Here is a 72,089-nt window from a genome sequence, read left to right as displayed (position 1 = left end):
CACCTAGTAATGATTCACTAATGAACCTTTATTTTCAGTATAAGCCTTTATTCTCTAACTTTTCCTTAGCTTTAAACTTACTCATCTCACGATCTCGAGTACAATCTACACGAGTATAATTTACCAGCATATAAATTTCAAAGCATATGTTAGTATCTACACTAACATAATAGGTGTATATTAATATAAAAATTATTGATTATGCAATTAATGCATAATCGATATAAACTCCATTTCGCATTTTTTAATACTAACTTTAACACTATAAAAATACAACTTCAATTCTCTTACCCTCCAGATTCATTCAGTAATCCCGATGTTCATCTTAATTTCACATTTTTGACCAACGAAATGAATTATTTTTAGAATTCACCCTAACTTTTCTAATTTATTCAAAATGATCCCTTGTCATTTTTCTTCAATTAACTTAATTAAAAATTCCAGCATAATACCTCAACAATTACACAATTTTCACTAAATTTCCAACTTTTCCATTTTAATGATTTGGTCCTCAAACTTTACAAACTTCTCAAAATGGTCCAATTTCACCTTATAATATCAAATTGAACATTCTAACATTAAATTCAAGCATATTACATCAATTATTAAACAACTATACTTTAATCCCTAAATTTCTAAAAATATGCTAATATGTCCCTACACTTTCAAAAACTTCCAAATTGGTCCAAATCATATTTCAAAGTATGTAGAATCATTCTAATACCATTTCTAAGCTTAGGGAAAATTTTCAATATGTTTCCCTAATTTTTTTTTCTTCATGGCCGAATATAATAAAGTGTATCTAACTTGATTTTCAACATGATTAAAACATGAAGTCATCTTCTAAACATCATTCCCATGCAATCTCAAATATTTCCATATCATATTCAATCCAAAATCAACCTTTCATTCAAACCCTACCCTTAGCCAAATCATTGTAAAAGTATTTCCAAATGATTTTATTCATCACACATGCTTGGAAACAACTTAACAACATCTACTAAATCAAAAATTCATCATTAAATCATTAAAATCCAATTTGTTCTTTATCCACCCTAATAACCAAACCAATGATCCAAGCAAGAAAACCATGAAATATTCATACCAAATGATAGAGAATTTGATGTAGATTAATATCTATTACACATCTTAGTCAAAAAAACCTAACAAAATGGCTTACAAATAAATAAAATAAATTTTTTTCTTACCTTTACTATGGAGGCCATAGTTTAGAGGAGGAAGAAGAGCAAATTTTTTGATTTTTCCATCAAAATATCATGATACACTTGTCTTAAAACTAATTAAAATGAAATAAAAATTTATTTTATGCTAAAAGACCTTTTTACCATTTAAAAATCATGATAATTGCCAAATTACCATATCACATGTCCATATCATCATTTAAAGTAAAATATGAACAAAATATTCATTCTTTCCAATTTTGACCTTGTAGTTTTCCCAAATTTACAATCTAATCACTATAATCCAACAATCTCGATTTAACATGAAAAATCAATTTAAATCCAAAAATCCATGTTAATTTTCACCATTTAAAAATATAAAAATGATATTATTAACCTTTTAATGACATCTTTGAAAATTTCCTAAATTTTCGGTTTGATCTGATTATTTACAAAACTTTATCGCTTTATTGCCCTTTATACAAACTCCGAATAAAAAATCCGATTCACACGAAAATATCATTCTTGGGATAACTATTCATTTACGAGATAAAACATTTTTTGGGAAAATTACCACATTAGTCCTTAAACTTTTCCCAAATTTCTACTTAGGCTACTAAACTTTAAATATTATATTTTGGTCACTCGCCTAAATTTTGAGTATTACAATTCTCCCCCGTAAAAAAATATGTCCTCGAATTTTCAACACATACCAGATTAGAACAATAAGGAAATTGCATTCTCATATTCTCTTTTATTTCCCAAACTTCCTCGATCTTATGCTTTACTAAGGAAAAAACAAAACTTTAACAATGGTTTCATCTTATTCCTTTGTCCTTTTACTTTATGTGCTAATATCTTTATTAATTTTTCTTCACATATCAAATCCTTTTGAATCTCATATGAAATAATAATTCTCAAGCTCCGTTTCCCTTTTTGACTAACTTGTATATTTTCCCAAAATGATACTTTGAGAAACCTTTTATCACCAACTTGGTAATTGATCTTTTTTTCCTTTTCAAATTTGAATAAGGCTTCTGTCAATCGATAATTATCTTAAGATTATCTTAAATAGTCTTTACTTTATCTTTCATCTCTTTAATAAATCAGGGCAAACTATGATTTGATCCTTAAACTTGAATTAATTCAATGATATTCAACATTTTTTCTTAAGTGTTCGTATCAACTCATCTTAACACTTGCTTGATAACTATTATTATAGGCAAATTCTGCTAAAGGCAAATACTTTTTCATAACCATTTGAATTCAATCACACTCATGCTCTTAGCATATGTTATAAAGTTTGAATACTCCACTCTGACTTATTTCTGTCTAAGGATGAAAAACAACACTGAAATTCAGTTGGATCCCTATACTTAATACAAAGACTTCCAAATTCTCTAAGTTAACTTTGGATATTTATCAGTTACTATCAAGATAAGTACTTCGTATAATTGAATAACTTAATTTTTGTACCATTCATCACACTTATCCATAAAATAATCAATTCAGAGTAAGATGAAGTGCACAACTTACTTAGTTTATCCATAATCACTTAGAATTAACTTCTCTTGTTGGGTATTCGAGAAAATATTGTGGCAAAACCCATCCTAATTTTCTTTTATTTCCTCTAAAAAATAAAAATTGGTTGTCATAAATCTAAGAACAACTAATATTTTGCTTCAACTTGTTGTCATATTTGAACTTTAGAAACAAACTGAGTTATAACTCTTATTATGCCTAACCATCAACATCGACTCTTTAAATCTATATACATCGTAGTTCCTTTAGAGTACATAATCAAAAGACTACGATGCAACTCGTAGCGAAATTCTTTCTTCAATTTCTTCTGATTTTGTATATACTCTACCTCTATAGTACAAACATCTTCTCAACTTAACTTTAAAGTCTTTAGCTTCACCTTTGTCCTCTTGTTCCTTCCTTAATAAGCATTTCTTATCCTTTCTGTGAAGATCCTAAATTTAATCTCATAGAGTCATCTTTAACCTTAATTTTGCAACTTATACATCATATTCTTCCTTTGATAATCGAGGAAAAAAAGTCTTTTGACGTACACGTAAGCTTCCCCTTTAGCCTTTACCAGATGATAATTGATAAGTAACTTATAATGCTTAAAAAGTTTGATCTATCTCCTTTTCTTCAAGCTCTACTTTTTCGATTCGATAAACACTTCAAACTTTCATTTTTTTAACTATGTAGTTATATTATCGTTCACTACAAGTATATGGACACTATATCTTTAAAGTAACACAACAACTATTAACTCCAGCTCATAAATCGGATAATTTCCTTTATATGTCTTATGCTTCCTCGAAACATAAGTCACCAATTTTACTTTTTGCAATAATATGTATCCCAAACCATCATGCAATGTGTCACTATAAGATTGCATGATTTATCACAATTTCCTTACTTAAGCAATCTGTACTACCCAAAAAGAAGTAATATTTTATATTAATCCAAATATCATCTATACATACCCAATTCATCAAATCTAAGTATATTGTAAAGGCATTCATTAATCCAAACATCATCACCACAACTTATAGTGGTCGTACCAAATTCTAAATAGTGTTTTAGTAATATCTTCCTTTTTTATCTTTGACTTTTAATGATAACCATATTGAAGATAGATCTTGGTAAACACCGATGTACCCTTTTATTAACCAAAAAAGTCGTCGATCCTTGGAAAAATACACTTATGTTTTCACTGTCACATCATTCAATTAAGCATAACCTATGCGTGATCACTTAGATTTGTTTTTATTTTTCACTAACACTGGTACACCTCAAGGTGACACATTTGGTCTGATAAAATTCAAATCCTATAAATCTTATAACTATATCTTTAATCCTTTGAACTCAGCGGAAACTATTCAATACAGACCATAAGGATAAACATGATACCAAGAAATACTTCTACTTTAACTCTACATCTAAATCTGGGGATAATCCTAATGGCTCATCTAGAAAAATATTTGAATATCGATACTCTCTGACATTCGTAATATCTTCCCACTTAATCTCATAATGATCAAGTATCCACCAACTTTGCTAAGAAAATTTGTCTAACTTATAACAATAATTTCTTAGCCAAACAACAACAATAATCTTGGATAAAGGATTTATCTTTATAACAATGACTATTATCTCAAATTCCCTCGAAAAGGAAACTCTATCAAGTTTACCAAAACTCAATCTCTTGTATCTTTAATAGGCAATTTCTATACTCTCGACTAACTGTCGCACTCCATTCTAGAGGATTAATCATCACTACATCACTAGAAATCAGCTTCAAAGAAATACCTTTTCTTTTATCACTTAGTACTTATATACGAGAGAGCAGAATCAGTGTCAATCAAAACAATTACAAGTTTATCAAAAGATAAACATAATCTATAAGGATCTCGAAATCTTCTTCATAGTCTTAAGACATAGGAGTAGCTTCTCTATAACAATATATTTATTCTTCAAAGATATAAATAGTTTAACATGTTCTTTATCACTAAGAAGTAGAACATTTATTCCGTAAGATGGAGGAAAATCTCTTATGGCATTAGTCCAGTTTCTGGAATGATGTGATGAAATCCTTTTCCACTTACTTCACTAATATGCAACATTTTCTTCTTAACAATTTTCGATACTAATAATGACATTATCACACTTTCTTATCCTTCCAGCTTATCAGCATGATCAAACTAGATAGGGGAGTTATTATTAGACTCGCTACTTTTACTATCAATTTAATCAGGAAACATCTTAATCTATCACTCAAGTTGATCCTTCCATTTCTTACATCTAATATAAACACATTTCATAATACATTAGTAAATATGGCATCAATCAAATCATATAAACGTTCACACCATATCAGTAATTTTGACATCCAGTGGCTTGTACACACTTTTCAACATAAAATAACTTTTCAAAAAATACCTAAAATCATATTAACTTCGGCCATTTTTCCTGCATAAGTATTGTGCCTATGTCTATTCCTGAATCATCGCATTCTAGCTCGAAAGTGTTAGAAAAATCGAGAAGACGAAGAATGGGAACAGAACATAACTTACCTTTTAGAAGTTTGAAGGCTTGTTGTTGTTGAGGTCCCCACTTGAATTCAACCAATTTCTTGATTATTTTAGTGAAAGATGTGGCAATGATGGAGAAGTCTCGAACAAATCATAGATAAAAGCTTGCAAAATCGTGGAATGATCATACTTCAATTTTAGAAGATGGTGTAGGACATTCTTGGATTTTTTTTCCACCTTTTCTTTATCTACAAGGATACCCTGTGCACTTATGATAAAGCCTAAAAAGATAAGTTTGTCACTACAAAACACACACTTGTCCATGTTAGCAAATAAATGTTTTTTTCGTAGAACTTTGAGGACAGAACGAATGAGCCTGACATAAGAATCAAGAGAAGGTGAGTAGATAAGGGTATCATCAAAATAAACAACAACATACATGCCTATGAACTTTTTCAGAACATGGTTAATTAACCACATGAATGTACTCGGTGCACTAGTAAGGTCAAACAGCATGACGAGTCATTCTTAGAGTCTAAACTTTGTTTTGAAAGTTGTTTTCCACTCGTCTTCTTCTTTCATAAAAATTTGGTGGTAACAACTTTTCAAATCTATCTTTGTAAAGATACAAGATCCATGTAGTTCATCCAACATATCATCAAGGCGTGGGATAGAGTGTCTATATTTGATTATTATTCTGTTAATAGGTCTACAATTGACACACATTCGGAATGTGCCATCTTTTTTTGGTACAATAAAAAACCCCTTTAATGACGTGCATTGCGAATCATCTATGGGTGCAGATGACACACAAATGCGCGTCATTGAAGCCATCTTCATAAATCTCAGATGAAACGTAATTGTGTGTCATAAATCTATGACGCGCATTTATGACATGCATTTATGACGCGCATTATGCGTCATTGAAGCCCCGTCATAAATGAAGATGACACACATTTGTGTGTCATAAATTTATGACACGCATTTACGACTTACATTGCGTGTCATTGAAGCACACATCATTAAAAAAGATTACACACATTCGTGTGTCGTGATTGTATCTCGTAAATTATATATATATATACTGTAGATTGACAAATAATCAAACTAAATCAGATTTAATGTCTCATAATACTAAATATATATATCATATTATATATAAGCAATCCATTTGCATACAATATATTAACATTAAGTTATCAAAAACATTGTAATCATATGTCGATACAAAATATCATGGCATAATAAAGTTTGCCACATAAGATACCCATTCTTTGTGAATATCATCAAAGTCATCATCCGTGTATTCTTCCTTCCCATCACTAACCTAAGTAAAAGATATGAAATAAGTATATAGTTTATACTTATTTAAAGTGAAGTATATAACTATCAAAGAGTACTAAAATGACCAATTTTACATATGCATTCTTTGAAGCATATGTAAAAATAAATTTTACACATTTCATTAGTAAAACTTCCCATATAAATTATATACATTATCATGGCACGAATTCACAGTTTTTAGTCTTGCTAACAAGTACTTGCATTAATTTGTTTAGAATAGCACCCTACTTCAAGTCCATAAGATAGTTGGATGAGTAATGTGTATGTATGATATGACAGATGCGTATCAGAAAAGTTTGCTTACATCTTATTGACCAGCACTTCAAGTCCGTTCTCGATTATCTCTTTCATGAACTTACAAACATAATATCCACACTCGGTACCTCTCGACTAACGGGGACACTACAAATAGTTTACAATAAACGATTAGTCAAAATGAAAGCTACAATTTAAACAAGGAATGATCGAAGTCCTCACTAAAACATTGATCCAATTGAGGCTAACCCTTTTGTTAGATCCACTTTGAGCAGTGTATAAATCATTGCCCTATAAAAATTGATGAAATATATCAAAGAATATACTATAATGTTTCGATAATTTATGTTATTTACGCATCAATAATCTGCTTCAACTGTTGATGGACATTGGTGGGCCCCAAGGAATCAAGATAATAACAACTTGTTGCTTTCATATCTATCACCGTCTAACACCCAATATCATTTCCTCCTCCTTTTCTTTCTTTTTTTCCCTCTTCAGTGTCCCTTCTCCTTTCTCCTCTTCTTTTTCAACAAGTTCTCTTTGCCATTTTTTTCCTTTCTTATTATCTACTTCATCTCCGTTCACACGTTTTTTCCCATCAACGCCAACACTTTTTCCTACAAAAAATATAAAGAAATCATTTAAATTAGACCTATATAATTTCTTTAAATATATGAAAATTTTACCAAATCAGATCATCGAGTGACTATATGTCTAGGCCACTTCACTAGGTACCCTACTGCATCTTTAACCTTGTAAATGAACTCCTCATCTAGTGGAAATGGTAGTAAAGCGTCTCCTTGCACACTCATTTCCATCATTGCTTCAATGTTTTCACCTGTTATATAAAGGTAAAACTAAGATCCAATATTCTAAAAATGAAAAAAGAAAACTGATATTTTTTGTAATACCTGATAGATTGTGCTTCACTATCGTTCCTTTGGCAACTATATTGGAGGCAATATCAATCGCAAGATAACAGGAAGTATCCTACAAATATATAATATTAGTTGTAGTCAAGACTGAAGTGTTAATAAAAAACAAAAGAAGTCTAAAATAAATATAATTGCCCTGTCATTGAAACAAACTGAGGCAACTCTTTAAGAAAATCCACAAAACTGAAAAACAAAATAAAAACTTGTTGTCATTGAAATAGTTATCGATCAGAAAGACTACCATTGTGTACATAAAATTAACAGCATCATACTTCAGCTTTGTAGCTCTCAATATATGGCATAACAAAAACCCATTTTTGCCAGACTCATGTTGCATATTTTTTTCAATTTTTTTTTTGCTCAGCCGCTTGAACGAATATAAAACAAATGAAAATCAAAATCGCTCTGCTTCTTCCTTCTAATCCAGAATAAATGCAACAAAGTCAGTTTATCTAAATGTAATTCTCTTTAGTAAATTTACTTAAGAATGAAGTTAAAGAAAACCATCATCTCGCTCCCAATTGTTGAAACATTTGAGGATAAAAGGTGTTTTGTTTCTTTGAATAGCTTAATAGCATTTGAGCAAGCTTTCTCATCCATATATAACCTATTTTGGAAACCATTAAAACAAAACACTAAAAAACCACACACACAAAGAAACAAGTATTTGAAATAATACTACTAAAAAGAACACATCACTACCTTGCACAAATCAGTCAACCTAGCTTCAATGCCATCGTTATCCATACTACCAGAAGTTGTTACTGAAGCATCATGTCTTCCATATTCATCAATTTCCTAAAAGTATATTTGAATCCCTCTTACAGTTCTAACATTAAACTTAAAATCAACATATTCAAGATTAAGCAAGCTACTGAAGTCACTAATTATCAAAAGAAAACAAACACAATTTCACTATAAAATTTTCATTTTAAGAAATCTAAAAATACATAACAGCAACTTAAGCCTCCACTGCAAAATAAAATTGTATGCCAAAATTTTCAATTTTTTTAGTTATTATACAAGGAAAAATAAAAAGGAATGATAAAAATCATTTATACTTCAGGAAATGGAGAATTGATTTTGAAGAATGCCAAGTGAAAAAGTTAAAACGCAAGTAAAAGAAAACTTACAAAATTCAAGCTTGAATTCGGTTGGAATCCTGGATATACAGAGGTAACAGATCCAGAGAAACAAAACCCTAGCTCCTAATCTACCACCCAAAACACAGCGTTTTGAACGGATCAAGAAGAAAAAAACCCAGTAAGAAATAAAATAATAATTTCTTTTTTTCTAATCTTAGTTAAGAACAAAATAACCCTAAATTTTTCTCTCTTTTATTGTATTTTTCTCTCTTTTAACTTTAGGTCTTTATGTTTTTGGGGAAAAAAGGATTTTTCTCTTTAGTGCGGGAAATCTACTAATAAACGAAGAATAAATGGAAAAGAAGAACCTGAGCTTGGTGGGTTTAGGCTTGCGCTTGTTAAGAAGTGACTTCTTGACATCCTCATCAAGGTAAAACTTAGGAGGTTTCTTGGTGATAACAGGGGACTTAGGCTTGGGGTCATAGCGGGGGAAAGCACCGCCATTTTTAGCCTTAATTGCACAAAGGCCACGCTTATGGAATATCTTGGACCTGGAATACTTGCCCACACTACGTATCAGATATGGGTTTTTGGTCTTCACGAGAGTCTTCCTTTTCGTTGTCATTGCGCTCCTTTGTTACTGCTATCCGTGTGGAATCTACCAAAATACACTTCTATCAAATCTATCGATTCTATCAATAGGGTTTTTATGGGTCGTGTGATTGGGTTTTGGGATTTTTTGTTATATGGGATTTGTTAGTTTAGGGTTTAACCAGTATTTTTTTAAAATGTATATAAGTTGGAGTCAACTTATATAAACTTTTTATAAAAAAATTACACATTTTTAGATTAGTTAGATAAGCGAAAATAGATGGTAAAATTATGTTTGCTCTTATAAGGGAGAATAATCTCAAACAAGCTTAATCTTTTATAAATAGATGGATTTTTAAAATTTTAGAAGAGAATAAATTTGTAAAATTTTAGGATACAAAATAGATTATTAATAAAAAATATAAAAAAAAATATCTAAAATATGATAATCAAAAGTACAATATTTAACGGCATTTATATAAAAACTGATGATCGAGGAGGACTAGAAGAGGGAAAGCATGCGTACGTGATGAAAATTATAGGGGAAATTAAAAGACGACTTTTAGAGATGACACACAATGAAAATTGTACTCCGTGTGTTTGCTAAATTTTTTGGATTATGACTATTAAATATGACACACATTATTGTAAGTCATAAATCATTCAGATTTTAAGAAACATGACATTTTTTTATGACACGTTTTTTGCAAGTCATAAATTAGCGTGTGTCATTAAAGGTATATTGTTTTGTTGTGGAGAAAAACTGGAACGTCGCTTGGACTAATGCTTTCATGAATGTGTCCTTTTTGTAGTAAAGCTTATACTTTTCATTCCAACTCCTTGGTTTCTTAAGGATTGCATCAATAAGTAGGTCGGTTTGGAATGGATGATCCTGGGATTAAATCAATTTGATGTTCTATTCCTCTTTTAGGTGGTAAGCAATCTAATGGATCTCTTAAGATATCATTGTAAGCAGTATGGCTTAGGATGTCATTGACTAGGTAAGTTAAGTGTATCCACCACATAATTGCTAATCACATTAACATAACTTCCATTATCAATAATCAAAGAGTAAGTTTTATCATTTATCTGACATCTTGTGTGAAAGATGTTTGTTCTCTGAATATCCAAGTGATCAATTGTTTGTATGCTTAGGTTTTGCATCACAACCAAGCATAATCTGTCAAATTCATCACTATTCAACTCAATTTTTGTCTATTTTTCTATATGATCGGGACAATCTATTTTTGAATTGGGCCAACTAGTATCCTCCTCTGGGATTAATATTATTTTCAAATCCATATAATTGCAACTGATATGACCACACCCTTTGCATTTAAAGCATACGAGTTCTTTTCTTTGGGTTTTTTAGGGTTTTTGGTCATATCTATATTAGTCACCTTAGGCTTTTCATCCCTCGATTTCTTATTCACAACAGAAGATGAAGTAGAAGAATGAGTGAGATTAGATGAAGTATCTAGGTAAGAAGGGGATGTACCTTGATAATTGTCTCTAAATCTGAACCTTCACTAAAGATGTTCTTCGATTGTTTTTATTTTCTTTAATGTTTCTTCTAGACTTTCATATCCATGCAAATCAAGAAGATTAATAATGCTTGTGTTTAAGCTAACAACAAAATCAGATATTGTATTTTTCTCTTCTTTAGTGATGTCTGCTCGGTTTATGAGAGATTGCATCTCCTTGTAATAGTCTTCCACAGAACTTTTTCCTTGTCAAAGTCGATGGAGTCTTTGTTTTACTTATCTTATACAGTGTGTCAGTAGAAAGAAGTTTCTCATGACGTCTTCAGTGCAGCACATGATGTAATGTCTTGGATATAATGTCTTGGATCCAATTATCGTGGATTGCTTTTCTAGTCTGCATCCACCAAGTGTGTGCATAGCCCCCGAATTTCATAGTGACAAGGGGTACATGTTCTGTGATGGGACATTCATGGTAGGAAAACATGAGATCAAATTTTCCTTCCCAATCGATGTAACCATTTGGACTGTAGCCTCCTTTGAATAATGGAATTGTGAACTTTGGTTTAGCAAATAGTTATGGCATTTGAAATTGGGGTTGTGCACACCTGGGAACAATGAAGTTGTTTGGTTCATTGTCTTGTCTCGGGTTATTGAGCGGTGGCAGTTGAACCAGTTATTCTCGTATGGACAAGTTTAGGTTATCCATTCATTGTTGAATTCCATACAGTAAGGTGGATTGTTGATTTGCAAAGGTATTGTTCAAAGCTTCTTCTCCCATCCTGAAATCATAACACTCGAAAGAAAAATTTTAAAGTAAAAAGAAACCTCACCAGTTACTCCAAGGAAGTAACACAACGAGAAGCAAGAAAGCCAATATTGTACTCTTTAAAACTTTCCTCTCCAAAAAGCTTTTCAATGCTCGTAAAGAAGTTTAATCACTAGCAAAGAAAGAAAACTTTACTTAAGGGTTCTAAGAGGCCAAAGAAAGATAAGGCTCCAAGAATGAGAATGCAAAGAATAAGAAGTATGCAAACTCTTGAATCCAACTAACACGAGGAAGAGAATGTGTTAGATGATGTAGAGGAACAATAAAAAAGTAAAAAAAAAAAGAACTTAAAGCAATAAGAGTTAAAGAAGAAGTTGAAAAAAACTAAACTTGAAAAAACCATGATTGGCTTAATTGACTTGAGCAACATTTGTTAGGGGGTTTTGATCTCCAAAAATTCTGAAAATTTTCTTTTATGTCATCCAATGAGTGCAGTTTGGATCTGGAAAATTTTAGCACTAAATTCTTCCTGAAAATTTCTAAAAAAATCGACAAGAACTACTACTCAAATTTGTCTCTCAATATTGAACGACAAATTAGAGGGGTCAAATGAAGTCCTATTAGTCTAAATTTTGAACTGTAGATTGCTCTTAGGATAAGGCAATTGCTTGTAAAAACATCAGTCCCAAATTCCTTCATTTGCATTGCTGGATTTTTTATTTTTTTATTTTTTGCCCTTTTCTTTCCCTTTTTTGTTTTTTTATTATTTTTTATGAAAATAGAAAACTAACAAGAAGAAATGATGATATTGTCTTAACCAGCTCCATTGGGGTACCTTATCATTGTATGCTTGCAAGAACAATCAAAAGTGCTTGATTCTCTCCAAGAATCATCCCAAATCTTATACCAATTAATAGACAACCGGAAGCGGATGATGAATGTTGCTATTCGTTGAGGAATCAAACCTAGAAAGCTCTAAACTCAATCAAAGAATGAGAGGATGAATGGAGGATGTGGGCGGCGATAAGATATTTGGATTAGGGTTTTAATATGCTGAATTTAAGACAAATAAGAATAGGTTAAGATAATAAAAACAAGGGTAATAGAATTCTAATGAAATTAAGAAGAAAGAAAAACAAGGGTAATGAAATAAACTAAAAGATGAAACATGTAATGAAGGAATTAAACTTATTTTCCTTTATGATGGGCGAAAAGGGGCTGTTGTGGATGGATTTTGATGGATTAATACTCTTTGGAAAGATAATGAGATAAGGATTGCAATGAAGACGACGGATCATAATTTTGACGGTCAGATCTTCGTAAAAAATGATTTAAAAATTTACCCCCAGTAGGTATAAGGATAACGCAAACCCTAGGGTTTTGAGATAGAGTTAGCGTGAATATGGAGGAAGAAGATGATGGTTTATGGAGATGGAAAATAGATGGATATGTCCTACCAAACCCTCTTAGTCATAATAAAAAGGTAAACTCAGCAATACGACTCTAATTAGCCCTCCTAATCGCAATGAGAAGGAAAATCAAAGTTGAAGATCTCTCTCTCTCTCTCACGAACATGGAAGAACATAAAGGAAAATATTCTTCGAAGGAACAAGGCAATCAGCACTTGTAAAAACATTCTCACATTGTATTATTATTCAAAGAAAAGTTAATGTGAGGTGGAAATGATGGGCTTTTCTAGGGTTTTGTCATTACAAACAATTGCCATATTTGGGTCTGATCCTAATAAAACAAAGAAAACAACTTAAATAACTAAAATCTATTAAGGAAAGTGATTCATGCTTTTTATTTCAGCAACGGATACTTTATACAAAGGTTTTAGTAATTTAAAGGGGTTTAAAATTAATTTCATGGTCATCTTCATGAATCTTGAATTTTGTTCATGGGTTATCTTAAACTTGGGTTATAGAGGCCCAAGTAGCAATAGGAGGAATGATGAATGGATTTCCTTCCTTAAATTTTTTGATCTCTATGTGGGTTTGGATTCCTTTACTGATGAAAGTCAGGACTACAGCTTGAAGCTTGTTTTTGAAGTGTTTGGCTTGGTTTTTTGTAATTGGGCCAGGTGGAAGAGTTAGTCCATTATCTTTGGAGAGGTGGCGTGTGGTGCATGTATCAGATAACTGTCAAGCGATCAAAATGTTAAAAGTTGAGAATGGCAATCGGAGTCAACTTCCCCTTGTTCATGCACGTTCTCTTGTATGGTATATGTATTTCCAATGGATCCGTCGTTGCAAAAATAGTGTGGCTGATAAGAATGCCAAGCTCGCTTTGATTCATATATGTTTCCTCCTGTCGAAGTCCTAGAACTTGTTGCTCATGACTCTTGTTCAGCACAGCCGGTTGTTGTTACCTCAGCCTAGACTAATGTCTTTGTTTCATTAACAGTTCAGAAAAAAGAGGAGATGCAAAATACAAACACCCAAAACGATGAAGCAGGAGTGGCCCGTGTGATTTCAACACATTCACATGCCAATAAGCAATAATGAAAGTACTTCGGTTTGGGTGTCTCCTCCTCAGACCAAAGTCCTAAATAAAGTCATAAAAATGGCATCCGCTTTTGCTCCTCTTATCATCTGACTCCCAAATCACCCTTTGACGGCTGTCAGGATAAGATCGGAAAGGATGGCCGCCTTAATCCAAACTTTCTCACCTCGGTGTACGCCAGTGGCCCAAGTATGTCAAACCATTTTAATCATATATTCATGTTTTTTTTATAAAAAAAACTCATAATTAATATTCTCATCAAATTAACTAAATAAGAAACACATAGTTAATCTATATATAGGCCTCACATGATGAATAAAACTCTGACGAAAACTGATAAAACTCCAAATAAAAATAAAACGAACTCTAATGAAGAAATGGAATAAAGTTGATAAACATTCAAATATAATAAAACTCTTAAATAATATATCCGAAATCATCCCAAATAAGTATAGAGCTTCATTGTAGGGTCTTAATTTGGACTGTGAGCTTGAAATTTGAAAGGGGTAAAGGACGCAAGAGGGCTATTACTTGTGTGGTGATGATGTGAGAGAGAGATGCTTTAAAAATTGTGTATTGGTAATTAATAAATAATTAATTTAATTTTTCTTAATGTTTGATCTCGATATCGTATTTATATGGGAGGACAATTTTTTTAAGGTTTTTTTTGGATAAATGCATAATTTTAGTTATCCAGAAAGTACCTCAAGCTACCAATAAGCAACAACTAAAATCAAACAGAAGCACACCCCAACGACCCAGAATCCCACAATAATCGAAGCTACTCCAGCTTCCACTCGTTACAAAGAGTCCTATAGTTTTTGTTCACGTTCAAGTTTTAATTCAAAATGAACTTGATTATTGGTAAAAATTACAACTTAATCAAAAACAGAGATAGCTTGGCAAGGAAGGAAGAAGAAAACAAAAAAAATTCTAATTCTTTTCAATAAAAATTTGTTAGCCTCATGATTAAAAAAGTATGGGTGAATTTGAGCTACATCGGCGATTGTAGTATTTATCATTAAGAAAAAACCCTATTTTATTTTAATAAGGTGAAACAAAGTGGTGCAGTGGAAGCGTGGTAGACCCATAAGCCATAGGACCAAGGATTGAAACTTGGCTTTGATAATTTTGCAAATTTTTCCCATTTTTTCTATAAACTCCTATTTCACGTTGAAACCTATTCACCGATGTGGGTTATCCATTTCAACAAACACACTCACCCAGCAGTCTCTAAAAGAAGATGTTAAGATAACAAATGATCAGTTAATTTGTTAGTAGGTGGTTAGTAGACTGTTAGAGAATTAGTTAGAAGCAGTTATTTTTCAGCTCTTGTATTGTAGCTTGTACATTGTATTATATATTCCAGGTCAGCTAAGCAATAAAAGATACGAGGCATTATTTTAACATGGTATCAGTTACCAGGCTTCTTCCAGTTGGGTTACTCTACTTGGCCCATTTCTAAACCAAGTAAGTGCGGTTCAGCTTCCTTCCACTGTTGTTCTCTTCTCCCTCGTCTTTCCCCAAAATCAGTCTCCTAGGGATTTCGTTTCTCCTTCTCCATTGCTATGCCTCCACTGAACGAATCAGCTATTGATTTCAATCATCCTCTCTTCTTGAATCCATCAGACACTCCAGGTACTACTATCTATCATGGGATGACTACAATGTCTGGAGCAATCGATGCGCACGCGCTGTTGGCGAAAAATAAGCTCGGCTTCGTTGATGGTGCTTGCCAGAAGGAGAACTATGATCTTGATTTACATCCTCAGTGGGAGAGGTGTAATGCCATTGTATTATCCTGGATTCTCAACGCTGTGAGTAGGGAGCTCTCGGCTGGCATAGTTTTCGCCTCAAATGCGACGTATGTATGGAGTGACCTAAAGGAACGTTTTGACAAAGTACACGGTTCCAGGATTTTCTTCCTCCATCACGAAATAGCCACAATTTCTCAAGGTGAATTGAGTGTTTCGACATACTTCACTAGATTGAAGATATTGTGGGATGAATATGCTACGCTTGTGCCGATTCCATCATGTGAATGTGCAAGCTCGCAGCAATACTCTAGGCATCTTGCTCAGCAGCAACTCCTTCAGTTTCTGATGGGCTTAAATGAGACCTACTCGTCGGTTAGAATTCAAATTCTACTGATGCAGCCCCTTCCTTCGGTGAACCAGGCGTACTCCATGGTTGCTCAAGAGGAGTCTCAGCGAGTTCAGCTCTCTGCTGCGCCTTCAAATCTGGATTCGTCGATGTTCTACTCCAAAAGCTTTGGGACTCCTGATCGTCGCCAGTTTCAAGGCGTTTGTGACTATTGTAAGATTAAAGGTCACAAATGAGATAATTGTTATCGTCTTATAGGGTTTTCTCCCGATTTCAAGTTCTCTAAACGCAAGAACGCACAGGCTGCAGTTGTTGTCTGACCGTTGCTACATCCGCTCCTGCTGGTGCCTCTGCCAAGTCGTATTCATCGATCCCTTGGCACCGACCTTTACTCAGGAGCAGTACAACCAGTCATTAATCTTCTTTCATATACTGCTTCGGTTGATTCCGCTGTGAATCTTGTAGGTATTGTCGATATTGTTTACCTGCCTCTAGTAGTCTGACATGGGTCTTAGATACAGGTGCTACAGGTCATATTATCTTATTACAATCCTTGCAATCTCCTATTTGTGTTCCTCCCGGTCAATTCAATTGCTACTGGTAAAACTGTCCAATTAAATATGTTGGTTCTTGCTTCCTAAATTCTGCCATAAAATTGTCTAATGTGTTATTGTCCCAAATTTTACTCACAATCTACTCTCCATTTCAAAGCTCACTCGTGACCTGCATTGTTGGAAGGATGAAGGGGATTGGTAAAGAGTTAGGGGGCTTTATTTTTTTCAGTCATCAGCTTTAACTACTGGTTTGTCATCTACACATACTTCCTCAAATGTGCAGTCTTCTAATGTTTCCTCTAGTTTGTCTTGTGATTCAAAATTGGTTGACTGTAGTCTTGTGTCTGAATGTATGACTGCTGTTTCTGGTAATAATACAAGTCTTTGGCACTCTCGTTTGGGACATGCTGCTTTTTCAACCATGAATAAATTGCCTTTGTTACATTCTGTTAACTTGGATTCCAAATTATTACACTCTTGTCCCATATGTCCTTTAGCCAAACAAACTAGACTCCCATCCCCTGTTAGCTTCACTTCTTCACTAGCTCCTTTTAGTCTAATTCATATAGATTTATGGGGACCTTATCGAATTGCTACACATAGTGGTCATAGGTACTTTTTAACTATATGACTTTACTCGTATGACTTGGGTGCACTTGTTGAGATTGAAGAGTGACACTATTATCTCTCTTAAAAAATTCATCACCTTTGTCAAAACTCAATTTTCAGCCGTTATTCAAATAATTCGTATTGACAATGGCAATGAATTTTTTAATTCTCAATGTTCTGAATTTTTTAGTTCACTTGGAATTCTTCACCAAAGCTCATGCGTTCAGACCCCCCAATAAAACGGGGTTGCTGAACGCAAACATAGACATATTCTCGAAGTTGCAAGGGCACTTCGTTTTCATTCAAAAGTTCCTATTAAGTTTTGGGGAGAATGTGTTACTACGGCTGCTATTAATAAACCGGTTGCCTTCCTCTGTTTTGCGTTTAAAACTCCTTTTGAAACCCTTCATCATAAAGTCCCTGACCTTTCTCATTTAAGGGTGTTTGGGTGTCTCTGTTATGCTACCAAGCTAAATTACTCTGACAAGTTTTCTTCTAAGGCCATGCCCTGTGTTTTCATGGGTTATTCTTCAACTCAAAAGGGGTACCTTCTGTTTAGTCTTCAATCAAAACAGTTTCTTGTGAGTAGAAACGTTGTGTTTCACGAAGTCATCTTTCCCTTCCATTCTCCTGTCTCTGAATCTTATCCTTTTTTTCCTTCACATTCCTATATTCTTGATTCTGATTTTCTAGTCCTTGATTCTTCAATACCAACTAATATGTCTCTTGTTGATAATTCTTCTAGTTCTTCCCAAGAATTTCATACTATGTCTCCTATTTCCTCCTTTCTAATTTCTCAACAGGTGCATCTGGTAGTCCATCTAATTTTTCAACAAGTCATCCTCAAGCTAGTACATCTCCTTTAGCACAAGATTGTGTTATGTCTAGACGTTCCTCTCGTGTCTCCAAGCCTCCGAATTGGTTAAACGATTATGTCTGCTCTTGCCAATCTACTTCATCCTCAACTACTTATCCCATTTCTAAGTCCATTTCTTACTCTCATTTACCCTTACCTACTCAATTTTTTAGCCTCTGTTTCTCGTTTTCATGAACCCACCACTTATCATGAAGCTTGTCAAAACCCGCAATGGCAGCAGGCCATGAAGAAGATTCAAGCACTGGAATTAAATAATACTTGGACTGTGGTACCTTTGCCTTCTGGAAAAGTTCTCATTGGCTGCAAGTGGGTTTATAAAATTAAGTATCATGCTTCGGGTGAGGTAGAAAGATTCAAGGCTCGGTTGGTGGCCAAAGGGTACAATCAAAAGGAAGGTATTGACTATGTGGAAACCTTTTCTCCTGTTGCTAAACTCACCACTGTGCGGCTGATTTTGGCCCTCGCTTCCATCTTTGACTGCCGTTGTGGAAAATGGATGTTCACAATGCTTTTTTGCAAGGCGATTTGGTTGAAGAAGTCTACATGCAGTTGCCAGAAGGCTTTTTCAGCCAGGGGGAGCGTATGGTTTGTCGGCTGCAAAAGTCTCTATATGGACTCAAACAGGCTTCTAGACAATGGAACAAGAAGCTGTCTGAAGCCCTTATATCAGTAGGATTTCAACAAAGCAAACATGATTACTCGTTGTTCACAAGATGAGTAGCAGACAGGTTGGTTGTTGTGCTGGTTTATGTAGATGATTTGCTGGTTACTGGAAGCAGTACTGATATGATAGAAGAGCTCAAGTGTATATTGAGTTCTAAGTTCAAAATGAAAGACTTGGGTGAATTGAGATACTTTCTTGGACTTGAAGTATTGAGGTCAGAGAAGGGGATCATATTAAACCAGCGTAAATATGCACTGGAATTAATAGAAGATAGTGGGACAGGGGGAGCAAAGCCTGCTTTAACGCCATTGGAACAAAATAATAACCTTTCTGTTTTTTCAGACACAACATGCTTGAAGCAAGATGAAGAAAGTATGTTAGACAAGACACAGTTTCAGAGACTCATTAGGAGGCTTATATACTTGACTCACACCAGGCCTGACATAGCTTATTCAGTACAACATCTGAGTCAGTTCATGCATCAGCCTAGAAATGAGCATATGGAGGCAGCCTTGAGAGTTGTACGATATATTAAGAAGAATCTAGGACAGGGAATACTGCTGGACTCCTCAAGTGCGTGTGATCTGATTGCCTTTTGTCATTCTGATTGGGCAATTTGCCCAATATCAAGGAAGTCTGTAACAGCATATTGTGTAAAACTTGAGAATTCCTTGATTTTGTGGAAGTCAAAAAAGCAGAACACAATAGCTCGTTCTTCAGCTGAAACTGAGTATAGAAGTATGGCTATGACTACAGCAGAATTAGTTTGGCTAAGTGGATTGCTAAGCAAGCTAGGAGTGAAACAGGACCAACCATCCAAGATTGTGTAAAACTTGAGAATTCCTTGATTTTGTGGAAGTCAAAAAAGCAGAACACAATAGCTCGTTCTTCAGCTGAAACTGAGTATAGAAGTATGGCTATGACTACAGCAGAATTAGTTTGGCTAAGTGGATTGCTAAGCAAGCTAGGAGTGAAACAGGACCAACCATCCAAGTTGTTTTGTGACAGTAAGGCTGCACTGCAGATTGCTTCTAATCCGGTTTTCCATGAGAGAACAAAGCACATTGAGATTGATTGCCACTTTGTTAGAGAAAAAATTCAAGAAGGGTTCATCACTGCTGAACATATTTTCTCAAGGGAGCAGCCTGCAGACATCTTGACAAAAGCACTCGGAACACAACAACATGAGTATTTGACAGCCAAGTTGGGGGTTTCAAATGTTTTTTACCCACCAACTTGAGGGGGAGTGTTAAGATAACAAATGATCAGTTAATTTGTTAGTAGGTGGTTAGTAGACTGTTAGAGAATTAGTTAGAAGCAGTTATTTTTCAGCTCTTGTATTGTAGCTTGTACATTGTATTATATATTACAGGTCAGCTAAGCAATAAAAGATACGAGGCATTATTTTAACAGAAGAAGAGAAATTACCCTGATTTTGTATATAAAAAGTAACCACAATACTAATTTGGAATACTGACCAAGTCACTTGATATTTTAACCCCAGTTTAAAGTTCAAATCCTATGAATTAAATCTCCTCTAATAAATTATAATATACCAATTTTATTATATACACTACATATTTCTTGTCATTTGTATTTTACTTTTATTTTCACGTTTAATGGACTTAATTTGTGATTAATTTAGAGATTTTATAGATAATTATATTTTTCACATTAATAATAACCCAGATGGGAAAATCCTTACCTAAAACTTATATTAAAAATTAATTTTTTAACATAATTGAATAAATTTTTACAAAAAAAACTATAAGTAAACATCATACTTATACATGAAATTTTATTAAATGTTTTGTGTGATTCATGAATTTTGATTTGATATGATTATACACGTAAATTATAATTGTATTTAATTATATATATGAAATTTTGACATTCAATTATATACATTTAAAAAATAAATATATTCATTTACTTTCATATCTATTCAATATCTTTTTAGGTATTTTTTAAATAATTATTAAATTATAACTTTGTGTATTAAATTGTAAAAAAAAAAGTTCAAACTCCATATATTATATTTCACATTATATTAAAGTTTATGGGTAATTTTTATGATTATTTTTTATCATTATTATTTTTTTAATTGGTGGAACTTAAATAAAATTAAACTTTTAATTAGATAGTTATTTGACATGTATTTTTATGTTTAATTAGTTTCAACCATAGTTTAACCAAAATTTAATTTTATAAAACATATAAGAATATAACTTGGACTAATGATTTTATTAACAAGTGATGTGATTACTATATACGCAAATTTGGGATTAAATTGGCATGTTCAAAAAGTTTAGGGACTAATTTAGAATAAAAGTCATAGTTTGTGGATGGAATTGAAATGTTCAAAAGTTTGAGGACTAATTTAGAATAAAAACCATAGTATAAGGATGAAATTAAAATATTTAAAAATTTAGGGACTATTTTAAAATAAGAAATACATGTGATGCAATTAACGCTATATTAATTTTTTTTTTGTTAATGTTTAAATTGATTGTTAGATATAAGCCGATAGAAATACCGTAAAAACAAATTATGAATTTTACTTTTAAAAATATTAAAAGAAATAAAAAAAATTGAATCATATGTCAAATATCGATTGATTATTTTTAACGGAATTTTTAATAATTGTTATCATGTAGGCAAATAAATGATAATACTAACAATAATAAACAACTAAATTAATTAAAAAATTAAACATCTAAATAACAACATTGATAACATCATACATCTAAATTAATAAAAAATAAATAGACACCTACTATTTCGCATTAAACCTTATCTTTTGTATCACAAGACACTCTCCTTTTTCTTCCGGAAAATAAATTAAAGTTTTGAACATGATATTTATACTAATATACGCTATCTATTATAATATAAATTTTAAATAAATATGATTGTTGATAGAACAAATGGATACATAGATAATTGACGTATTATTTTTTTTATTTAAGTGAAGAGCCATAATTTGTAATTAAATGATCGTTAGCTAATATGAAAGTTCTTTTTTTATGAGGAAGGAGAGAAAAGAAGGTGAATGTATTTGATTTCTCTTAATTTTAATTAAGAAATTTTATAGTAACCTTTGATTTTGATGTCACATAAGATTATGACGGCTACTATTAGATTAACAAGTCTAATTGATGTAGTCACTTACCAGTTGACTTAGATTCTAACACATCCTGTAACCTTATTAAAAGTTATAATGACTTTCTAAGAGGTACAAAACATTGAGAACCCTTTTCGAAGATTTTCTTTTATGTGATATGATTATAAAATATTTCAAACTAAAATAGAGCTAAATTAATAGAATTTTTAAATATTAAAAATTTAATAAATTATTTTAAATTAGGATTAAATTATAATATATAAATTTTAGGAATTAAAATATTACTATATAATAACATTATCATCTTTGTTAAGTTAACAGTCAAACTTAATAATAAATAATTAAAATAAAAAAGAAATGTAATGTAATAAAAATTATAATTTAAAAGAATAATTTGATTATCAAAAGAGAAAAATAAAATTAGATGATTACAATAAAAAAATGTAATAAAAAGTAAAATTTAGAAAGAAAATAAATGGTCAAGAGAAAAATATAAAATTAGATAATGACCCAACTTTATAAGGGAAATGTGATGGGACAAAGAGGTTGGTCTCATAGATGGAGTAGGAGGGAGACCAAGTCATACTAAGAAATATCTAAGGAAAAACAGTATAATATAAATTTAAAGAAAGATGTTAACTAAAATTTTAATAATTTTTAATATTTTAAAACATTATATAAATATTATTTTTTTATCGTATATATTAATATTAAAGTTCAGGGTTTAAAAAAATTGATCTATCCAATTTAACGGCTGTAAAGTAGGGTTGAGTAGATACAGAGAAAGAGGCATACCATTCTCAAAAATTATAAATGAGCCCTGTCTCCCTATAACTGACTACTCATATCTAAGACCGTTTTTATTTCTCCTGATTTATAACTGTTCTATCTTTTATTTTTTTAATTAATATTTTTATCAATTTCTATCGATAATTTTGTTTAAATTTTAATTATAATTTTCATCCTTATATTTACAAAATTGAAAAATATTTTATTTTTAATTTATTAAAAATCTTATGAAAAATTATCACAATGTCAATTTTTATGTTAAATAGTTAATTTGAAATAAGGGGTGTTTATATTCGTTACCCGAAACGTTGGTATTCGATTCTTCGAATAGTATATTTCTAAGTTTTTGTCTCGGCGCGTGATTATCTAGTACTCGTTAATTGAGTATTCATAAAATCGGATATTGAGTATCGGTTAATATTTTTTTTTAATTCAACATTTAAAAGACCATATAAGAAACACATAAAAAGTTAAAAGTTAATTTATAATATATAAATTATACACCAAAGTTAAGGGTTCGTTTGATTTTAGAAAATATTTTTAATTTTTTCTATTTTTTTTTAGAAATCAATTTTTATTTTCATCTTTTTAAAAATTAGACAACATATTTAGTTAATATAATGAAATCTGGAATTCATAAATAAAAATAGTAAAATATGTTTTATATCTATTTTTTAAAAATAAAGATAAACAAATAGTTATTAAATAATTAAATTAAAATCAAATTATTAAAAGAATTATTACATAAAATGAACGTGTTAGTTATGTAAATATAAAACATTAAAGTTTATAAGAAATTTTATAACACAAAAATTATTTAATTTTTATAATAAGAATATAATGTTATTATATATTGGAGATCAATTAAACTAAAAAATACATAAAAATATTGTTCTAAGAAAGAGTATACAAAAATGTGTTAAAATAAAAAGATATTGTAGACACCCCATTTCGTCCTATTACATAGCCCAACAAAAACCAAACAAGATTCAAAATACAAGTGGTCCAACAGAGCACCCAATACACAACAAGCCCATTTTAAACAAACAACCCAACGGTTCAGACTCAAACCCATTTGAAGCACCGAATCGGCTCAGAACCCGCCCCAAGAAGTAACTCGAAATGAGAAGTTAGGGTTTCCAAGACCCTAACATTCCTTCAGCGCCGCATCTCCCCCTTTGGAGAGTCCACGTCCCTCAGTCAACCACTCACCTCGAACTCCCCGACGTCGTGATTGCATGGAACACAAAGACAACCAAACAAGGAGTTTAGTTTCACTAGGGCTCCTAAAAATAGATCAAGGAGTTTAGTGTCACTAGGGCTCCTAAAATAGATTTTTTTAATACTATAAATAAATGTAAATGAAGCATTCGAAACAGAGGATTTACTCAGAGATTACACACAAAATTATAGAGAGAAATCGCAAGTAATAAGAAAGCAAAAATAGTAAGAAACCAAGGCATTTGAGACTTGTATTTCGAAAGAGAAATAAACATAAAAGGTATTTTTTTACCTTTTTTCCGATTCGGTTTCCTTGCATGTTTCGTGTGTTTAGTCTTCCACCGCTTCCTTTTCGACTTGTAAAACCCAAAAAAAACCAAAGGGCCGAGGAACAAAGGGGGGCTTTTCGAGGCTTTCATCCTCATATCTAGCCTCCTCTGAGGCCGTTTTTCAAAAATAAAGTTGATTTTCGTGTTGGGGGTAAAAAGATCTTTCGAAATCTTTTTAATTTTTTTGTCACTGCCAATGAATTACAGCCGGCGCCGATCAACGACAACCGACGAGGTGACGACCGCTCGATTTCTGGGTTATATGGTGGTTGTTCTTCGTGTATGAAGAACACAAAGAACAACTTCAGAGGATTTTATGGGTTTCATTATGATCTTGAGAGAGGGGGAAAGAATTATGAGAATTGTTTTTGAAATGTGGTTTTTATACATGACCCGGGTGAACCGTCGACCCAACCCACGGAACCATAGGGTCCGAGTGTTTTACCGAATTAATGGGGGAATTGCAATCGTAGTCCCCATTTTTTAATCTTCCATTTTGCTCCCTTTAATTTAATTTTAGTCCCAATTTCCCCTTGAATTGTACCACTTATTTTGTTTTCTTTTTAATGTAGTCATTTATTATTATATATATATATATATATATATATATATATATATTTGTTTCTTTTTTCTATTATTTATTATTATTATTCTTTTTTATACTATTTTTCTTTTTTCTTTTTAATTGTTTGTTTTCCTTACATTTTATTTTCATTAATATATAATAATAATAATAATTATTATTATTATTATTATTATTATTATTATTATTATTTACATATATATATATATTTCCTTTTATTTATTTAATTTATTTTAACATTAATATTTATATGTATATATTCTTTTTTTAAATTTTTTCTTTATTTTATTTTATCTTTATTATTATTATTTGCTTTCGATTCACCCACCCTTGACCAAAGCAAAGGCAAAATAATTGAATGTTCTACTTTACAACCCAACGTGATTGCATGTGTTGACATTGGTCACCTTATTTGTTTTATTTGATTCTTTTAGTATTTTTTCATTTTTTTCATTATTTTATTTTGTTTTATTTTTTTAGGTTATTTTTTTATTTTCGTTGTTTTTTTAATTTATTTTATTCCTTTTTATTACCTTTTTTAATTTTTTAAATCATCTTTTCTTGTATTTATTTTATTTAATTAGTTCTTTAGAGTTTTTGTGTTTTTTATTTGTTTCTTTTTTATTGTTTAATCTTGTATTTAGCATGGTTATTTTTATTTTCGTTAATAAACTTGTTTCCCTTACATTATTTTATTTTTATTTTTTATAAAATTTAATATGTACACTTTGTCTTTATTTCAGTTAACTTCTCAGCATATACATTTTTTTAATATCGTAATTTAACAATTTCCTGTTTTCTGGTCCAGCCCTTTTTTAATGATATTTATTAAGGGTATTTTTGTATTCATTAAAGGTATGTATTTGGAACTGTAACTGACTCCCGAATCCAACATATCTTTGGTAAGATGCAGATCATGTAAGAAATAAAGTATCCGATCAACCCATTTGTTCTTAAAATAAATGATCGGTGGCGGCTCCAAACCATTCCATCCAAGTCGAAGCCCAATTCCGGGCTCACCCGAAAGACGGCTGCGACAGCTTGGCGACTCCGCTGGGGACATGTAAGTGAGTCAGGCTAAGGTAATTTCCAGTTGTCTTTTTAATGAAAATGGTAAGTTTAAATTTTAAGGTAACTTTTCGATCCTTATTACTTACTTTTGATTACTTTTTCAAATAAAGTTGTACTGACAATTTCTTACTTACTTTTGATTACTTTTTCAAATAAATAGTTGTACTGACAATTTCTTTCGATGGTTTCAGTTTATTAAACTCTTTTTTCCACTTAAGGCTCTAAACCCGAGCTCCAAACCCATTTTTAAGTAGGGGTAAAAGCGACGCTCTGGTGAGAATTTATTCTTCGTATGGGCCTAGCAAGTAACCTTCAGGATTCATATACCTTATATTTTCGTGTGAATTTATTCTCCGTATGGGCATAAGGGAATGTATCCTATCGAGTTTAACTTAGTCCACACAAGCTTGCAATGGGCTTAGGACTAAAGGTCTGGCAAGCCCAAGGGGACACTAGTAAGGAGAACTCGGGTACCATTTTTTTAGAACCTAAACCGGGAGACTATTGAGAATTTAGAGCCTACCCTAAAACCCCATTTCAAAACCTAGGATATTTTTACCCTAACCATGTAGTTTGCTTTTCTTTCTACCTTTTTACTTTCATTATTATTATTTCTATTTTACTAACTTTTTGCTTTCGTGTTTGTCTTTTTTTAGCATTTGCATCATAAAAAAGAGGCTATTGATCCCTAAAAAGTGTGTGTTACACACAAATAATCTGAATTAATGGACAAAGGGGTTATAATACAAAAGATGAAAAGCTCAGAAGTCCAGCTATGGTCAGAGAATACTCAGGATGGACCGGGATTTACACTATGCATACCAAAAGTCAACATTTTGAGTTGGCAAAGGTTACAGGGGCAAGACAAGAAAAAAGTTATTGACCTGGAGAGTCCCTTCAAAGACAACATGCCATTGTTGACAAATCCAAGAAACAAACTAGTAAGTTTCAGATAGTTCCCTTCAATGGAGGCTTCCAAAGGCGCTTTCGTTGAGGGCAGACTCAGTAGAGAGTGAAAACTAGAGATGCAACCATTCGAGACTTCATAGGACAAGTACAAAAAATAGCTCGTCACCTTCACAGTTTAGCCAGAGAAGTCAGAGCGGTTCGATAGGGTATTCAACTTAACTTGTCAGAAGCTGTTCAGGGTCTATACTTTAAAAGGATTTTTTGTCTTAAGACGTAACACTTTTGTCCCCAATAAGGATTATTTATAATAACAAACACATTTTTGGATCAATGCCTCGAACATTTCATGCATCATGCATTTAGACATATTTTGCATTTTGTTATTTTCATTTCTTTGCATTCGTATTAACTAACAGAAGAATGTCTTATCAAAAGGATCAAATACTGGATACACCACCTCAAGCATTGGACACATCCCATCCGCATAACACCCGCTTGAAAAAGAAGAAGACGAAAGCAAAAATTGCTCAACTCGAGGAAAATATGCTGAAGTTACAAAGAGAAAAGCTAGAGATAAGATAAACCAGAGCAGTCTGAGTACTCTGGATACAATCATGAAAAGAAAAGAGTCCTTGGTCGATCAAATTGTGGCAAAGCTATATGGTCTACATCAAGCGAGTGCACCTGGGGCAGGTTCATCGGTAGGGGTAACTATACCACCTACCCCACAAGTGGTTGAGTGACCCAGAATCTTACCGGAACTTCAAGGGGACTCATCCGCTGCAAAAATGAAGACCCCATCTACTGCAAAGATACAGACTGTTGTATTTAAACCTGAGAACAATCCAAATTATTACCATATATCGGATTTGGACAAAGAGGACAAAAAAAAGATGATGGAGGAGAAAATCAAGTAATTGGAGGACCAAATGAAGGTAGTTAAAGGAGACCATGACTACCATGGAGTCGATGCCGCATAACTCAGTCTAGTCCCAGACTTGGTTTTTCCTCCAAAATTCAAGTCCCCAGAATTCGAGAAGTTTGACGGGAATAGTTGCTTATCCGTTCACATCACCATGTTATGCCGAAAGATGACGGGATATGGAGGAAACGACCAACTCCTAATCCACTGCTTCTAGGAGAGTCTATAAAGCTCAGTCATCCGGTGGTATAATCAGCTAACCCAATCTCATATCAAGAATTGGAAAGATTTGGACAAGTCATTTATGGAATAATACAAACACGTTAATGACATAAGGCCAGACCGAGTTATGCTACAAAGCATGGAGAAAAAACATAATGAAAGTTTCAGATAATACGCGCATAAATGGAGGGATTTGGCTGTACAAGTTCATCCACCCTTAGATGAGAAAGAAACCCGGAAGCTCTTCATGCATACACTAAAGGCTCCCTATTTTGGGCTTTTGGTTACGATCACATCCAGTAATTTTTTGGACTTAGTCATGGCCGATGAGATGGTAGAAACGACCATAAAGCAATGCAAGATTAAGGATGGAGAGGCTATTAAGAAACCTCATATAAAGGAAAGGGATGGAGAAATTAATAACGTTAACACCTATAACACTAATAAAGGTGTTACAATCTCCAAACCAAAATCAACTGCAGCTGTACCGTCAGGTACTTCTAAACAAGATTCCAGAGAACCTATGAAGGAATTTGAGCATTTCGACCATATTTCAATGACCTACAAAGAGCTTTACCAACAACGCTTTGATACTCACGTATTGTCACCATACCGGTGGAACCCATGATGCCCCCATACCCCAAGTGGTATTATAAGAATGCTCAATGTGACTATCAAAGCAGTGTCCCAGGGTACACTATTGAGAACTGTTACACATTAAAGAGAATCGTGCAGAAGATGCGTAACAATAACTGGATCGAATTCAACAACTCGGGGGCATCCAAGTGAGAAGGAAGATCATTTCATCATTTGCAGCATCCTGCTTGAATTCGTTTTTTAATTTTATCATATTTTGGTGCAACTTGTTTTGAACTTTCCTTTTTTTTGAACATTTAAATAAATTTATGTTACTTTAAAGATGGCGAGCAATGAATCAAATTTTCAAACTTGCAATTCTTTGAATATCAACTGAATTAAAAAACTCCATAAATGATTCAAAGTTACAGATCTTTGACAAAGTAACATGATTTAAAAGTGGTAAAACAAGAACTTTGACCTTACCCAAGAAAATACGCTCAAACACCGTACACTTCTCTTGCAAATAACCAATATAGTCTTCTCCTCTCATAAGGGAATAGAAAAGAGGCTTGGTATTTAGATATGCATAGGTGCGGACAACATGGGGCATATTTTCGCATATGACATTACTATACTTTTTGTTTAAGACGTTCAATGATGATGATGATCTTTACAAATGAAATAGTCAAGTAGGTGAATCTAGTTTAGGTCAGTTGCTTGGAAATTAAACTCTAATAGATGAAATTTCTGACTTTCAACAACACCTAGACTATAACAGGTTCTTCTTGACAGTCTTAAGAAATTAAATCCGTAAAGCTGAGTTATTCCATTAATGCAATTGGTTATAGAGGAAACTCGAAATCCCTAGCTTTATGAATAGATTACATTCAAACCATGACATTGCTTATACACTTGGTAATTCAGTGTTTGCTCCACTGCTATTGTCAGGCCGAAGACTTTGTGATGAGATGAACCATTCGGTTAACCTGATAAAAGTGATTATAACATTAAGTTGTCCCTCTAAAGTAATTGGTTAAACACCCCGACTTTATGGATTTGGCTAGCCAGATAATGGAAAATTAAATCAAATTTATCTAAACAAGATATTTTCGGTAATGATGGACTAAGGGAGTTAAGGAACACCTGTTATAGTCAATTTCACACGAGCACTCAAGAATTTCATTTTTAGACCGATATTTTGGCACTGTCTTTGTTAGGGGGTTTACAAAGCTTGAACAAATAGAAGATTTCAGAGGACCAAAATATAAGGTCTAGTAATTGATCATGCTAATTGCTTTATTTTGTCCGCATTCGATTAATATGCCAAGCCAAGAAAAAGGCATGTTGCAATGACCAAGAAAAAATGACATTTTTTTATGGCTGAAACTTTAGAAATTAGAAAGCCAACTCATCAATTCAGATATTTGTCAAAGAGCTATAACTTTGAAAGCATTAGAAGGCTATTGATTCTTTTTATATTCTTTGAATTCATGTTTATGATTTGATTCGATTGTGAACCTGAATTAAGGGGAAATGTTTTACTGAATTTTTATATTCTCTTATCTTTTTTCCCTCCTAAAATAAGAGAAAGGGGAAAAACATTTTCCAACAGGACAGTCTCAAATGTGAAAGGCTGCAACCTGAGAAGAAAATGGGGTATGGTCGATTCTGAGTACAAGACCGACAGAAAAAATGAGGCTCCATCCAGAAGATAAAGCAGAACCAATTCATGTTGCAAGCATCTTAGGCATACTTAAGAGCATCACATTTATCATTTTTCGCATACATAATTTTTGCAGCTTTAGAGTCAAGTTTCAACTTCAATATGAAGGATACTCGATTCAAAAGAACCTCCAAAGATCAATGGTGGTGGTTTAACTCAATAGTGAGAAGCTACGCCTCAAACAACTTGACATATTGAAATATCGACAGATCTCAGAATCAATTTCATATGGGTTCGAGAGTCAATTCAGAACAAATCCAGTTCAACTTAACTCAATGGCGAGCGGCTATTTTCCATTTAAAATCCAGATTTCAACTCCATGACGGACGATATCCGACTGACATACTGGCTCACTTGTCTTTCCCACAAAGAGGAGTCATTCGAAGAACATACCACGTGGTTTTCCCATGAAGGGGAGTCATCCAAAAATCATATCACTTGGTTCAGATCCGTTAAGAGGAACCACCTAAAGAAGCTTAGACCCGTGAAGGGGAGCTATTTTTTCACTTAAGGGAATTATTGACAGCATAGCTCAAGGCGAGAAGGGTTATCTATCAACCAAAACCTTCAAGTTTGATTACATTCAGCTCAAAGGCATATCAAATTTGCAGCATAACTCAAGGACAGAAGGGCTATCTGTCAACTAATACCTTTGAGTTCGATTACACTCAGCTCAAAGGCACATCAAATTTACAGCATAGCTCAAGGCGAGAAGGGCTATCTGCAACAAAAGACCTTCGAGTTCAATTACATTCAGCTCAAAGGCATATCCAATTTACAACATAACTCAAGACGAGAAGGGTTATCTGCCAGCAGAAACCTTCGAGTTCGATTACATTCAGCTCAAAGGCACATCAAATTTACAGCATAACTCAAGGCGAGAAGGGCTATCTATCAACAAAAGACCTTCAAGTTTGATTACACTTAGCTCAAAGGCATATCAAATTTATAGCATAACTCAAGGTGAAAAGGGTTATTTGTCAACCAAGACCTTCAAGTTTGATTACATTCAGCTCAAAGGCACATCAAATTTATAGCATGGCTCAAGGCGATAAGGACTATCTATCAACAAAAGACCTTTGAGTTCAATTACACTCAGCTCAAAGGCATATCAAATTTACAGCATAACTCAAGGCGAGAAGAGTTATATGTCAACCAAGACCTTTGAGTTCGATTACACTCAGCTCAAAGGCACATCAAATTTACAGCATAGCTCAAGGTGAAAAGGGCTATCTGTCAACCAATACCTTCGAAGTTCGATTCCACTCAGCTCAAAGGCACATCAAATTTATAGCATAACTCAAGGTGAGAAGGGTTATCTGTCAATCAAGACCTTTGAGTTCGATTACATTCAGCTCAAAGGCACATTAAATTTACAGCATAGCTCAAGGCGAGATGGGCTATCTGTCAACCAAGACATTTGAGTTCGATTACACTCAGCTCAAAGGCACATCATATTTACAGCATAACTCAAGGCGAGAAGGGTTATCTGTCAACCAAGACCTTCGAGTTCGATTCCACTCAACTCAAAGGCACATCAAATTTACAACATAACTCAAGGCGAGAAGGGTTATCTGTCAACCAAGACCTTTGAGTTCGATTACATTCAACTCAAAGGCACATCAAATTTACAACATAGCTCAAGGCGAGAAGGGCTATCTGTTAACAAAAGACCTTCAAGTTTGATTACATTCAGCTCAAATGAATATCCAATTTACATCATAACTCAAGGTGAGAAAGGTTATCTGTCAGCAAAGACCATCGAGTTCAATTACATTCAGCTCAAACGCATATTAAATTTACAGCATAACTCAAGGCGAGAAGGGTTATTTGTCAACAAATACCTTTGAGTTCGATTACATTCAGCTCAAGGGCATGTCAAATTTATAGATTAGCATGAGTCAAGAAAATCTATCTGTGAACAAGAAACTGTCGAGTTCGATTCCATTTCAGCTCGATGACACATCAGCCACATGGTAGCATCAAGAAACTACTTTCTGGTTGAAGCCGAGGTTTTCAAGTCAAAAAGAAGATCTGGGGCAATCTCTCAGGTTAGTACAACATAACTAAAACAAGAAGGGTTATCGGTCAATGAAAACTTTCGGGTTCGATTTCATTCAGCTCGATGATATATCGACTACTTTCCAGCTAAAGTTTAAACCGAGGTCTTTAAGTCAAAAAGAATACCTGAGTTAGTTGTGCTTTAACGACAAGAAACCATTTTTCAGCAACATAGCTTGAGTTGAGAAAAGTTATCTATCAACGAAGATTTTTGAGTTCGGTTTCATTCAGCTCGATGGCATATCAACCACATGGTGGAGCCAATGAACCATTTTCCAACCAAGGTCTTAAACCGAGAAGAAAACCGAAGGGCAACGAGAAGCAACATTCTGATTCAAATTCCAAACTACAGCTTCAATTCCATATCATTTCAAGATGGACTCGACCTCACGATGAGGGAGTCATTTCATGATTCAAACCAGCCTTAATATCGGATTTCAACTCTACGACAGAAGACATTCGACATGGATAAAATTTGTGTCTTTTGATCTTTGCTCTACTTTCGTTACACGATAATGAGCAAAGAGGGGCAGTTGTAGACACCCCATTTCGTCCCATTACATAGCCCAACAAAAACCAAACAAGATTCAAAATACAAGTGGCCTAGCAGAGCACCCAATACACAACAAGCCCATTTTAAACAAACAACCCAACGGTTCAGACCCGAACCCATTTGGAGCACCCGAACCGGCTTAGGACCCGCCCCTAGACGTAACCCAAAATGAGAAGTTAGGGTTTCCAAGACCCTAACATTCCTTCAGCATCACATCTCCCCCTTTTGAGAGTCCACATCCCTCGGTCAACCACTTACCCCGAACTCCCCAACGTCGTGGATGCATGGAACACAAAGACAACCAAGCAAGGAGTTTAGTTTCACCAGGACTCCTAAAAATAGATTTTTTACTACTATAAATAAATGTAAATGAAGTATTCGAAGCAGAGGATTTACTCAGAGATTACACACAAAATTACAGAGAGAAATCACAAGTAATACGAAAGCAAAAATAGTGAGAAACCAAGGCATTTGAGACTTGTATTTCGAAAGAGAAATAAACATAAAAGGTATTTTTTTACCTTTTTTCGATTCGGTTTCCTTGCATGTTTCGTGCGTTTAATCTTCCACTGCTTCCTTTTTCGACTTGTAAAACCGAAAAATCCTCAGATCTAGCCTCCCCTGAGGCTGTTTTTCAAAAATAAAGTTGATTTTCGTGTTGGGGGCAAAAAGATCTTTCGAAAGCTTTTTAAAAAAAATTTGTCGCCACCGATCAACGGCGACCTGCAAGGCGGCGACCTGCAAGGCGGCGACCATCCAGTTTCTGGGTTATACGGTGGATGTTCTTCGTGTATTAAGAACACGAAGAACAACTTCAGAGGATTTTATGGGTTTCGTTTTGATCTTGAGAGAGGGGAAGAATTATGAGAAATGTTTTTGAAATGTGGCTTTTATACATAACCCGAGTGAACCGTCGACCCGACCCATGGAACCCCAGGGTCCACGTGTTGGGGGAATTGCAGTCGTAGTCCCTATTTTTTCAATCTTCCATTTTGCTCCCTTTAATTTAATTTGACCCCAATTTCCTCTCGAATTGTATCACTTATTTTGTTTTTCTTTTTAATCTAGTCATTTATTATTATTAATATATATATATATATATATATTTGTTTCCTTTTTTATTATTTATTATTATTATTATTATTATTATTATTATTCTTTTTCTTTTTTATTGTTTGTTTTCCTTACATTTAATTTTCATTTATATATATTTATTATTATTATTATTATTTCCTATTTATTTATATATATATATATATATATATATATATTTCCCTTTATTTATTTAATTTATTTTAACATTAATATTTATATGTATATATTATTTTTGTTTTATTTTTTTCTTTATTTTCTTTTATCTTTATTATTATGTTTTTTATTATTATTTTTTTATTATTTTTCTACTTTACAACCCAACGTGATTGCATGTGTTGACATTGGTCACCCTATTTTTTTTTATTTGATTCTTTTAGTATTTTTTATTATTATTTTATTTTGTTTTACTTTTTTAGGTTATTTGATTTTTTATTTTCATTGTTTTTGTTTAATTTATTTTAATACTTTTCATTACCTTTTTTTATTTTTTTAATCGTCTTTTCTTTTATTTATTTTTTAATTAGCTCTTTAGAGTTTTTGTGTTTTTAATTTGTTTCTTTTTTATTGTTTAATCTTGTATTTAGCATGGTTATTTTTATTTTCGTTAATAAACTTGTTTACCTTACATTATTTTATTTTTATTTTTTATTTTTTATAAAATTTAATATGTGCATTTTGTCTTTATTCAGTTAATTTCTCAGCATATACATTTCTTTAATATTGTAATTTAACCATTTCCTATTTTCTGGTCCAGTCTTTTTTTTTAAATCTGACGTTTTATCTTTTAAGGGTATTTTTGTAAATTCATTAAAGGTAAGCATTTGGATCATTATTTTACCTTTTACTTTAACTTATCATTTTCTTAATTAAAGACAACTAGAAATTAAGTAGTACCGAAAGGGCAGTTCAAGGGTACTAACCATTCCTTGATTGTAACCGACTCCCGAATCCAACATATCTTTGGTAAGATGCAGATCCGGTAAGAAATAAGGTATCCGATCAACCCATTTGTTCTTAAAATAAATGATCGGTGGCGGCTCCAAACAATTCCATTCAAGTCAAAGCCCAATTTCGGGCCCACCCGAAAGATGGTCGCGACAGATATATTTAAAAGTGTTTAAAGCCTCAAACTTTTGGGAAGGGGAACTAGTTTAGCCCCTTAATCTTTTACACTATATGTGACCTTAATATGAGAGGGGGAACTTATATAATTTTTTTCTAAGTTCAATGGCCTAATTATTTTTTTAGAAAGTTTGAGAACTTATTTAATTTTTTAGAAAAATTAAGAAATTACTTAAATATAAAATATAAACAATTATTAAGGTATTCAATATATTAAATATTAAAATCCTAAAAAATTAAATTATTTTAAAAAAAATAGTTTAAGAATCACATTGAGTATAAAAAGTTAAGGGAACATATTGATTTTTTTGCAAAAGTATGAAAGTTTTAAGGACAATTAAGTTAAAATATTGTTGTCGGAAGGATTTGAATCCATGTAAGTTAAGTTAAAAACCAAAATCTCATGTTTTCTCATTTTTCAAATTTTCAAAATAATTTTAATGAAAATACTGAAAACATATTTTTTATGTTTTCATATTTTTAGTTATTTTTATTTTGATTTTCTAGAAATCATTTTCTAATTTTACAACTAAACATATTTTCTTCAATGTTTTCTATTTTCTAAGAAAATGAAAATGAAAATAGTCTATATTTCTTAGAACCAAACATAACTTTATGTTTTGAAGTTAATGTTATTTTTAAAAAGAAAATATAAAAAAATATTAATATCGATCGTAATTTTTTCTATCGAATCTCATATTGATAAATTAATAAAAATATTTTTGAAAATTTAAAACTAAAAATTACATAATATGATTAATAAATTTAAGCATTTAATTTTAGTTTATGGTAAAATTAATAAAGAACTTAAAATTAGAATATACATATATTAAAATTATTGGGTCAAGTCGAGTATCCAGTCATAAAAGTTTCAATCCAAATTTGACCCAACTAACAGAGAAAATCCGGGCTGAGTACTCAGTTCGACCGGCTAATCTTTTTTAAATTACCCTATCAATAAATCAACATATTATATCAATCAAATTAAGTATTTTTTAACACCCTACTTGAAATCAACAATTCTTCCATTTATATGTTTAGAATTCGTAAAAATTAATATTTTTATATTTTGCATGTCACAAATGATTGAAAATAGATAATTTTAAAGAGGTTAATTGAAGGGTTTTTTCCCCCATTAAACCATGTGAAAAATATAATTAGCCCAATAGGTCACATTGGATTTTATTTTGTAAACTACGAAAACAAAAAATATTTGTTAACGGTCTCAAGACAGTGGGTCTTATGTGAGTCAATATTATAATATATTTTTAAAGACTTGTCATGTCGATGTGATGAGTGTCATGAAAAATATTTTTTAATTCATTAATTATTTTAAAAATAAAAAATGAGTCAATTATATAATTTTTAAAGACTTGTCATGTCGATGTGATGAGTGTCATGAAAAATATTTTTTAATTCATTAATTATTTTAAAAATAAAAAAAATTAAAAAAAAAACTTCGAAACTCGTTACATCGAGGTGACGAGTTACCTTGAAATTTAAAAAACTAATCGTTTATAGCCGTTGGATAACGGACAACAGCAACGGTCAGATTTCAATGGACATTGGAACTCGTCACGTGGAGGTGACGAGTTCCATGGAATTTTTGAAAAACATAGTCGTTGGGTTTGGGGTTATAAATAGTTGTATGGGTTTAGGATATTTATTGTGTATTGTTAAGAAAAAAATTGAGAAAAATTGTATTTTTTGAAGAATTCCTAGAAATGTCTACATGGTATGAAATGTTAAGCCTTGAAGTTGTCCATATTTCTTTGCTCGAACTCATTGCAGAAAAAGAACGGGCATTAGGCAACGAGGAATGACACTTAGAGATTCGTATCAGTGAACTGTTATATATCTACAACAATCCATGTTGTATTTTGTTACATTTCTACGTGGTTTTAAGGTGTACCTGACATTAATACTTTCCATTTTTTTCGAGTGGTTAAGCGACGATTACATTGCAAGATGTCGCTTGCCAACTCGGTGTTCCAGTTAATGGTGCGACACTAGTGAGACAAATTGATTTCAACCAAATTTGCAAAGGGCAAGAAAGCATCACCATCGACATCTTTATCTTTTGTTTCTGCATCTGTCGAGTATTTTGCATCTCAGACCAATTATGGTTTTTATCCTTCATATCATGCTTTAATGGAGAGTCAATCAAATTGGGGTTAGAGGTTCATGGGATGCAATGCAAACAAAGCACTCAAACATTTTCGACAAAATATGTGGGTGAATGAGATAATATTATTTATGGTCAACAAGGTATTGGTGTCTGTGGCCAATTCAAGTCAATGACGACACTAATGACGTCAAATACCTTAAGTACTCCATCACCTTATTTCAAAGGTGGATCTGAATGTGGAGTAATATTCAATACACCTCCTGCTGAAGAAGAAAACGAAGATGAAGACGATTAAGGCGGACGACCAAGACGTAGTCGATGAGCCCCACACCATTATCATTCGACCACTTCTCGGCATCGTCAAGAATTACAAAATATAAATAAATTTTATCATGTATTGTATTAGTTTGTAATAACTTTTATTATAATTTTGTAATAAATCATTTTACAAACTACTATTTTCTAAATTAAATTCAACAAAACACATTACATCGATGTGACGAGTATCAATGGTCTAAATTTTTAAAATTTAAAAATTGAACGTTGTCCACCGACTAGTTTTTTTTTTAAATTTCATGGTAATTTGTCACCTCTTTTTTAATTTTTTAAATTAATTAATGTATTTAAAAAATTACTCTCCATGAGATTCATCACGTCAATGTGACGAGTCACTAAAAACATATTTAAATTTGTCACCTTATTTTCATTAACGATCCATTAAACATAAATTTACCTTTTCAAGTTTTAAGATATTCTTATATTAACTAATATACACTCTCGGATTGTTATTAAAATAAGGGTAAATAATAAATTTCATCCTTAAATTTTTTTCTATTTTACTCATTAAATTTAAATTTTTTTAATTTTTGGATTTTTGTCAATTTATCGTTAAATAATTAACGATATTAAAACAATACTATTTAAAAAAGATAAAATTTTCATCAAAATTACATCATTTTTTTTTATCTTTTTAAAATTTAATCTATAATGTCGTTAGTGAAAAACTAGAGAACGAGACAGGTTTAAAAATTTGTCAAGGAAAAATCCTATCCAACGCGCACTTTCAGCGCGTGTTTCGCCCTAAAAAAAACCATTCAACACCAACATTAGAAAAACAGAGATCCCAAATCTAAAAAAGAAACACAGAGATGCATATACATCTAAATTCTTCTGTACATAAAATCTAAAGAAAAAGAAGAATGCGTTATGCCTTAGAACAAAGTGATTACAAACCAGATCTCTCATCTACTTTTCAATGACTTGGATCTGTTGTTGCTGCTGCTTCCTCCATTTGCACTTTTTTGCGGGGAAGAAGATGAAAAGAAGCCAAAAACCGATCCTGATTTCGACGATCCTCTCAAGGGGACGACGTTAAGAACCGGAGCCACTCTAACATTAGCCGAATACGACCTTTCCATAACCCCTCTCTGTTTGAATCTCGAACCGCCATTGAAACTACTCGGACTGCTTGAACTTCTTTCCAGACTTTGGAACATGATTTACCCAGATGAGTTCATTCTGGGACTATCACTCCTTTGAGTCCCACCACCGCCACCTGGTGTTTGATTGTTGGTATCGGACCCTGAACCTGGTTTGGGATTAATTATCCTCATCCTACTAGGAGCAAAAGGGTTGGGGCTTGGGTGGTTGTTGAAACTCGGTTTATCGGAATCAAGTGATAGCCTTGGGAGATCTTCGAGTTCATGGCTTGAAGATGAAGAAGAAAACCACAACCTTGATGATGAAGATACAGGTACCGGCTCAAAGTTATCTGAGTCTTTCAACAAGGGAAGATTCAATGAAGAGTCGGTCGTTGATGGTTTGGAGCTTCTGTTGAGAAAATGCTTGAGAGACTTTTGGTTATTATCAGAGTTTGGAAGTTGATTGTTACTGTTTTGAACAGATTTTTTAAGACCCAGAAATTCCCTCCACGTACTTGAACTCCTTGTAGCTTTGCCGGAAATCTCCGGTTCTACTTGACGGCGGCAAGATTTGGGTGTTTCTTGAGACGAAACCTTCACCGGGGGATTTTGCTTTGAGAAATGTAAAAGGACGAGCTTACCATCTGAAAAAAGCTCATCAGCTGGAAGCATGGTGACGGGATCTTCTTCAAGCCTGAACTCATAGTCACCGGCAGCCGTCGCTTGAATCTCCGGCGGATCAGTTAACCGACCGCATGAAGAGTAAGTCGGTGTAGGCTTACTCTCTGAGGGCGAGACGCTGATGTTGTTAACACAAGCGGTAGCCATGAAATGTAGAATAAATGGAATGAGAAAAAAGATTTTGTGTTTGAAGCAGCTCAGACTAAGAGGTTGGTTTTGGATTCGGTTTGACTTGGATTTATTATTACTTTAGGGTTCGGGAGGAGAAATCGGATCCGTCAGTCTCTGGATAACTTCCAACCATAACCTCCATCAATTATTATCTTTTCGGGTAAATTATTTAGATGGTCGTTCAATTTTAAGATAATTTATTTTAGTATCATTTTAATTTACTCACTAGTGAAACTTTTCATTTTAGTCAACCAAATTCCCTAGCAATGTTGGTGGTAAACTATCCGATTGATCATCCAAATTCTAGTGTGTACTCATTTTGGTCATGCTCTTTTTTTAATCTTCTACTTGTTAAATTCCTTAACAGATGTTAATACGATCTTTGATAAAATAAAACGCACTTTGACCCATTACAATGAAACCCATTTTTATTCATCTTTATTACCCTATTTTCTCATCCAACCCCACCACATATATCCAGTTTCGTACACAATCCATTTTATCAACCATTAATATAATAATGTAATTCAGGCCAAATAATTTTACATTTACGAAGATTCAAATATCAACAACTCTCAAAATAATACACACACACACATATTTATGCATGCATGCACAAGAAAACAAAATATATACTAAGAAAATCAACCAAATCAAGTAACGAGACATGGGAGTTAAAGAAAACACCAGAATTAATTAGAAGAGGACATTGAAAATAAAATAACTAATGTATGTCAAAATGATTCTTAAACTCAGAATATTTCACGATTTTTTTGAAATTTTAATTTGAAATCGGTATCGACCTTTGAATTAGGTTGAATTAAATACAATAAAAGATATCTTTAAAATCCTTCTCCTTCTCTTTTAATATTTGTATTTATGTTATGCTATTTATTTCAGGATAGGCTATGGGAAGCTGTTGACGAAGACTGGCTTCAATGTCTTAGTAACTAACCTGTTGAAAATCTTCTTCTTATTCCTTCTGGAGTTGTCCAAGTAAAATTATTTCTTTTTTATAATTATTTATGTTCATGATAAATTCAAATAATTAATGTTATCTATGTACTTTTCATGGTAGGATCATTGGCCTGCTTCGCTTAAGGAGTTCGTTCTTACTTTGAAATCTCTTGTTTATCCTCGAGAACAAGCTGACTTGAAAAAGGTTAGTTTCTTAACTCTCTTTAAAAGCTTTTATAATTGAGCTTTCGGTATTTCTTTTTCAATTATTGTGAAAAAGGTTGATAGAACATAGTAATAAAAGTGATTAAAATGAAAAATCATGTTGATCTGGAAATGAGCAAATCAATAAATTGTAGCCCGCATAATTGTTGTTTATGAAAGTAGAATTCAGATTTTTCTTGGAGTGCTGCAAATCAAATATTCCATCAGTCCTTGGCTTTAGGAAGTAAAAAGAAAAAAAGTAGCAAAATTAAGCTGAAAATTCACTCATATTGAGTATTGACATTCATTTTCATGTTTGACCTCTCCTGCACTACTTATTAAACAAGATTATTTATCGTGTCTTCTTCTTTTTCCTTAGAAAAGCTTGAACTATACTTCTCTGGTTCTTGTTTTACTAATAAGTGTCTTTTTCTTTTTCTACCCATTTTTAACATTTCATTTCCGTCTGCTTATCATGCCCACCCCCATTTATTATTTCTCTGCTTCTTTTCTCCAATAGGAGCTACCCAAGTGAGGTCCACTTTCTCGAGTAAGCATTTGGAAGGAGCTGTTTGTAAAGAAAGTACTTATAACGCTGGTTTGTTGTAGGTATTTCCCAACTTCAATACAGCAGCACTGAATAGTGTTCTTGCTCAAGGGATGAATTTAAAGAAGAAACATGAGGTATCTATATTTTCTCAATTTTGGAGTTGAAATCCTCTCTTTTTCCCATAAACAACAACTTCCCTATGTGACATGTTCTGCACAAGAGCAGATGTATGAGGTTACTTTATTTTTTGTGGTGAACAGGTGGAAGTTCTATCTGCTATTGTTAGCTCTGTTGCAAGTGCTGTGAGAGCTAATGCAGTAATAGATGTTGGTGCCGGTCAGGTGGAAGTTCTTCACCTCTTGAGGATTTTCCTTTTCTACTTTCTATTTGGATGATGCTGAATTTGTGGTTGAGACTGTTTAATTGACATTAGAATAGAAACTTGCCACATCTCAGAATCTAGCAGCAAATTGATGCAACCTAAAAAATCAATCAAAACTGATTGACCTGTTTTATTTAATCAAATTTGGAATTAATGAGTAATTCCTATTTTGTACTAGGTTTATTAGAATTCTGAATGGGATTGCTTTGTGATGGGCATCACTTTTTTGCAACTATTGCATTGCTTGTTTCCGTGTTCTGGGTCAAAGAGGATAGGGACATGGGGTTGGTTCTTGATTTGCGATTTTCTCCCTTCTTTTATATTAACAACTTAACCATGACCTATCACAGCAGTACCAACATTTACCTGTTGCCTTTAGTCTTACTCTTTCATTTTACTGAACCACCTAGCAATTGGCATAGTCATATCTTTACTAGATTTTGTGAAAACTATTTCAGTGATCCCAAGTATTTTATCTTTATGAATTTCATGCCTTTGACAAAGCCACTTCAAACTTGAAAGCAAGGAAAAATATCTATGATTTCCTTTTCAAAGACCTGTACTTGTTCTGATGGTGATATCAGTCTCACTTAGTTTATTTGGCAATAGCATTTCCTTTTAAATGAATCACTCAACCAACTTGACAAGGTGACCTCTTTATTGCAACTCCAATACTGATGTTTCTGAGCATCATATTACTTACCTTTCGCATCCCTAATTTTGGACCTCCCATTAGGATCTGCACCCTTTTGTTGACTCCGGGGAGCAACTAAAGTGTCAGTCCTACAACCTGCTTCTCACATCAGCTAATTCTGCTTCTTAGTTTTTCTTACACACATGGGTACAAACCTACAGCTACAAGGTACACAAACAGTGGCAGACAAAAATATCTATGTATGCAAGTATATTTTTTTCTCTTGCATATCTTCATATGTACTGCTAAATGCTACTTCAATAATGTTTAGATGACATGCATTTGAAAAAAGTTTTAGGACATTTTGAGTTTCACAATGGAATATTTGGATGTTTGTTCCCTTTGTTTCTTCACAGCAACACTGTCTGCTGATTAACATGGTTTTCTAGGGTTATCTTGCGCAACCCCTTTGTTCCCTTATATATTTTTTTTCATGCTGTTGTTTACTTCACTTGAAACTATAGACATGGTTCTTTCTAGTGATTAACATGATTTTCCAGGGTTATCTTGCTTAAGTCCTTGCCTTCGGGTACCAGCATTCTTTTGTTGCGATAGATGCATGTTCCCATCATGGAAACGTTACGAATGCTCGTGCAGAGCGAATTAAGAAGCATTACATGGCTCAGATGCGGAAACTTGGGTATGTTAGGGAGTCACATTCCTTTATCTTTTAACATGTGCGTGGATTTTATTGTCACAATTACACTTTCAAGTTAATCGAACCTCTACTTTGACAAGCCTTACACTTGTTGACAGATTGCACATTTTTCTGTTAGATCAGGAAAAAAGAGATTAAATGTGCCCCAAACAATTACATGCAACATAATGTCCCTGGAAACGTTGAAATCCTTGACCACCTTGTCGCCGCATGAAGCTGATGTTGTGCAGCCAAAATCGATTGAGCAAGATCTTGAACTTGGTTTGGCAGGCAATGGGAGTTCCTTAGTTTTGGCTGGCCTTCATGCTTGCGGAGATCCCTCAGTAACAATGCTCAAGTAAATGTCAAATTATGTTTGTAAGCTATTATTTTCCCTAGCCTTACTACTTGGATGAATGATGATAATTGTAGAAGTCATCTTAAGAGTATGGGTTCAACACTACACAGACACCGACACAAGAATTGCTAAAAAATTAGGATACTGGTATAATAAGACATGGCAGTTAAAAATAATTTTAATAATAAAGGATAAAAATCTTGTCAAATTAGGAAACATTGAACTTTTAAATTTGGAAACTCTAGGGAAAGAAATGTCATTGTTGGCTGGAGCATTTGATACAGGAGCCGCAGTGCTGGGGCCGTGAAGTTTTGACAGCAGGTGGGGCACTCAGTGCAGTGCCCTTGCTTCAAAATACTAGGGACAATTGTAGGACTGCTGCAACGCCCTGCTTCAAACTCTTGCTTTGCGTTCCATTTCACTCCCAAATGTTGCCATTTGAATCCGGTCACCTAAGTGCTCTTCACTTGAGTTGTAAGGATCTGCTTTGACTCGGTTTTAGTATCCTAAACAAAAATCAACCATTTACTTGAGTTTTTGCTCAAAATAATAATGTGAAGACTACAGAATTTAAATGGTATAAACTCAACAAAAACTAAGTAAAATTAAAATTAAATCTCTAGAACTTAGCTAATATTTAGCTCAAAATAAGATTAAATAACTCTCTGGAGTTATCAAGTTACAAATACTCGTTTCAGGCATCTTTTTTTGTTGCTTCATAAAAACCCTCAAAGAACAATGTCAACTATCATTCTTAAGTGGTGGTGATAATTGCAATGAAACAAATAACATACATAGTTATTGCTCAATGTTCATTGTTCGATTACTTTTTTTCATATTCACTTTAGTTCTACGGTTGTAGTTGGTTAATATGTCTAATTTTGTATCTTTAGAAGATCAAGATACATAATGGATACCAGTTAGAGGTTTATGTTTCAAACTTGTAAAATAATGTTTATAAGATTAGAACTTTAACCTGAAGACAAATTAAAGAAGAGTAAAAGACTTCTCAACTGACATTAATCTCCAATTGATTACTAGATTTACTTTTCTGTGTCAAAAAATGCAGTAGTCAAAAACTATGAAGCATTAACATGGACACTGGGTATGACCATAACATGACACGACACAGTGACGTGGCTTTTTTTAAAAATATTTTTGAAATATATATATAAATAGATTTAATTATTTTAATTTTGCATACAATAGTTTTTATTTTACATTTCTTAAAAAAATCTTTATTTTTTAAAATTCTTTTTATCAATCAAACTAATATTTGATTTTAGTGACTTTGTATAGTTTTATTTTATGGAACCTAGAGCTTAGCTTAGTTGGTTAGTACAAGTGTACATCCATCCTTAGGAGGTTTGGAGCTCGAATTCTAGCTGCCACTGTTTCACTAGTAATAGGTTACAACTTCTTTGTGCTTAAAAAAGAGTTTTATTTCATTACAAACATTGTATTCTTAAAATTATCTTAAGACCCGGACCCATATAATTATCAGTTACTCGAAAGCCCAAGAAATAATCTTTTTTCCATTCGGACTATATTATTAGTAATAAGAATGTCATTTAGGAGTTGACTATTAGCACATTGTTGAAGCCCGAATCTATGATTCTTAGCTCAAAGCTGAACTGAAGTTATGAAACACAAACCAGAAGGTGAGGAAACCAAAAATGCTTTGATGCCTATTTAAGCCTAAGGAGATTTCATTTCATTTACTTGAAAGTTTAAAATGTGCATTTAAGGTTCTAGAAGTCAGACTTGTAGAATATTCACGTGTGAATAGTGTAAATAGAGTAATTCTTGTAAATTAGAATAGGTTGTAGAAAAGATGAGATTATATTTCCAAATATCTAGTTGATGATATTTAGAAATTTGATTGCTGATTTTGTTTAACTTTTCTAGATTAGGCTCTATTTGTAACATATAAACATGTATTATTGTTTATCAATAACAATCAAGAAATACAGAGAAAGCTTCTCTGCACATACTACTATTCTACATGGTATCAGTTTAGATTTTTCTTTTTCGATCCTTATATTTTTTTGTCTCTCTTTCTTTTGCCAACCCCTATCATCATTCTTTTCACATAATGACCATCATCGATTCAACAAAGCAACGAAGAGGCAAACCATGATGTGATTATTGCAAAAAGGTGGGTCACATTCAAGACCAATGCTGGAAACTACATGGAAAGACAGTCGATTGGAAACCTCCTCAATCCAGAGAGGAAAGGGAATCACAATCACACCTGGTGACAACGACATGGTTAAGTAGTTTCACCAAACAACAGATGAAAGATCTTCAAAAGATGTTTGGCCACGTGAATAATCAATTTGTAGGTATGGTTCAAAATCAACATTTATCACCATGGGTAATCAATCCTGGGGCTTCTGATCACAAGTATGATACTAAAAGTCTATTTCAAAGACTACATCCTACATCTTCTCATACTCTATAAGAATAGTAGATGGCTCACTTTTCCCAATTGAAGGCAGTGGTTCAATTCACATTAATAAGGATATTTTTTGGATTATGTCCTCTATGTTCCCAATTTAGCGTGTAATCTTCTTTATGTTAGCAAATTGTCTTAGGACCTTAAATGTGTTCCTAAGTTTGGTTCTAAATCTTGTGAATTGTAGGCAATGGACCCAGAAAAGGTTATTGACAATGCTAGGTTGTATGGTGGGCTCTATGTTCTTCATGGTCAGCACACCAATTCCAACAAGTCTTCAACATCAATTTCAGCTTATAACTCTAATACATCAAGTGATGTTATGCTTTGGCACCTTCGATTAGGCCATCATAGTTTCTATTACCTTTAAATACCCTTTCCTAATTTATTTGTTAATAAAAAGCCAAAGTTGTTTCGTTGTGAAAGTTGTCAATTTGTCAAACATACAAAAAGTTCCTATTTACCTGCTTCTTATAAACCTTCACTATCTTTTTCTCTTGTCCACAATGATATTTAAGGCCATTCTAGATGAAGAACATTGATGGCAGTCGATGGTTCTCGTCTTTCATCGATGACCACACTAGAACCATATGAACCTATTTGATGAAATATAAGTATGACACTAAACATATGTTTAGGTGGTTTCACACTATGGTCGAAACTCAATTCAACAAAAAAAAATTAGATTTTGCAATTTGATAACGAGGGAGAGTATTTCACTAAAATCTTAGGGGCCTATCTTAGAGACAAAGGGATTATTCACATCACTACTTGTGTTGACTTCCCACAACAAAATAGGATAGCAGAGAGAAAAAACGACATTTATTAGAGGTAACCAGATCCTTGTTATTTTTACATTTTTCTTAACTATTTTTGTGTTACTCTGTGAACAACTACCTACCTTATCAACCAAATACCTTGCAAAATATTACTCTTCAAAACACCTTGGTCAGTCTTTCTTGAGAGATTTCATTTCTTCAAACCAATGTCCTCGAGTCTACCCTTGAAAATTTTTGGTTGCGCCACATTTACTCATAATAATAATCCTCCACGGTCCAAATTAGATCCTAGGACCATAAAATGCATTTTAGTGGGTTTTTCTTCACTAAAGGACTACAAGTATTTTTATCCATCCACTACAAGAATCTACATTTTGTAGAAAACAGAGTAAGTCTGTTATTTTATTCTTATTTCATTCAGTAGAACATATTACATATTTATATAAGAATTTTTCCTCTAAACTAGGAAACTCTAAGTTAGGAAATATACTAATCCTAGGAGATGTAATCCCTAGAAACAATGGAATGAAAAACAGAGAATAATTATAGAATCTCTTAAGTTAAGGGATTGAACATCTTATTTCTATAATTCCTACAACCTTATACTTACATAACCTACACTCCCCCTCAAACTGGTGTATATATGTTGTATATACCCAGTTTGAATGACAACTCATCAAAAGTCACTCGTGGAAGGGCTTTGGTGAAGATATCTGTCAGCTGTTTCTTCGTCGGAATGTACTGCAGTTTTGCAACTCCATTGTTGACCTTCTTATAAATAAAATTTTTTTCTATCTCAATGTGTTCCGTTCTATCATGCTGCACTGGGTTTTTTTTCTATACTCATAGTTGATTGACTGTCACTAAAAATCTCAAAATTTTTCTTATCATCTAAGTCCAATTATGTGAGCAGTCTTTTAATTCACATTCTTTCATATATTCCGAGAGCCATTGCTCTAAACTCTGACTCAACACTACTTCGAGAGACAACAACTTGTTTCTTATTTCTCTAGGTCACCAAATTACCCCAAATGTAGGTACAATAACCACTAACTGACCTTTTATCAGTTAATTCACCTCCCCATCTTGCATCCATATAAACCTTAACTATTCTGTCTTGATTTTTTTAAAATATAAGTCAAGCTCCCAGGGTAAACTTCAAGAACCTTAGAATTCTGTTAACAGCTTCCAAATGTTCTTCTCGAGAATCACTCATATGTTGGCTGACAATTCATTGAGTATGTAATATCAAGCCTGATCAGTGAAAGGTATATCAACTTTCCAACTAACCTTTGGTAGGCTTCCTTGTTTACTGGATTTCTAGTCATTTCCTTGCAAAATTTCAAGCCGGGCTCCATTCGAGTTTCAACTGGTTTACAGTCGAGCATCCCAGTTTCTGTAAGAAGATCCAAAACATACTTACGCTGGTTTATGACCAGCCTTTCCTCGGACCTTGCAACTTCCATACCTATGAAATACCTCATACTCCTTAAATCCTTGGTTTCAAACTCCTTTGCAAGATTCATCTTTAGCTTTTCTATTTCTTCTATATCATTACCAGTTATAATCATATCATCTATATAGATAATTAGGAGGGTTATCTTACCTCTCGATGTAATTTTTCTGAGTAATGTGTGATCCGTTTGGCTTTGCTTGAAACTATTTTGTGTCATAGCCTTAGAAAATCGATCAAACTAAGCCCTGGGAGACTGTTTTAAGCCATATAAGGATTTATTAAGCTTGCACATTGTTTTCTTAGTGACATTTCCTTCTAATCCGGGGGGACCTCCATGTATACCTCTTTTTCAAGGTTCCCATTCAAAAAAACATTCTTTATGTCCAGCTGATGCAATTTTTAGTCCATGTTAACAACTACTGATAACAATATTCTGATGGTATTCAATTTTGCAACCGGTGCAAAAGTCTCCTGGTAGTTAATGCTATAGGACTGAGAAAAACCTTTAGCAACCAGCCTTGCCTTGTATCTTTCCACGCTCCCATCCGAATGATATTTCACTGTGAATATCCACCTGCATCCAACAACCCTCTTCCCTTCTGGCAAATCTGTCAAACTCCATGTCTTATTCTTTTACGACGCTTGTATCTCCTCTTCCACAACCTTTTTACACTCAGGAGATTGAAATGCTTCTGTCACTTTTCTTGGGATTTTCACACTGTTAATACTGGCAGTGAAGGCCCTGAAATTAGATTGTAATTTCTCATATGCAACATACTTATTTATGGGATGAGCAATGCATTTTCTTACCCCCTTCCTAATAGCAATAGGAAAGTCATCAAGATCAACAACAGTAGCCTATTGGGAACCATCATGACCTAATATTTCAGCTACAACAGGATCCAAATCTGGTTCTTGGCAAATGCTAGGCTGATTGATTTCTTCAGCAACAACTTTTCTTCTTGAGTAAACACTGAGTTGCTTTGGTTGGGGAGTTATGGTTTCAAGGTCATTGTTAGGTGCATTTTTGGTAGTGGTGGAAGGTGTTTTGCAAGGACTAGAGTATTGAGATAAGGAGGAATGTAATTCATTAGAGTTATTTAGGTTATTCCCATCACCCTCACTAGGAACTGGGACAATGCTAGGCTATTGTGGAGAGACAATAATAGGTAAAGAAAAGATAGGCTGTAAAGAAATATTGGTTTGAACAGGCTGAAATTCGTTGTAACTCTCCCCCTGAAATTCTGTTCCTAAAAAATAAGGTTGATTTTCAAAAAATGTAACATCAAAGGAGACATAGGTCTTTTTTGTGGAAGGTGAGTAACACTTGTAACCCTTTTGACTCGAAGAGTAGCCCAAGAACACACACTTTATGAACCTAGGATCTAATTTCCCTCTGTTGTGGATATTAACAAAGGTTGTCCACCCAAACACCCGAGGAGAAATATTTGATTTTAAATGTTTAAAATGAGGAAAAAGCTGAAACAGAACCTTAGTAGGAATTTTGAAACCTAAGGTCTTACTTGGCATTCTATTGATGAGGTAAGTGGCTGTAAGAAGAACTTTTCCCCCAAAGATACTTAGGATCATTAGAAGAAAACATAAGAGACCTAGTAACCTCTAGAAAATTTCTATTTTTCCTTTTTGCTACCCCGTTTTATTGAGGTGTATTGACACAAGAAGTAAGGTAAACAATTCTTTTTTCCTTAAAGAAATCAAACACTCACTCCTATTGTCACTCCTTAGAATTTTGATTTTTGTGTCAAATTGGGTTTCAATTGTTTGATAAAAACTTTTAAAGGACGTTTTAAACAGGATAAAGAGAGATAGAGAAGTAGAGAGAGAAAAGGTGAAAGGAAAGTCAGCTTTCGATGAGGTCTGGATGGTGTTTATGGACAATGTTAGTATGAGAGTGTCACAATGTGCGTTAAGGGAACTATTCTTAGGCCATGGTCTTGTTGAGAGAGTTTTCATTCCCAAAGAAACAAGAAACCCAAAATACAAATTCTCCACTTTTGCTTTTGTGCAGTTTGGGAGTGAGGCAGGTTTGAAAAGGGCAGTAGATAACTTAAATGGTTCATTGATAGATGGGAAGAGGATTACAGTTGGAGCTACAAGATATAAGGAAGCTCATTCAAGGACAGGGGGAAGAATAGTTCTTTGAAGATGGTTTCAAGTCCGAATACAACAAAAACATCAAAGTCAAAAACGATAAATGATATTAGCAGGAGTATAAGGGATGATAAAACTTATAAAGATGCATTACTGTCGAACAGAATGAAAAGAAGTGCTTTGGGAAATAGGGAGTTGTCATCTGATGGTCTTCACAGGGGGAAAGCTAAGAAAAACATTTTGGAAATACATATTCTCTCTGAGAGCTCGAGTTGGGTTAAAAGGTCATTAACGGGGATCATTAAACCTTCTTTTGAGTTAGAGATAGTTTAGAATGCATTAATTAATGAAGGTTATGATGTCCAGATTGCTAGATGGGGTTATGTTTGGAATTCTTATGTAGTAACTTTTAAATCATCTAAAGAAATGATGGAGGTATGGATGAAGAAGAAAGATGAATTAGAATTCTGGTTTGATCGGTTGGCACCATTATTGAATAAAGATGGAGTCCCAATGGCTTTCTGCCTGGTTGAGCTATTTGGGCTTCCTCTATTATGCTAGAACGATCCATTTTTGGAATGGGTAGCAAGGAGATGGGGAACAGTGATAGACATCCACGATACCACTAAACACAAGGAAGATCTCACGACGGTGAGAATTTTAATTAGGGTGGCTAGCCCTTTTGATGTCCCAGAGGTGAATACTCTTGGATCATATGGAAGATCCTTCAAAGTGAGTATTAAGATTGGATTGGTGCATGAGTCTTTAAATTATTTTTCCAGCAAACCTCCGATGATCAGTTCTGATGGGAGACATTTTGGAGAGTTGATGTCTGAGGAGGAAGAAGACAGGGAGTTGTTAGAAAGTGAGGAAGGTTCAATAAGATTAGCATAAAAAAATTGACAGAGGGTTGACAAGTGGATTGACCAGGGAGCTGCTCTCAGGTTTGGTGGAGTTGGTGGGGAACAACATTTTCCAAGGCTTACCAAAGATGGAAAATGCATTAAAAGCGGGCTGTCAGAAATTCAGAATGTCGGGAGTATCAAAGTGGGGGAGTTTGCCGGTTTGGGAATTAAAAATTCAAAAAATTACGGTCGATGGGTCATAGGCCCAATCAGAAGATAATGAGCAATCCGGGTTTAAAGTTTTAAAGGTAATTCCTTATGGGCCAGCAATTAAAATTAACAAGTTTGGGAAAATGATTTAGAATCTAAACCCGGTTGAGCCTGGCAGTAAAAAGAAAGAAGACAAGGGAAAGAGTTCCAATTCAAAGATGTCTGATCGGGATGGAATAGAGGTTCAAGAAATTAAATTAATGTTATTAGTGTCCAATACAGATTTTACAAGAAGTAATTCAAGGGGTAGATCGTTTTATCGGTCTAAAAGCTCGTTCTCTTCAAAGAGTGAACCGATAGAGAGGAAAAGAATGAGAAGCTATAAAATGGTTTATAAAAGGTCTAGGGAATGTACATAATTTTATGACTGAAAGAGATGAAGCTTTAGTCATAGAAAAGGGTAATGACATGACCTTAAGAGTAGTTCAACAAGTTAGTTTGACAGTAGATTTGAATATTCAAGGATGTGAGGAACCTACTAATGGCAGATGTTCAGTTGATAGGAGTGTGGATAGGGAGTTTGAAGGGTGGTTTTAAGAAGGAGATGGTTTAAGTTTCAAATATGAATTTTTTAACAGAAGAGCCAAAAGACTTCTGTTAAGGGAAGCCCTAGAACAAGTGAGTATTACAACAATTTCCTCTTCAGGCTTCTCGGATATCTTGGAGAAAGCTTTAGCTACTTGGGAAATAAGTAAACTAATAGGGTTTCTTTTAAGCAGGGGAAAACAACCTTTTTGGAAAAAAACATTAATTTGGAGAAAGGCTTGAATGTGGTCAATTAAGGTGATTTTTATGGGGGTAATCATATTGTTTATTATTTAATGATAAAGGCAAAGTTAATCATTGTTTCATGAAATGTTAGAGGTTTGGGAAGAAAAGAGAAACAAAGGGTTGTTCATAGATTAATTTCTAAGATCTATTCTTCTTTTATGTGGCTGCAAGAAACTAAATCGGAGGAAATTCAGAGATCTTTTCTTAGAAGAAGTGGGTTGAATAATCTTCAAGGTTTTATAGAATCTCCAGCGGTTGGCTTCTTAGGGGGTTATTGTGTTGTTGGGATGACAATATATTCGAGTTGGAAAACCAGTACATTAGTAGAAGATTTATTGCTATTTCAGGAAAATTTTGTTCTAATCAAATTAGATGTGGACTCATTAATGTTTATGGTCCTTCAGTGGAGGATGAGAAAGCTAGATTTTTTGAAGAGTTAAGCATGTTCATTAGTGGACAAAGTCTTCATGTTTGTGTGGGAGGGGACTTTAATATTTACTTATATGAAGAAGAGAAGGTTGGTAGAGCTCAGAACAGAAATTCAATGGGGATCTTTAGTCAGTTTATTCTATAAACAAGTTTAATTGATCTAACTTTGAATAGGGGTAGGTTCTCTTGGTGTAATAACCAAGATATCCCCACTTTTGTAAGACTGGATAGGTTTTTGGTTTATGGTCAATTCTTGGTTGCTTTTCCTGATATTGTTAAATCGTTACTTCCCAGGTCTGTGTCAAATCATAATGCTATAATTCTTGAGAATGGAGGAGTTAATTAGGGTAAAAAACCTTTTAGAGTCTTTAATTATTCGATGGATAAAGACGGTTTTGAGGAATTGGTTAGTTTTTTAATTCAAGACTGCAAGAAAAAACAAAGGAAAGCTGGAGTTTTGAGTATTCTGAAAAGAACGAAACTAGCCATAAAAAATTGGGCTGGGAAGATAGATCAGTTTCTAGGAGCATTGATTATAGAATTATAAAGGAAGATTCACAAGTTAGAGGAGGATGTCCAGAAGTTACAAGGTGTAAATGACAGTGAAAAAACAACAGAGTTGAATACATTTCGAACAGAATTATGGAGACTTTACAAGATAGAGGAGTATATTTGGTACCAGAATTTGGGTAGAAGATGGGGATCGTAACACTATATTTTTCCATACTTGTGATTCAATTAGGAGAAAGTGGAATGCTTTGAATGCTCTAAATGTCAAGGGAAAGATTATTCAAGACTCGACTGTTATTAAGGCCACCGTCAGGGATTACTTTTTTAAAACCTTTAACGTTCGGTCTACCTTGGAAGTGGAAGATATAAGGTTGAATTTTTCTAGAATTTCCTTGGAGCAAAGTCTACTTTTAGAAAAATGAATTTTCAGATGAAGAAATTTGGAGACATTAAAGTCGTGCGATAGTAATAAAGCTCCTGGTCCAGATGGATTAAATTTGGGTATTTTCAAAAGGTTTTGGCATGTCCTTAATGAATACATTATGAAATTCTTCCATAACTTCTACTTGGGGAAAGAATGTGAACATGGTATTAATCACACTTTCATTACTCTCATTTCAAAGGTCTCTAACATTGGTGGTTTAGATGACTATAGATCTATAAGCTTAGTAAGAGAGTTATATAAGATCCTTTATAAGTGTCTTTCGAGGAGGTTAAGAAGTTGCATCAAATATATCATCAATTCGACACAATTTGCATTCATCCCCGGTCGTCAAATCTTGGAGTGTTCTCTTATTGCTAATGAGGGAATAGATTTTTAGAGGAAAAAAGGGATCAATGGTTGCATTTTTAAGGTTGACTTAAAGAAGGCATATGATACAATTGATTGACCTATTCTGTTCAAAGAAATGGAGAAGATGGGCTTTGGTTCCAGATGGTGTGTTGGATAAGGAAATGTGTAACTACAACCTCCGTTTTAGTATTGGTCAATAGGGTTCCTTCTGAGGAATTTTCAATGGCAAAGGGTCTTCAACAGGGTTGTTCTCTGTCTCCATTGTTGTTCAATTTAGTAGGGGAACTTCTTAATTTATTACTTCTAAAGACAGTTTCAGATGGGTTATTTTCTGGATTAGTTATAAGTAGGGAGGATGGGTCTTTTAATTTAACTCATTTGCAATTTGCTGATGATCTTATCATCTTTTGTGGTGCTTCGAAGATGCAGATTTTGAATGTGAAGAGGGTGCTTAGAATGTTTGAAGTTATTTTTGGACTTCATTTGAATCTAAAAAAGCAAATGTTTGGTATTAATTCGACTAAAGAGGAAGTTCAAAAGAAATTCTTCAGCTCTTTGGGATCCGGTGGTTCAAAATTTCTACAAGAAACTTTCTGGTTGGAAGGCCTCATATCTTTCATTAGTAGGGAGACTGGTATTGGATAAGTTGGTCCTATGCTCGCTTCCTACTTATTTTTTTTCGTTGTTTAAGATTCTAGCCTCGGTTTACAAAATCCTCAATTCAATTTGTCTAATTTCTTATGGGGAGGGGGCAATGGTAAAAACAAGATACATTGGGTTAATTGGACCATTATGTGTAAACCAAAGAATGAGGGAGGCCCAGGTGATCTGAATCTTAACATGATGAACAAAGACCTTTTAGGTAAATAGTCTTGGAGGTTTGCTAATGAAAAAAACTCTGTTTGGAGGAAAAATATTTGCAGCAAATATAACATTGATTCATTCTTATTATCGTTTGACAACAAGGTTCCTCAAGCTTCTTGGATTTGGAGATTGGTGGTGAATAACCATTTCAAAGAAGACCCTTTTGGTTCTAAGTTTCGAAGCATGTGTAGTTTTCAAGTTAGTGATGGTAACTTCATTCGGTTCTGGAAAGATGTTTGGATTGTGGATTATCCGCTTTTAGTCATTTTCCTAGAATGTTTTCTATTTCCTCAAACAAGATTGGCATATTATTTGAGTTTGGTGAATATCAATTTATGGGCTGGATTTGGGATGTTCAATTGAGAAGAAATTTGAATGATTGGGAATTTGAACAATGGTCTAACTTGGTGGTAGTCATTTTGAATTTCTCCATATCTAAAGAATCCAATAATGGTCTGATATGGAAAGGCACTGGGGATGGTGTGTATTCAGTTAGCTCTTGTGTTAAGTTGTGTTCTTCGGGTTCGGAGGAGGTTCATTTTTGGAAAAATATAATTTGGAGGGGTATGCTACCTCCAAGAGTGGAGACCTTTGTCTGGCAAGTTGTTCTTCAGAAGCTGGCAGTAAAGACAGAACTGGTTAAAAGAAGGGTTTAGGGTATTGAAGATATTTTATGCCCTCTTTGCAAGCTGGTGGAAAAGTCTTCCTCACATTTATTTTTTACTTGTTATGTTGTATGGTCTTTATAGAATAAATTTATGAAGTTTTGGAGGCTCAATTCGATTTTTCATGCAAATGCTAAGAGCTTTCTCCTAGCCTAGGATGATTTGAAGACCAACTCTGCTATCTGGTCATTTATTCTAGGGGTTGTCCTCTGGCCCACTTGGAAAATCAGAAATGTTATTGTGTTCAAAGGGGGAAGTTAGACCAAACTGAATTATTCTTTTTAGCAAGGTTTAGGCTTGCTTCTTGATTCTTAGCCAAGTATAAGGAGATTTTTATTCCTAAGGATTCTCTTATCTCTGATCCTTCCTTAAGGGATTATTGTTCCTCCTTCAATAAACTGATTATATCTAAGATCCCTTCGTATTCTCCTCCCAAGGGTTTCATAAAATTGAATGTAAATGCTACTTCTACCAGCGACTGGAAGAGAAGTGGGTTAGGTGGAGTTCTAAGAGATGATTCTGGTTCGATCTTAGGTTATTTCAAGGAGTCTTCTGGTCTGGGTCCTCCTATCTTGATAGAGCTTAAAGCTATTCAAAAGGGTTTATCTTTCTTTGTCTCTTTTCGAGGGCTTATCAAGGATCATTTAATTATTGACATTGATAGTAGGGTGACAGTGGGTTGGATTAAGAAGGATGAATTATGTCCAGACGTGTATACTTTTATGGTTAAAGACATAGTTAATAGGCTTAAAGTTTTTAAGGGTTTTATTAGATGGGTTGCTAGGACATCTAACCTAGAGGCTGATGCCTTAGCTAAGGCTGGAATAGGTTGACTTTAGTGTTGTTGTTTAGGGATGCTTATTGGTTTTCTAGTTTCTATAAGGGGTTTTCTGGGTGTTGTATTTACTATGTACTTTTTTTGTTATTAATGAAATTTTAAGGCATTCTTTTCATCCTTCCGCTGATTAAGGAGCTTCTCTATTAGCTCCATTAATCACGAAAGGGGTTTTTAACGAGGCCTTCTATTCTTATCAAAAAAAACTTTTAAATAGAGACTCAACCTCAGACTTTTCTCTCATTAAGAATACCCATGTTTTCATAGAGTAATCATTTATAAAATACACAAACCACTTATACCCAGAAATACTTTTAACAGGAGAAGGGCCCCAAATATCACTATGGATGATGGAAAAAGGTGTTGTTGGTTCAAATTTGGCTGCAATATATGGTTTTCTGGTGTGTTTGGCTATTTGACAAGTTTCACAGGATAACAAAGATGGATCTTTATTTATAAATAAATTTGGTAATATTTTGGAAAGATAGAAAAAAAACTAGGATGGCCTAATCTAGAGTGCCATAACATAATTTTATTGGTATTGAGATCAGAAGATAAAACTGGTTTTGTAAGAGCACTGGATTGAGATACTCTACCTCTAAGGGTGTACAATATTTTACCCAGCCTAACACTGCCAATCACCCTCTTCGAGCCATGTGCCTGAAAAATGCAACCACCAGTACCAAACACAACATTGCAACCATAATCTTTAATTAACTTGCTGACTGAAAACATATTGCATGCAAGTCTAGGAACATAGAGGACATTATGAAGTAGTAGATTTTTGTTTAATGTAACAGAACCACTCCATTTGACTGTAGTGAGAGAGCCATCTGTTATTTTGATAGAAGCTGGTAAGCGGCTTTCACTATATTCCTCCAAGAGATCAATATTTCCTGTCATGTGATCTGATGCACCCGAGTCTATTATCCATTGTACCGAGGAAACATATGGATTATTACCTTTATTAGCAGTATAAGCCACCTTGGTAGGCTTGGCTGTCATACTGCTCAAAATCTGTTGCTGCTCCTCTATCTGTTTCTTGCTAAAACTGCTTAAGGAATTAACTTGAGAGGCAATATGGGCCTCCTTTTGAAACCTGGATCATGTGGGCTGCCAATCGGCTAGTTTTATGTGTAGATTCCAACATTGATCTATCGTATGATCTAGTTTCTTAAAATGTTCACACCAGAGGCGATTTTTCTCTACTGGTTCCTAGACTTGGAACTGGTGACAAGTGTTGAAGCATCGAAAATATGAAATCTGAAAATCAGATTGAGAGGGGATGGTCTGGAAAGTGATTTCAGATGCTGAGGGATTCTGATTAGCCATGGAAAAAATATAGTTAAACAGGAATTGATTTAAAAAGAAGCGGAAATCGAATTGATCGTTTTAACCTGATGCATGTAGAAAATAGAGTAAGTCTGTTATTTTATTCTTATTTCATTCAGTAGAACATATTACATATTTATACACAAATTATGCCTCTAAACTAGGAAACTCTAAGTTAGGAAACATACTAATCCTAGGAGATGTAATCCCTTGAAACACGGGATTGAAAAACAGAGAATAATTACAGAATCTCTTAACTTAAGGGATTGAACATCTCATTTCTATAATTCCTACAACCTTACACTTACATAACCTACACATTTCCATGGACATTACATTTCTTGAACATGTATTTTTCCCCAAACTCAAAATTCAGGGGGAGCCATTAATAGAATTCAAGCAGTTGTTATTTGAACTACAACAAACGCCATTACAACATTTACCTAAATTGTAGCATACTTCATTAAACCCCTTATCAAGGTACAACAAACCCCCTTATCTATATCAACATAATCCAATAACATAATACCTCCAAACCCCTTACCAGTAGTAGAAAAAAAAACCTCCAACGCCTCCAAAACCATCCAGAAAATATTATTTCACCAAAACCTAAAACTCCTTCTATTGAAGGAAAAAAGCTACGCGTTTATTAAAGAAGACATAAAAATGTTTCAGAGGTCATTATACGGCATATCACTTGTCAAGAGTTATCATCAAGTTCAATTTCTTCTGCAAAAAATAAGGTACTAGAGGTAATTTTCCTACTTTGGATATTGATTTGCCTATTGCAAAGAGAAAATGTGCTAGGCAATGCACAAACCATCCTATAGAAAGGTTTGTAGAATATGGAAAACTAATGCCTTCATTTATAGCTTTTTCAGCTAATATTAATGAATAAAAGTTCCAACAACAATAGAGGACGCACTTGATGATCCCAAGTGGAGAAAGATAGTAGAAGAAGAGGTTGAAGCTCTTGAAAATAATGGGACTTGGTCCACTACTAAACTGCCGCAAGGGAAGAAGACTATACGTTGCAAATGAATATTCACTATCAAGTATAATTCGGATGGTAGCATTGAAAGGTACAAAGTAAGACTTGTGGCTAAAGGGTATACACAAACCTATGTAATTGATTACAATAAAATATTTGCTCATGTTGCTAAACTCAACACAGTGAGGGTTCTCTCAAGTCTTGCTATTAATGAGGAAGTGGAGTCATCACCAATTAGATATAAAAAATGCCTTCATAAACGGCAAACTAAAAGAAGTCTACATGAAGAATCATCTAGGTATGAAATGACAGTTGAAAAAAGAGGCATTGTGCAAACTAGAGAAGTCCTTTTATGGACTAAAGCTATCACCAAGGGCCTGGCTTGAGAGGTTCACCACAGTTGTTCTAAAGAATGGGTTCAAGCAGTGTCAAGAAGATCATACATTATTTATTAAGGTAATAAGAAATCATAAACGAGTTATTTTAATTGTGTATGTAGATGATATCATTATAACTGGAGATGATGTTTATAAAATTGAAGAGTAAAAAAAACTACTAAGCATGGAATTTGAAACTAAAGACTTGGGAGACATAAGGTATTTCTTAGGTATGGAAATGGCAAGGACTAATGAAGAACTTGTAATCAATCAAAGAAAGTGTGTGTTAGATTTATTGTCTAAGACTGGAATGTTGGGATGTAAACCAACTGAAACACCAATGGAGGCAAATTTGCAATTTGGGAAAGAACTGGGAGCTCGGGTGAACAAAGAATAATATCAAAGGTTGGTTGGTAAATTATTTTACTTGTCTCTTACAAGACCTGGTATAGCCTTTTCTGTTGGCATAATTAGTCAACATGCGGCTGATCCAAGAGAGGAACACCTCGAGGTAGCTAATCGAATACTAAGGTACTTGAAGTGCACAACTGGTCATGATTTAATGTTTAGAAAAACTAAAAATTGAAAAGTTCAAGTTTTTTCCGATGCAAGTTGGGCAGGAGAATTGACTAGCAGAAAGTCAACTAGTGGCTATTGTTCATTTGTGTGGAGGTAATCTTGTAACTTGGAGAAGTAAAAAGCAAACCGTTGTGGCAAGAAGCAGTGTTGAGACTGAATATAAAGCTCTAGTTCTCGGAATTTGCAAAGGAATTTGTCTTCAAAGGCTACTAAAGGAGTTGCAACTAAACAAAAAAGAAAAATTTGAGATCTAAGTGACAGCCAACTTGCCATACGGATTGCCAAGAATTCAGTACACCATGATAGGGCCAAACATGTTGAAATTGACACACACTTCATCTCATAGTACATAAATGGAGGTGTGGCAGAACTGTCTGCTGTTTCTTCGAAAGGATAGCTTGCTGGCGTATTCACCAAGGCACCACCAAAGGTTACCTTTGATGCAATCACATCCCAGCTAAGACTATACAATGCATACATGCCAGCTTAAGGGGGAGTGTAGAATATTCACGTGCGAATAGTGTAAATAGAGTAATTCTTGTAAATTAGAATAGATTGCGAAAAATATTGGATTATATTCCCAAATATCTAGTTGCTAATATTTAGGAATTTCTTTGCTGATTTTTTCGAACTTTCCTAGATTAGGCTCTATTTGTAACCTATAAAGAGGTATTATTTTTATCAATAAAAATCAAGAAATACAGAGAAAACTTCTTACAAGACTTGTATTCAAAAAAAATCTTTTTTTTTGTTAAGAGTTGGGTAGTTAACCTTATACAAGCTATGACTGAGTTTATTTATGGTTTTAAAAAACAATTTTGTTACTCTTTTGGTCACTCTCAGCTTTGCTTCAAACCTTCAACGGTCAAATAATCATATTCACATGAGACATTGAAGTTGGTTTAAGGATGATGGCCAAAAAATGAAGCTGTTTCGAGGGTAGCATCTGATACTGTCATGGTTAAATGTTTAAAAGTAGTTACTATTTACTAATGCACTTGAAAATATGATTATATATACTGTGGTTTATAGGATATGCAAGGTAGTAGATGAACCATTTGCAATCGAAAAATACATTTTTAGTGATAGTGCGATAAGTTGGACTGTTTCTTTTCTTGAGTTTGTCAAAGCCTATTCTTGACATGTTAAGGGTTGCTTCTGTTGTTTCTCCTTCAGTACTCCATACATGACATTGTTAGTCATTGGATGATCTTATGAAGCCATTTGTTGTAGGTAGGACCACCAAAAGCATTACCCATCATAGAATACTATCTTAAAATGTCATTTTTTGAAGCTTATATGGAGACTATAGACTGGTATTATAAATGGTTAAGGTAGGAGGAATGAGCTTCTAGCATGGTGCTGTAAGTTCTTACATGATTTAGTACTATAGCAAGATGAAATTACGGTGATGCAACTGTCATAAGATATAGTTTTTATGTGATCATGACATTGAGTAATATTTATAGAATGGAACCATTGGGAATGAAAGACTGAAAGTGCAAGCAATGAAAAGAAAATAGTGACCTGAGGCTATTTGGTGGATTTTAACTTTCTTGAAAGAAAATTTCAAGTATATAAGCAAAAAGGTTTTCTGTAGTGTATACACATTGATTGTATTTGATTTCATATTTGTCAAGTCTGGTACAATTCTAGTTCTACTTCTTATACTCTTATGTTGCACTTCAGTAATTTCATTTTGTTGATTTCTGTTTTGTGATGCAATGCCGAATTATGTTTTGAAATGTCAAGAGTATCATGTCCTTGTTTATTTAGTACTTGAGCTATAGAATGTTTATGTAATTGATCAGGACTCTTTTAGAGTAGCATTGGCTGTTGCTACAACTTACTATCTGAAGAAGGGTTTGAAAATGATCGCATCCAATATGGTTTTCCAGTGAGTTGCGGTGTAAGGAGTGTTAGCTTGTCTCTTGGAAAAAGTTCTCGTGATCTTGCTTGTCAGGTATGTGTGGATCTTGCTTTCCTTTTACAAGAAATATGATGCAAATGGCAAATGTATGAGAGTTTATTTATTTTTCTATTTTTCTAACATAAGCTCAGATAATTTTAAATCAGTATAAGCTGATGTGCAGGTAAGCATGAGGAATATGTTGTACTTGTAAAAGAAGCTAAGCAAATAAAAGTTTGATATGAAACAATCCTTTGATTTCATAAGAAAGAATTGTAACAGACTGCCAAATTAGAACCTTGGGTGGTTATGTTTTTTTTTTTTGGAAAGTGTGGTTATGGGTTTATGGTGTATGGTTAAAAGAATAGGGACCGAGTTACGAGTTGTGTTTACTATAACTGCTTTGTGTATATTGCTTTTGGTTTATCTTTCTCACCTTTTAAAAATAAAACCAGAAATTATGCGTTATTTGTTTAGAGCGCTGAAAGATGGAAAAGTTTAGGAAAGGACGCTGGTCTCCACAATTTTGAGCTACATGCTTTCCGTGCTGCTTTCCAAATGGTACAGGATACTTGATTTTATTGTTGGGTTTCGTTATTTTGCTTGCACAATGTCAACTAGTTATTCTAATTCTTAGAACCTTCAAAAGGTTTTGCATAAATATCTCCCTGAAGTTGGAACAAGTCCTTCAATTGAGCGCCAAGGGAAGGCATTGCGCCGTAAGCGGCAAAGGAAGATAATTGAGTCTGAACTGCGTGCTGAAGAAAGTACTTATTCTGATTTGCCTCGGAGGGCTTGTAATAGGGCTTGTTCTTTCATGTACTTAATGTCTAATTAAGTTTTAGGACAACTAGTTTGTGGAACTTTTGATGACCTTCCACTCCATCCTTTTTTTTTCTCTTCATCGCTTGGTCATGGTAATTACCTAGTGAAGATCCTGCTTGGAAAGATTGTGGGAAAAATTTCTTTTCGCATGTATTAGATTGGTTTGGAAATTTGAATTACTTATAAGATACTGCAACTTTTCTTTGCTGCAGCTGACCCGTCAGGTGTAAGGTTGGACATGGATACCTTATTCAATAAGTATTCACTTTTTGAGAAATTTTGCCAGTCTGGATTATTTCGTCTTGGGCTTAAACCATCGAATGATATGAGTTTCCATGACATTTGGAAGGAAGTTGAACCCTATGTTGTACGTCTCTCCATCTACTTATCACTGTTGGAGTATGTCTGAATTTTAGCGTATCATTACAAATAGTAGGTTCTTCGTTAATATACGGTCTTTAGAGATTTAGAAGTGATTGGTGCGTCTTTCATCTATTAGTTATCAGCATGGCCACTATAGAAATGCATATTTCATGAGATTTTGGAAGTTGTTAATTGTTTGATAATTGGGGATGCAGAACCTTACTGGAGTATACTGGTCACTTCGTGCTGCTTTCAGGCCTGTGTTGGAAACTCTTATTCTTCTGGATAGATTATTGTTCCTCCAGGAGCAAGGTGGTAAGCCGGAAGCAGTAATGTTACCCATTTTTGATCCAGCAATATCCCCGAGGAATGTCGCCATCATCGCCAGAAAGCTTGATGCAGGTGTGGCTTCATGACATGGCTCAACATAAAGTTTCTTATTTCCACCAGCCGGTGGAGTTCAGACTTAATTTAAAGGAAAAACTCTGCTGGTTTATGGCCTAATTATTTCCAACAAAAAAGGTCTTTGTTTACAGTTTTGGCTTTGCTTAGTCAGTTCGTTGTCCTTTTTTACAATGTGTCATTGCCTATGGACAAAATGAAAGAAATTATTTGGGTAAATTACACTAATGTTTGAATAAGCCTATGGACAAAATGAAAGAAATTATTTGGGTAAATTACACTAATGTTTGAATAAGTTTTCGTTTTCTCCACTAAAATTTCAAAAGTAACAAATTAGTCACTAGCGTAATCTATTTACAACAAAACGCCGTTATTGTAGTGATAGAATGCTGATGTGGCACGCTCAAAATTTACCTTTTCTATTCCCTCTTTACTCTCTCCATGTCTTACTTTTCTCTCTAAAAATCACTGCATGAATGGTTACACTAACATCTTTAGTCTCTAAACTCGAAGATATGTTTCCCTCTTCACATTACTGATGTTTGAGTAAGGATACATCATCAGCCATGAGAAGTTCAGTCTTCATGTTTTGTAGCTCAGTCACCATTGATTCTAACTTCAAGTAAAGAGTCATTGTCGTATTTATTGCTTCCAGCTTTTTTTAGGGAAGCCTTCAAACCTTGCGAGAACCTGCACTACAAATTGCAAATGTTTGGAGGTCGACCAACGATTCATATGGCAATAGATTCATCGGTATGTAGGACGATAAAACTAGAAACAAGAGAAATTAACCTGACTTTCATCTATTAATGCCACTTTTCATGGTTCTACTTAGATTGGAAGAAGGGAGAAGCATGGAGAGCGATTCCTTAGTCAAACATCAGTAACGTGAAGGGAGAAAGCATATCTTCAATGAGTCTAGAGACGGAAGAAATAAGTGTGTAACCATTCATACCGTGATTTTAGAGAGAAGTAAGAGTGAAAAGAAAAGATGAGTTTTGAGTAACCAACATGGTCAAATGATGCCAAACAAGTCAATTAACGATTCACATTAGCATTCTGTTACTGCAATAACCGGTATTAACGACGAGTGTATTAACGACGAGTGAACAATTTGTTATAAATCGATAACGTTAGTGACCAATTTGTTAATCTTAAAACTTTAATGACGAAAACGAAAACTTACTCAAACATTAGTGACTATTTGTGTAGTTTACCCAAATTATTTTTGCTTCTAGCTATGATTAAACTCGAGCCTCTTATATGAGGCAAGACACTCGACCATTAAGCTAAGCTAATAATTTAGGTTAATTTCACCAAGTCGCAATCTGTCTTTCCGGGGGAGCCGACTAGTTATGATGATGTTTTTTTTGAAAAGATTAAGTTTTTGATGAAAAGTTTGGAGTCGCCATAATCATTTTTATGATACGATTAGAACACCTAAAATTAACTAATTTTAATAAAATATTTTATTTTATCAAAAATATCAAATTTAGTCTGCGAAAATCAAAAAACAGATTCGGGGGTCAATTATACGTGAAAATGAATTAGCACCCATAGCGCCCAAAAATTGGTGATTACCCTATTTTTAAAATTTAGTTATAGGTTTTATTTAATTTAAAAAATCATTATGTATGCAAAATTTGGAAGAGAACATCGATTTACTAAGACCAATAACAACCACCCTCAGGCATGTAATGCGAAAACTTCTTCATTGATCCTAGTAAACAAACATTATCTTGAAGTTTAAGAAATCATGATACGAGGTTTCAAAAAGGATGTTGATTTACTTCGAGAATTACCAATGATCACCCCCTCAGCATAACACAGAAGATACACTATTAATTCCTTGATCAATGAACAATGCCTTATTATTTTTAAAATCAAAATGCAATCAAACAACTGTTTATGAACCTAATTATACTAGGTGAATTAATTAAGAAAATCCCTAACTTAGAGAGTCAAATTATGAAATTTAGAGAATTTAGAGGACTAAACCTAAAAATGAAAGTTCTAATATTAATCCTAATTGGTTTTAACGAATAATTGAATCGAATAGTCAAAATGGACCCTCAAGCATTAAGCGAGGACCACAATGAATATTCCTTAAATTAAAGGACTAAAAGTGAAATTAGCCTAAACGGGAGGATCTAATATTTACCCTAATTGATTTTAATCAATTATTGAATCGAATAATCGAAATGGACCCTCGAGCATTAAGGTAAGGGACAAATCAAATATTCTTTAAATTAAAGAACTAAAAGTGAAATTAAACCTAAAGTGAAGACTCTGATACTTAATCCTAATTGATTTTATCCAATATTGAATCGAATAATCGAAATATACCCTGGATAATTAAGGCGATGACTAAATCAAATACTCCCTAATATAAAAAGTTCAGGGACTAAATCTTAAAGAAGTCTAAATTTAAAGATTTAATCTAAAATCAAGTAACATAGTACTAAATTAAACAAACTTGAAATCATAAACTAAAATAAAATAAGAACTTTCCAAACTTATGAAACAAGTAAATGACAAAAAAGCTGAAGATAAATAAACAAATAACAAATGCAAAGAAATAAAAAAAAAGGTTAGCAGACATAAAGAAGAATTAAAATTAAACTAAATTAAAGTTAACAAAATATAAGATAAACACTAAATGGGAAACATGAATCAATCAAATCTTAAAAAAAAAAAACTTAAATGGAAACCAAATTAAAGATAGGAATTAAAATTATGACGGGTGAACGGTCAAACTAAGGGGACATGTGAAAAAACATAAGGAAAACAAAATCAATTAATTTTAAACGACAGCAAATTACGAATGTTAGACATGTAATTATCACGAATCTATTCAAGGTATGTATCCTATAATATGACTTTAACGTGGGAAATGATTACGTACGGTATTTTTAATATACGGTTAAAAAATATGTTATCGATTTTTTTATCATTTAAATAATAAAATCTGTAAAATATTATTGGAACCATTATTATTTTTATCGATTTTATTATTTTTTCTATCAATTTTGTTATTGTTTGACACTTTATAAGAAATAATAAAAAATATTTATGTTTTAGATGAAAATAATAATATTTTAAATAATTTTTTATCGATTTTATTATTTAAATAATAATAAAATAGATAATTTTTTTCAATTGTATATTAATAATATGCAACTTATTCCATTTCAGGAAAACCGAACCCTAAGTCTAAAAACATAGCCGCCTCCTATTTTGAGGAAACTCTCAACTTTCTTCCTTTCTCGGTCGAACCTAACAGACCTCCTCAACGCCGTCGACCACCACCAACACATCAAAACCTACCCCGATCAAACCAAAACTCTCCGATTCTAACCCTAACCTCTGAATTAGAATTTAAAACCCCAAACAAAGCTTTCAGCATCCTAATACCTAACCTCCGACCACCACCAGCGATGGTCGGGAACCTTAAACGACCAATTAACGAAGCCCAAAAGTCCCCATTTCTTCTGCTCCTCTATTTTTCTTTGAATGAGACACCTTAGAGAAACCATCACCTTCACGGATTGGGTCGAATCCGGCCCTGGGCCACCACTAGTAGTGGCCAATCGAAGCAAAACTCAAGTTCGTCTCCTAAACCTTCTCCTATGCTATTCTGGAAATCTCGAAACGCAGCCCTAAATAACCATGCAAAACTCCCAATCTCTTTCCCCAACGAACCCAGTTCCAACGAGGAACTCCAATAATCCCTCAAGATTCGATCTACAAATAAGGTAAAACAGATCCCTCATCTTTTCCTCTTTTGTTCTCTCTATCAACACATGCACACTCATAAAACACTAAAAAATGAAAAATAACTAAGCAAGAAAATACCTCAACGAAATGAAAAGATAATTTTGTATTGCTTTTTAATGGAGGGAGAGATCCCATTTACAAGTGTTAGTGGGTTTATATAATACCTAGTTATAGAGAAAAAATGAAAAGCAAAATCGTTTTGCAATTTTGTCTGATTGTGTGTGATTGCCGAGGGTGTGGGGATTCTGTCATTCTCAATTTTATAGAGGAGGCGTTCATTCGGCTAACTTGGAAGTGGTCTAGTGACCACGCGAGGAAAGCACGAACGGTTGGAGTGATGGGGACAAATGGTGAGTGCGTGAGAGTCCCAAAAGCTACCGCGTGTGTTCGGGTAAAACTAATCGAAGATACTATTTTTTTCTCCATTTTCTAATATTATTATTTATTATTATTATTATTAAAATTATTATTACAAACAGGTCAAGTCTGGCCCATTCCAGACAGGCCCAAATACATCAAAACATAAAGCCCAACAGTGACCCAAAAATGGTGGCCCAGACCTAAAGGCCCAAATATGTAACCCTAAACTCGTTTACGGTTTGTATCTCAGCCCCAGCCGCCATCAGCTATCCACCGTTGGATCTTGCATGATCCAACGGTCCATACGCGTCCAGATGATACCAACAGCAAACCCTAGGGTTATGATACCCTAGGGTCACGACGCCGGCCGCCTCTCTGACACCTCCATCAACCGCTGCCACTCTTCAACAGAAACATCCAGAGGAAGCAAGGAACGCCGTCCACGTTTCAACCATGGGTGAGTCACCACCTACGGTTTAGTGACTCACCGAACTCCACCCTTGGGACCAGTCCGAAGCAAGCTCCGTGGTGGCCTATAAAACCACCACTGAACTTGGAAAGAAAAACAGAGGCAACCAACAGAGAGCAAAAAAAAAAAAAAAAAACAAAAACAGAAAACAAAGAAAGAAGAAAGAAACTTACCCTTGGAGCCTTGACCATCGCCGGAAGCACTAAACATCGCCGGAGAACAGAAAATACCGAAGGTATTTTCATAGATCTACTCCGATTAAAAGTCTTTTTGGGGAAACAAAGGTCGGAATCGACCTTGGGGAAATTAGGGCTGTATTTTAGAGTAAAAAATTTTCCCGACCAGCGGCGGTATACAGCTGCCGGCCGATGACCGGCTTCCCTCCGGTGAGGGAAGCTAGAGAGAAGCCAGAGAATTTAAACTCTCTCAGTTTAGAGAGAGGAAGGAAATGAGAGAAATGAAAGCTGGCCCTTCGGGCCAGCCGTTGAGGGACTTAAATAGCCCTCCCCAAACGACGCCGTTTTGGGGAGGGGTCTGTCTGTAATTAATTAAAAGTTAAACCCTTTCCGCAGTCATCATAATTTGTAATCCTTACATTTTAGTCACTAAATCAATTTATAATCCTTTTAATTCGGTTCTTTAATTTTAATTTTATTTATTTTAGTCCTTTATATTAAATAATATATTTAGGATAAATAACATATTTAGTCCTTTAATTTTAATAATTGATATTTTAAACCCCGAATAACATATTTCAATTTATTTTAATTTGATATATGAATTTTATATAATTTTAGTTTAGTCACTAAATTAATAAATAAGGAGAATAGCATGTTTAGTCACTCAAATTTTAAATAATTAATTATGAATTAGGTATTTAATTCTATTAAGTTACAATTTAGTCACTAATTTCAATTTTTATTTATTTTAAATATATAGTTTTAATTTTGTTCATTGTTTAGTTATATGTTTACTTTTTATTATTACTATTATTATTATTATTATTATTTAACCATAAATATATATATATATATAATAAATAATATGTATTTTATTTTTTAAAATCTTAGTTAATTATTTTTAACTTATTTTAATCCTATTTTAATATTTATTTATTTTCCAATATTAAGAAAGGGCAGTCTTAAAATAACTGGATGTCTATTTTCTGATATTTTTAAATAAATAAATATCTTATTTTATAAATTATATATTAATTGTTTTAATTATTTATTTATTTTTTAATATCAAAGAAAAGAGCTGTCTTAAGGCACCTAGAAGTCATTTTCTGATATTTCTAAATAAATAAATATTTTATTTATAAATATATATAAATTGATATATATTTTTCATAATTATAATCTTAAAATAATAGGATTATAAATTAAATATATTTTGAATTTTTAATTTCAATAATAGAGACAATTTCTAATTAAAAAGTACAAATTTTGGGCGTTGTAGGGGTGCTAATCCTTCCCTAAACGTAACCGACCACGAATCCCTTTTTATTATTAAAAAGAACGAATTTTTGGTTAAAACGCAGATCAGTTTATCTTTTAATCGATGTTTTCTTAAAAACTCTTTTAAAGGATGATTTTTAGGTATTCGACCTACCTGACCCAAAAGGCCGATGGCGACTCCCAAATTATTTTAAAAACAATTTATTCACATCACTTTTCCCGCCAAATAAATATTTTGTGCCCAGACGAAAACCGGTTACGACAGCTTGGCGATTTCGCTGGGGATGCTGGTCAAACTTTTAAAATCAATTATAAATTGTCTCTATTAATTATAAATTAAAATTCATATATTTAATTTATAATTTTTTCTTTTCAAATTTTTTATATACTTATTATTTTTGTAGTATTTATATTTCATTTTACTTACAAGTATTTTATTTCATTATTTATTTTTTCTGTCAGAGGTTTGAACATTTCTCCTCACACACAACACTTGCATTGCATAACGTAAAGCTCTATAATTGAGTTTGTCCCTTTTAAGTGGAAGTGAAAGCGACGTCTTCGTGAGAATTTATTCTCCGTGTCAGACCTAGCATTTAACTTTCGGGGTTCATATGTTCTATGTCTTCGTGAGAATTTATTCTCCGTGTCAGGCATAGAGAAGTGTATTCCCTCGAATTAAACTCGATCCACTTTATTCTGTGATGGATTAGGATTGAGGGTTAGCAACCCAAGGGGGCCCTAACAAGGACAATTCGGGTACCTTTATTCTTAGATCTGAAACCCTGCATATAATAAACCCTAGAAACTCTTCCGACTTGAAGCCATGCCGAAATTTTGTCCAAAATAGGTGTACACACAAGAGAAATGAATTCTAACTTTCCTTTTAATTTATTTATTTTCTTACTGATTAAATTGCATGTGAATTTAAATTATTTAAAATATGAAGAAAGCATGTTTAAATAAGGATATTTAGGTAGACATTATTATTAAATTATTTTTTTCTTTATTATGTAAACTAATTCATTTCTTTTTGTGTGTTCTTTATTTCTTCTGTTTGCATAGCATCATACAGGATAAAAGGCATTGATCCTCATGTTAATTGTCTCATTGGAAAATCTTCATCCATGGATAAAAAGTGTTCAAATCAAATAGTTCTAAACTCAGAAGTAAGACAGTGGGTTGAGGACTTACAAAGACAAGGAGGAGACAGTCTGCAAGATGACTATGTATCTGACTTGGTCAGTTATGCTCCAGTTTCGCTAAAAAGAAATGATATGCAAGATTTACGAAGCATTTGGGAAAGTTGGGACTCAAACAAAAAGTTACAGTTTTATCAGACTTACGGAGACATCCCATATTTGCTCTATGTCGAAGTTGATGATGACTTACTTCGAGCCCTAATTCAATTCTGGAATCCATGGTACAATTGCTTCACTCTCAATAAGGAGGACTTGGTCCCTACTATTGAAGAGTACACAACTTTGCTACATATAGAAGGGGCTTTGGAGAATCGAATTTATTCAAGGTCAATTAAAACTCAACCTTTTCGAGTTAAATTAGCAAAGATTGCCGGAGTACGAGAGGAATGGGTGGTATCCCGTACAAAACAAAAAGGCGAAAGCGAAGGCATTTCTTGGACCAACATTAAAGAACTTATTCAGAGTCATCCAGACACTAAAGTACGATTCGATCTCTTTGCTCTGGGTATGTATGGTATGGTCATATTCCCAAAAGTATTGGGATATATTGAAGCTGCAGTAGTAGATTTGTTTGAGCAGCTACCAAAAAAAGATTAATCATGCATCTGCAATTCTAGCAGAGACTTTCAGATCATTAAACGCTTGTAGAAAGCTAGGAGGTGGAAGATTCTCAGGATGTACCCAATTGTTATATGTCTGGATCCGTAGCCATTTCTGGAGGACATAAAAGGTTTCATACTGGCGCTTTAATACGGACTACTCACCATTGAAAGAATTTCTGGAGAAAGAATGGCCGAAAGAAATTAAGAAAGATATGTGGATTAATGCCTTTCAAAATCTGCAAAGCAATGACATTGTTTGGCGAGCCCCGTGGCAAATCCAAAGGGAATTCTTTTACAAATGTGGTGATTACAACTGGATAATGCTGCTCGGATTGTAGGGAGGAATCAGATATGCACCACTTCTGGTCATAAGACAGTATGAAGGTCGTCAATTTGTATCTGTCACTGCTGGATTACATTCGTCTGAGTTCACATTCCACAGCAAAAATTATAAAAGAAATATCATGGAAGCTTTTACAGCTTGGAAAACAACTTTTTGTATCCGAGCTAAAGCAACAAAAGAAATGCTAACTCCTGATTATGAGGAATGGAGATCTGTCAGGAAAAATGAAAATATCCCTCTACCAGACCAAACTAAGGATATCTCTATGGAAGATCGCATTAAGGTTGTTCCATCAGAGATTGAAATCCTGAGAGCTGAGTTTGAAGCAGAAAGAGAAGATTAGTCAAGAGAATTAGAATAAATGAGACGAGATAAAGCTATGTTGGGTGTTGACATTGACTTTCATTCATCACAATGTGCAATGTTGAGAGAAAACAAAGAAAAAGTTGATGGTGAATTCAAAGCATTAAAGAAAAATTACCAGGAGTTATATAAATCCCGGAAAACATCAGGACCGAGCCGATCAACAGTACAGATGACCAGAGAATTGAACATCGAGAAAAGTCGAGTTGAAGATCTGAAAGGAAAGAATAGCCATCTACTCAAAAGCCTTGAGAAAGGAAAGCAGAAAATGGAAGATTTTGAGGTTGACAGAAGAGAACGAATTATAAAACACAAAGCTGAACACCGCGAGATCATGAATGAAATACAAAGAGAAAGGGATCGAGCCAAAGATTTAGAAGAGATGAAGAATGACATCTTTGATAAATTTGAAGGTGAGAAAAATATCATGTTCAAGGGATTTGAATCTGAAATGAACCAT

At 33.6% G+C, this 72,089-nt stretch overlaps 3 protein-coding genes, 1 long non-coding RNA gene and 1 pseudogene across 4 annotated transcripts; 4 read left to right on the top strand and 1 right to left on the bottom strand.

Annotated features, from left to right (window-relative positions):
- Positions 1–38,659: 38,659 nt before the first annotated feature.
- On the bottom strand, positions 38,660–39,700 carry LOC120144631 (annotated as a pseudogene).
- Positions 39,701–40,590: 890 nt separating this feature from the next.
- On the top strand, positions 40,591–41,762 carry LOC120144656. Its single transcript, XR_005518055.1, has 4 exons — positions 40,591–40,705; positions 40,788–40,871; positions 41,480–41,554; positions 41,681–41,762. It is a non-coding gene; the product is annotated as an uncharacterized LOC120144656 (long non-coding RNA).
- Positions 41,763–49,721: 7,959 nt separating this feature from the next.
- LOC120144699 (serine/arginine-rich splicing factor 2-like) lies at positions 49,722–50,348 on the top strand. The gene is made up of 2 exons (XM_039158709.1): positions 49,722–49,726; positions 50,000–50,348. Exons 1-2 carry the CDS (start codon positions 49,722–49,724, stop codon positions 50,346–50,348), a joined length of 354 nt encoding a protein of 117 aa, XP_039014640.1.
- An 8,868-nt stretch (positions 50,349–59,216) lies between these two features.
- LOC120144698 lies at positions 59,217–62,304 on the top strand. Its single transcript, XM_039158707.1, has 4 exons — positions 59,217–59,360; positions 61,380–61,520; positions 61,944–62,027; positions 62,116–62,304. Exons 1-4 carry the CDS (start codon positions 59,217–59,219, stop codon positions 62,302–62,304), a joined length of 558 nt encoding a protein of 185 aa, XP_039014638.1.
- Positions 62,305–62,551: 247 nt separating this feature from the next.
- LOC120144655 (protein RRNAD1-like) lies at positions 62,552–63,082 on the top strand. The gene is made up of 2 exons (XM_039158684.1): positions 62,552–62,658; positions 62,870–63,082. Exons 1-2 carry the CDS (start codon positions 62,617–62,619, stop codon positions 63,068–63,070), a joined length of 243 nt encoding a protein of 80 aa, XP_039014615.1. The 5' UTR covers positions 62,552–62,616; the 3' UTR covers positions 63,071–63,082.
- The last annotated feature ends 9,007 nt before the right edge of the window (positions 63,083–72,089 follow it).

The sequence above is a fragment of the Hibiscus syriacus genome, unplaced genomic scaffold, assembly GCF_006381635.1.
Source record: "Hibiscus syriacus cultivar Baekdansim isolate YM2019G1 unplaced genomic scaffold, ASM638163v2 tig00110890_pilon, whole genome shotgun sequence".
Classification (NCBI taxonomy): domain Eukaryota; kingdom Viridiplantae; phylum Streptophyta; class Magnoliopsida; order Malvales; family Malvaceae; genus Hibiscus; species Hibiscus syriacus.
The sequence above is the reverse complement of the archived record's forward strand: the minus strand, read 5'-3'. Positions and strand labels throughout refer to the sequence as shown.

What these genes read in the sequence shown, in the direction of transcription:
- LOC120144655 (XM_039158684.1), top strand. Translation starts at nt 62,617, where the DNA reads ATGAGTTTCCATGACATTTGGAAGGAAGTTGAACCCTATGTT. An exon ending in AGGAAGTTGAACCCTATGTT is followed by an intron (nt 62,659 to 62,869) that starts GTACGTCTCTCC and finishes TTGGGGATGCAG; the next exon opens with AACCTTACTGGAGTATACTG.
- LOC120144698 (XM_039158707.1), top strand. Translation starts at nt 59,217, where the DNA reads ATGGCAAGGACTAATGAAGAACTTGTAATCAATCAAAGAAAGTGTGTG. An exon ending in CTCGTGATCTTGCTTGTCAG is followed by an intron (nt 61,521 to 61,943) that starts GTATGTGTGGAT and finishes TTATTTGTTTAG; the next exon opens with AGCGCTGAAAGATGGAAAAG. An exon ending in TCCGTGCTGCTTTCCAAATG is followed by an intron (nt 62,028 to 62,115) that starts GTACAGGATACT and finishes AACCTTCAAAAG; the next exon opens with GTTTTGCATAAATATCTCCC.